We start from the raw sequence: 72,089 nt of genomic DNA on the forward strand, positions 1-72,089 counted from the left end.
AAGAAGGATGAGAGACTGAGTTCGTAAGCACAACGACTCGCGAAACTGTGTTTTTGGGAAGATATTAGGTGTCCCTATTTTCGCACATACAAAGTTACCACCCATTTTTGCGCATAAAAAGTTACCCCCTCTCCCCCATAAATATTATAAGGAACTGCGCCGATATGACGTCTCTATAGAGGGATACGCGGGAATCCCTAGCCGGGCCTGGTTTGGGATGTCTTAAGCTAGGTTTGGCTTAAAGGATATTTAGGAATAAATAAATATCCTTCTTTTGTAAAATGAACTATGATAGTGCTTGATTTCCCCTGGTGGGATACGTAGGCTGTCTACATAAGACTCGACCCCTATATAATATAAATTACAATCCTCCCCTCCTCCCACATTTGTTCAAACTTCTATAACAAGGAAGGGTTTGCCAGAGTAAGTCAGCCATAAAGCCCATTGGACCAAGATCCACCTAAACATCAAAAGCCCATAAACATCTGAACCTTTATAACAAAGGATCAAAAGTGTTCAAGCTTAATATATGACTTTATATGCTATGTGCATATCAATATGTGATATCTTGCTTTTATACTTTATGTCAAGAAACTAACTTTATCTACCGTTGAGTTATTCTTGTCTTACAGAACGAGGCTGATTAACGTAGTACTGAAAGCTATCATACTTCATAAGATCCAAAGCCACGTTAGCATCCTTCGCAGACAAAGGCAAAGAGAAGATGACTGGTACCCCGAGAACGGAACTGAGCTTACTCTCCGTGATGGAGATGCCCAAGACCTACAAGAGGTATCATCTCAAGAAGATGTGATTGCAACATTACTGACTGCCATTACGGTACTCCACGAAAAGATAGCTAGGAATGAGGCAACAAATACGGGTAAGGACGCCTCGACAGAGGAAAGAAGGCCTCCCCCTCCATTCCCTTCCCTGAGCTCACCAATGCTCGATCATTTCCTTATATATCCACCAGGAACCATCCCACCTCTACTAAGCTCCACTAACCTAAATCACGTTGGTCCTTCTTACCGCAATCCTCCGCCAACAAATTACACTCAAATCCCAGGGACCACTCACTCAGTCCCTTCTTACCAGGTTCCTCATCCTGTTCTCATTAATCCGGCAAGCAAGTTATGTGCTCCAGCTCCACCAACTGGGTAGACCACCACTGCCCCGCTCAACCATACCACCCACTAGGTCTCATTCTTCCCTCCCAACATCCCCAGCGAATACTCCTCAGGGTATAAAGAGCTAGACCATTATGAAGAAATAGAAAGGGCCTGGAGAGCCGAACAGGATAAGCGGGAAAGCGATATGGAGAAGAAGATGGAGGAATTACTGAAAAATTCAACCGGTCTGCAAGAAAGGCTACATGATTAAGATACGATAACTTGTGCATGCATCCGGACCTGGACCTACCAGAAGGGTTCAAGATCCAAAAATTGGAGATTTCAATGGGGCAGGGAATCCCAAAGCACACCTCCGATCCTACTGCGACCAATTAGTCGGAGTAAAGAAAAATAAACCTCTAATCATGCGACTATTCAGTCGTAGCCTGACTAGAAAAGCCGCTGAATGGTTCGCAATTTAAGATATGCATCAGTAGCACACCTGGGAGGACATGGCAGAATCCTTCATGGAATTTTTTTGCTTTAATGTCGAAACAGTACCAGACCGCTATTATCTTAAAAAGGTCAAGCAGAAATCCACAGAAAACTGCTGAGAGTTTACCAGCAGGTGGAGGGCCGAGGCAGCCCGTGTGCAGCCTCCAATGTGTGAAGGAGAACTAGTCTCTGTGTTCATCAGATCCCAGGAGCCTGATTTTTACAACAGAATGCTGTCCATGGCTGGAAGACCGTTTGCTAAATTAGTCAAAATGGGAGAAGCTATAGAAGATGGTCTCAAATCCGGGAAAATAGTTAATGTCTTCAACAAGGCATCTGGACAAGCTACTGCAGGAATCTTCCACAAGAAGAGAGAGGACGTGGCAAGCATATCTCACATTCCAAATCCAAGCCCAAAAGAACCACAATCCACCCATATAACTACACCCCTCATAAATTATCCAATGCATGTGTATTACGCACAACAAAGCTTCACCACCACTATACCAACTTACACGGCTCCACCTAGTGTCCGTGTGCTCGCTCCTACATACTAAGCACCACCTTAACAAAATTACCACCAAAATAACCCACCACAAGAATATCAATCGCCCTAGAATTACCAAAATCCACCGTTACCCCCAACAGACTATGCTCCACGTCCTGCTTTCGAGAAGAGGCCAGTAAGGGAATTCACCACGCTCTTCGAGCCTAGGGCTCTGCTCTTCGAAATGCTATTGGCCGTAGGCTTAATTTAGAAGGTCCCACCAAAACCAGCACAGTCGGGGAACAGATTCTACAGGGCTGATCAGACTTGTGCCTGCCATTCAAGTGGAAATGGGCACAACACAGAGGACTGTATAAATCTCAAGCATAAAATCCAAGATCTGGTTGACAAGAGGGAAATCGTTTTAGAAACCGCAGCTCCCAATATGAGCACAAATCCGTTACCTAACCATGGAAACAACAGAGTTCACATGATTGAGAAGAATTAAGACTGGGAAGCTTGCAGAGCATTAATTCCCAGAGCAGTCGAATCCCTAGAACACACAGTAGCCTTCCTCACGCTCTAGGAGCATCCAAATTTCGAGGTTCTGGTCACTGCACCAGGGGCCACAAAAGTAACATCAAGGTTCAGAACCTTGATTCCAGCGCCTGTGGTAGCACAGGCGGCACAACAAATTCATCCCACGCCCAAAACGCCAATCACTATGCAAACAGCCATGACTCAGGGCATGACCCGCTCAGGGAGGTGTTACACTCCTGAAGAGTTAGCTCAAAATGCTATAAGGAAAGAAACCACCCAAAAGAGGGAAATAATTGAAGGAGAAGCTGAGGATTTTTGGAGGCGCATGCAGCCAAGAGACTACTCCATCATTGAGCACTTAAAGAAAACACCGTCACAAATATCGGTGTTGTCCTTACTAGCCAGATCCCCATCACACAGGCAGGCTCTCATGAGAGTGTTGGATGATGCACACGTGCCAGCTAGTACAAGCAGCAAAGATTTAGCTGGACTGGCAGCCCATATCATCGAAGAACACAAAATCTGCTTCTCAAAAGAGGATTTGCCAGTAGAAGGAACCACTCACAACAGAGCCCTTAACATCACCATGGAATGCCATAGTAAGGCAATAGAGAGGGTGGTGGTGGACAATGGATCAGGCCTCAACATTTGCTCTGTCACCACATTGACGCAGCTTGGCTGCGACGTTGGCAGGATTCTCCAAAGTGGAATAAACATCGGGAGATTTGATGGGTCTGCAAGTGATTCCCATGGAGAGATAGACCTACAGATCCAGGTTGGACCTGCCACTTGCACAGTAGAATTTCAGGTCATGGCAATCACTTTCAACTACAATATTCTCTCGGGAAGACCCTGGATACACTCAGCTTGCGCAATCCCTTCAACTCTGCACCAAGCCATAAAATTTTAATGGAAAGGATGGGAAATTGTGGTGGCAGCTGAGAAGGATGTTCAGAAGTATCCTTACAACATCGTTCCTATGATCGAAGGAAGCCCTCACTTACCAAACTTTCATATAGTGGAATACGTTGTGGCCACTCATGCGGAGGAAGAGGTTGATAAGCCTATGCCAGCAGTCTACAGAATTATTGCCTCCACTATGTTGAGGAGTGGTTTTGAAATAGGAAAGGGTCTAGGAAGGGACCTCGCAGGGATAGCAGAGCCTGTTCCAATCCCAAAGGAAAATTACCACTTCGGTCTAGGGTATAAGCCTAGAAAAGATGAGCTCACAAGGGAAATAAAGAGAGAGCCCAGAACAAGGAACTTACTCTATCCAATTTCGGGTCTGTACCAGTCATTCCCTAGAAAGATGTCGATGTTGAATAAAGAAGAACTGGATGGGAGTCTCAAGTTGTTGTTCCAAGAAGAGGGATGCTACGAGGTCATTGAAGAAAGTAAGAAGACACCCAACATACGCAGTCTGAGGTCAAGAGAGCGCCTGAACAATTAGACGTCCACCTCCTCTTAGCTCCTCGGTAGAGAGATGGATCTTCCTTAAAACATTTTGCTAAAAGCGGCGACATCGGCTAAGGCCCGAATGATCTCCTTTTCTAAATTACTTCGTAATTTTTAAAATATGGAAATGGTCCGATGTTGTTTCGGACCAGGACCACAGTTGTAGTAAATTGTTCTTGAATTAATGAAAAGCCTCGGTCTACATAAAACTGCTATCTTTATCAGATAATAAAAAATGAAGGTTTTTCTAATTGATTACACGTAACGAACAATAATAAACCTAACTTTACTTTGCCTCGCCTTTTTCAGTATTAACCATAATAAAACAACTTAAAATGTCATGACATGTCAAGAAACGAACGAGGAAAACAGACAACAGGAATACGAGGAGTACGATGAGTCGACAATGATGCCAGAGGGACTGGTAGAAGAATTGGAAGAATTAGAAGAAAAGGAGAAGCCAAATATGGATGAAACTGAGGTGAGCAACCTCGGTGACGAAAGAGATGTCAAGGAGATACGAATCAACGCTCATTTGGGAGCTCCACAAAAAGAAGAGCTCATAGCTCTGTTAAAAGAGTATGTGGATATCTTTTCCTAGTCATACACCGATATGCCAGGTTTGAGCACTGAAATAGTGGCCCACGTATTGTCCATTAAGGAAGGCTTCACTTCGGTTAAGCAAAAGACCCGGACATTTAAGCCTGACATGAGTATCAAGATAAAGGACGAAGTGGAGAAACAAATTGAGTCTGGAATAATGGAGGTGATGTCCTACCCTACTGGTGTGGCCAATATAGTGCGAATACCAAAAAAGGACAAAAAGATCCGAATCTGTGTGGACTATTGAGATCTCAACCGGGCTAGTTCAAAAGACAACTTTCCACTCCCAAACATCCACATTCTAATAGACAACTGTGCCAAGTATGAGCTGCAGTCATTCGTGGATTGTTTCGCCAGGTACATCAAATACTCATAAGAGAAGAAGACGCTGAAAAGACAGCCTTGATCACTCCTTAGGGAGTCTATCATTACCGGGTGATGCCGTTCGGCTAAAAAATACCAGCGCCACATACATGAGAGCTATGACTACCTTGTTTTATGATATGATGCATCGAGAGATTGAAGTCTATGTGGACAATGTCATCATAAAATCAAGGGAAAGCTCAGAGCATACTGTGCATTTGCGTAAGTTCTTCGATAGACTTCGCAAATTCAATCTAAAGCTAAACCCTGCAAAGTGCGCGTTGGAGAGCCTGCAGGTAAATTGCTGGGATTCATAGTCAGCTGTAGAGGCATTGAACTAGACCCTACCAAGATTAAAGCAATTCAGGAGCTACCACCTCCCAAAACCAAGAATGAAGTCATCAGCTTCCTGGGAAGGTTGAACTATATTGGACGATTCATAGCCTAGTCAACTGTGATTATAGAGCCAATCCTTAAGCTGCTCAAGAAGGACGCTCCCACAAATTGGACAGAGGAATGCCAAGAGGCATTTGACAGAATCAAGAGATATCTCTTCAATCCTCCTGTATTGGTACCACCCAGGCCAGGGAGTCCTCTGTTATTGTATTTGTCAGTATCAGAGAAGACGTTCTGGTGCATGCTCGCCTAGCATGATGAAGAGGGCATAAAGGAACATGCCATCTACTATTTGAATAAGAAGTTCACCCCCTACAAAGTGCAGTATACGCTCGTGGATAAGACCTATTGTGCTTTGACTTGGATTTCCCAAAAACTAAGACACTACCTATCGGTATTTACAACTCACATCATATCCAGAATGGATCCGCTGAGATACATTTTTCGGTAACCAATGCCCGTGGGAAAATTGGCTAAATGGCAAATGCTGCTAAGAGAATTTTACATCGTGTACGTAGCGCAAAAGGTAATCAAGGGTCAAGCCCTAGCTGGAGACTTTCTTCCCCGAAGAGGAAGTGATGGCCATGGAAGAAGAGGTGATGAAACCATATTCGAGCTGGAGACTGTTCTTTGATGGAGTAGTCAACTATAAAGGATCAGGCATTGGAGCGGTATTGATATCGGAGACAGGGCAACACTATCCGATAGCCGCAAAACTTAATTTCATATATACCGACCACATGACGGAATACGAAGCATGTATCCTAGGCCTCAAGACGGCGCTAGACATGAACATACAGGATTACTGGTAATCGGGGACTCCGATTTGCTCATAAATCAAGTAAAAGGAAATTGGGCAACCAAAAATGATAAGATACTTCCATATGTGAATCTAGTACAAAGATTGCGTGGGAGATTCAAGAGTATTGACTTCAAGCATACTCCAAGGGCCCAGAATGAGTTTGCATATGCATTGGCCTTAATAGCGTATATGATCTAGCAACCTGAGAGTACCCACATTGATCCATTAGAGATCACACTGAGTGCAGATCAGGCTCATTGCGCCCACGTAGAGGCCAAACCAGATGGCCAACCATGTACGTTGACATTAAGGCTTACCTGGAAAAAAGGGAGTATCTCCCAGAGAGTTCAGCAAGTCAAAAGAAGACCATTAGAATATTAGCCAATGTTTTCTTCTTGAACAAGGAAGTACTATACAAAAGAACCCCTAACCTCTGGTTGCTCAGATGTGTGGATGCCAAAGAGGCCACAAAATTGCTATGCGAAGTACACGCAGGGGCATGAGGATCCCACATGAATGGATTTGTTCTTGCTAAGAAAATCTTGGGGACGGGATATTATTGGATTACCATGGAGCATGTGTCACGGCCTAATCGGAAGGCCATGACGGGCACCCAGAGCTAACACACCGAGCACCTCTAAACATACATCTCATAGTCATTTCTAGGTGGACCATAAAGATAGCTTATGGATATCATAATCTGTAAGGACATATATCATAGTATAATGGAACATCTCTATATAATCTTCAACAATTATGCCCATCGTCACCACTCGACAAGGCTACTAAAATATTGTACAACAATATGAACCTGTGGGGTTATGAAACGTCCAACTGTATACACATGTCTACGAGCCTCTAGATAGAATTCTTGTGTCCATCAGGACCAGTATCAAATAGATGGCAGCTCTGAAGTAAGTGAAGTGCACCTGAGAATCCGCTGATAAAGCACCTACGGATTAGGTTCGCCTACCTGCGGGCATGAACGCAGCGTCTACAAGAAGGGACGTCAGTACGAATAATGTACTGAGTATATAAGGCATGAATAATAAAATGATTAAAGCACGAAGAATAGCATAAGATAAAAGAATCGTTTATATCTCATAATACATTTTAAAACATTCTTCATACTTATTTACCCTTTTCTAGAAGAAACACTTCTTACATCCACATGCTTACATATGCAATAACTTACAGTACAATACAACATCATACCTGGCCATATAGGCTCGGTATTATCCGTACCCTTCCCTTTCGGGACTCGGTGGTATCCGTACCCGGCCCTTTCGGGACTCGATCATATCCGTACCCAGCCCTTTCGGGACTCGGTCATATCCGTACCCGGCCCTTTCGAGACTCGATAGTATCTGTACTCGGCCCTTACTGGACTCGGTGTCACCATGACTACATATATGCATATAAAAGAGTACCTAAATAAGGCACATCATCATCATCATTATCATTACCACCATATCTTTTCGTAGGGGATCAACTATAGTAAGATGAGATCAATAGTGTCGTGAGAGTATCAATAACGATGAACTTGGATAGCATTAGAAATGAAATTATCATCATCGCTATATCTCACCTCAAAGGAACAAGTATTATGAGGTGAGATCAACAACAATGAATAAAATCGAGAAAATCATGAAATAAGCTCAATAATCTCATAATAGCATTAAAATCATAAGCTTTGGAATTTATAGAATTAAAATCATCATCATCATGTTCATCATATAAAACATCTCATCTTTAGCATCATAAGAAGCTTTTAAGAATCATGAACTTCTAACTCTGGAAGTAAGAAGGTTATGAAAAATATGCATGGAATCATAACATAGGAATCATGCCTTTTGAAAAAAAGAGACTAGCCTTAACATACCGTTTCTGTCGCCTTAACCTTAACTATTTAATGCTTATCTTCCCAAGCTTGTCAATCTACATTCAAGAGAATTTGTATTATTGTTTGGCTTGTCGTCATATGCTTGTCTTAAGCCCTCAAATTAATTCCTTTTAAAATCTGTCGAAATTCGGCAACATCTCTCCTGTTTATATCCCTAGCCTGAAATCACAATACCAACAAAACAACAACAATAGCAATCCTAATATCAACAACATCATCATCAATACCAAAATATTCCATAAAACATCCCACACGATGTTTTTCAACATACAACAACAATATACACTTCTTTTCTTCCCAATCAAGGAGCGTAATCTCACCAACACACCAACAACATTAGATACTATCCATATACATGTAAATCAGCCCAACCTTACGGCCACAACATGCTCAAAACAGTCCATAACACAACAACTACAACACAACACTTTATGACCTTTCCTCCATAACTATTTTCACTTTTAAGACTTGCTAAACCTTCAAATCAACTCAGAATAAGAGATAGGATGAAGAACATACCTTATAATTGAAGAAATTTAGCCACACCAACTTTATTCAAGACCAAACTTACCACAACATCAAGTAGAAGCAAGAACAATCACCTTTCATGGACTAGTTTGGTGTAATCTTGTTAAATTCTTGATTTAATGGGCTATAAATGTTTGGGGGATGTGTTAGGAGATTTCTAGAACTCATGGGAGTGTAAATGCTTAAAAAATGGGGTTGATGGGTTTATATACCCCTTAAAAGTCGGTGGAATCGACTTTCCCAAGTGGGACCCGCGGAAGCCATTTGGCAGTTTGGAGGGTCATCTTAAAATGGCCATAACTCCTTACTCCGATATCGTTTTGTCGAGCGGTTTGTTGCGTTGGAGACTAGACTCGACGAACATCATTTTAGGATTTTGAAACATCTTAAAACTCTTAATATACCTAGAGATATACCCCTCCAAAGTTGACCTAAAGTTCTATCAGATTTTTTCAAATTTTCGACAAACTTATTTTTTTCGATTTGCTTGGTCCCGGAATCTTACGAAACTCTCCATACATGGTATTTATCATTAATCATACTTGATAATGGTCATGTCCTTTGGTTCTAAGGTCGTCCTTCCCGGTTATGACTTACGAGATTGTAATTCATCCCGTGCTTCATTGTTACGTACTTCCCATGGCTTGTACCTCCCAAAACTTCATGGGACGTCTCCGACACTCCATTAATACGGTGAAGTATGTGGCACGCTCATGCTTTGAAAGTGCGAGGTGTAACAGCATGACTCCTGCAAATTCGTGCAAAAATGTCGTTAGTGTCAGATACAAGGGGATCTGATCAAGGTTCCACCCACAAAATTACACGTAATGAGCTCGCCCTGGCCTTTCGTGGCATGGGGAATGGATGTCATAGGACCCATCGAGCCTTCGGCCACCAACGGACATCGTTTCATCTTAGTCGCCATAGATTACTTCACTAAATGGGTGGAGGCAACTTCCCAAAAATCAGTGACCAAGAAAGTTGTGGCGGACTTCGTCAAAAACAATCTGCTATATCGTTTCGGTGTGCCGAAATCCATCATCACAGACAATGGTGCCAATCTAAACAGCCATTTGATGAAAGATATCTGTGAGCAATTCAAAATCACTCACAGAAACTCTACTGCCTATCGGCCATAGATGAATGGAGCCATAGAGGCTGCCAACAAGAACATCAAAAGAATCCTGAGAAAAATGGTCGACAACTACAAGAATTGGCAAGAACAGCGCTTTGTTGGGATACAGAACAATGACCCAAACTTCCACTGGGGCAACCCCATACCTCCTTGTATACGGTATAGAAGCGGTCATACCCGCAGAAGTGGAAATCCCTTCACTTAGGATCATCCAAGAAGCAGAGCTGAAAGATGCAGAATGGGTTAGAAATTGTTATGAACAACTGGCCATAATAGAGGAAAAGAGAATGGTGGCAGTGTGCCATAAACAAAGGATGTATAGAGCCTTCAACAAGCGGGTCAGAACTCAACTTTTCCAGATCGGACAACTCATACTCAAGCGAGTCTTCCCGCACCAAGAGGAATATAAAGGGAAATTCGCACCGAACTGAAAAGGACCATACATGGTCAGGAAGGTACTCTCAGGAGGAGTCGTAGTCCTAGCCGAGATGGACGGACAAGAGTGGACTAAGGACATCAATGTAGACGTGCTCAAGAGATACTACATTTAGGATTCCATTTGCTTGTAATCGGATTGTTATTTCCTTGTAATTGTACCTTTTGCTTGTAATCGGATTGTTATTTCCTTGTAATTGTACCTTTTGCTTGTAATCGTACTAGAATAGGAGAAAAACAAATCATCTATGTAATGAATTACGCAATGACCTGAATTCCCCACAGTGGGATGCGTAGGCAGTCACTATGCAATGACCTGAATTCCCCACAGTGGGATACGTAGGCAGTCCATACTGGACCCAGTCGCTTTATTAGTAAAACCAAAAACTCAATTACTTTATTCTGAAATACGGTTGACCTGAATTCCTGCTGCGACAGGATACGTAGGCGCTCTCGAGCTCGGTCGTCATAAAAGAAAAACCAAGAAAACTCTAGGAAACCTCAAAGACAATAAGGAGGGAAAAGTCAATAAGATTAGGCTTGCAAGGGTTAGTACAAGAACCAGACAACATCAAACCTACACTGGGTACAATTTTTAAGGAGACCTGAAAAATTCCTATCAGAAAAAGTTGCTAAAAGAGGGACAAAGTAAAGCCATACACTGGGGCGGAATTTTTGAGGTCCCTAAAAAATTCCTGCATAGCAAGCCAAGACAAAAGTCACTCAGAGCATGTCCTGAAACCGGGGCAGAATTTTTGAGAAAGATCTCAAAAATTCTACTGGTATGGAAGTCAGTAATCACACCTCCGAGAAGAACCGGAAGACCTCGTTCGAAGAAAACACACGTCATGACACATAAAAACAAAACAAACATTTACTTTCTATGGAAAGGATAACATGTGTTTTATGAATTTTTGCTCTGAATTTTCAAAAATATATAGCATAATTACGTCCCAGAAACATCTCTCGAAAATACTGAGCCCAAGAGGATTCGAAGGAGCATCAAGAGGAGACACAAGGCGGGAAGAAAACAACGCTAATCGGCTTCTTAGGAAACTCACAATTTTTTATGGATGCAGGTTTTTCTTTTACAGGATAGCAGATACACCACCAACCAGCATGCTCACAGCAAAGACGAAAGGCAAAGCCCAAATGGTGGAGAAAGACCAAAAGGGTCACAGCCAAAATAGGTAATAAAAACACATCTGGCTGCAAGGGTCGCGAAACAAACGAGCATAAAGACAAATCCGACCAAAAGGGTCACACAAAGAGTGAACAACAAAGATATATCTGACCGGGAGGGTCACAATTGATGAGCATAAAGATATATGCGACCAAAACGGTCATGGAAAGTACAAAGGGAATATCCGACCATAAGGGTCAACAACCAATTCAACGGACGAAAGAAAAATTATCTAGCCACAAGGGCCATAATTGTCATCTGCATGCCAAGAGGGCCATTCATTTATTTTGCCAAGAGGGTTATCCATCTATTAAAAGGGTCATTCATACAAACAACCAAGAGGGTCATTCATACAAATAAGCCAAGAGGGTCATTCATACAAACAAGCCAAGAGGGTCATTCGTACAAACAGCCAAGAGGGACATTCATAGAAACAGCCAAGAGGGCATTCATACAAATAGCCAAGAGGGCCATTCATACTAACAACCAAGAGGGAATTCATACAAACAGCCAAGAGGGCCATTCATACAAACAACCAAGAGGGCCATTCATACAAATAAGCCAAGAGGGTCATTCATACAAACAGCCAAGAGGGCCATTCATACAAACAAGCCAAGAGGGCCATTCATACAAACAAGCCAAGAGGGATATTCATAGTACAAACAAGCCAAGAGGGCCATTCATACAAAAAAGCCAAGAGGGCCATTCATACAAATAATCCAAGAGGGTCAGTCATACAAACAAGCCAAGAGGGTCATTCATACAAATAGCCGAGAGGGCCACTCATTCAAACAAGCCGAGAGGACCATTCAATCTAAATTTCTACAAGAATATCTGCATATTGTCAAAATCCAGGAGAGAGGCACACAACCGCCCAAAAAGAAGCCGGTCTGCTGAACCAGTTCTAGACAAATTGCGGAGCAAACGTGAAACTTTTTCTTACGCAGCTAGTCAAGACAGGGTGCCCATGAGAGTCAAGCTCTCCGGCCAGGATTTGGGAGCCATCCAATCTCAGACTTAGCCACAACTTGTCTTGTTTTTATTTTTTCCACTAAAAACTGCAACTGGTCGGATACACACCGGGAAGTCTGAAGGTATTCCTGCATAAGGGACCTACTCTTCTCTAGCAAGTCGAACTCCATGTGAACTGATTCCTAGAAACCAGGAATATGAAGGCAAACATAAGCCCCGAGAGTCTGTCACATTCTCACAGTCTTTCGGAGAAACCCAATCACAATATTGGGATCCCTGGATTGTTTCTTCCAAATCACTTGAAGGTTATTGGTTGTGTCAAACTACAAGTGGCCTGAATTCTAATATGACCTGAGATATGTAGGAAACCCAGAGAACAGGGTCCGGCCACATATGTGAAAATTGCATAGAGACAAAGGGTAAAATGAGTCAGGTCAGTCAAAAATTAGGGTTAGTAAAATTTCATTGCTCAGGGATGGTCCCGCCATACCCGAACACCTAAGGAGCAGTTGTTGACACCTAGTTTTTTACCTCCCATAATTTATTTCAATTACTCGGAGTCCCCGGATAATAAATAAAGTGAGTTGGGCATGAAAGATTTGAATGATTTTTATAAATTGTCCAAGTCAACATTTCACTCCCTTAAATTGATAAAAGGGATTTTCATGCATCAAAAATTTATTTAGAAATTAATGAGTATTGTCATGATATTTTATGAGATTCTGTTAAATGTAATTAATTAATTAATTAAAAAAAGAGAGAAGGAGAGAAAAGGGGTTTTTATTTATTAATTATTTAATTATCAAGAAATCAAAATTTTGGAAATACTTTAATTCCTTTTAATCCATGAAGTTTGAGTACTTTAAATAATTTAATTAACTATTTAACCCTTTAAACTTCTGATTTTTATATAATTTATCAAAATATAGGCATAATTGCCCATAAATGTTTTAATTAGGTTAATTAATTAATTAAATGACATTTATTGCAAATTGATCCTTTTTATATTAAATATTTTTCCCTAGACACAATTAAATTAATTAGTTCATGATTCAAAGAAATTAGAGTTTTTTTTTTTGCAAAATCAGCCTATTAATGTTTTATTTGAAATAACCAGTTTAATTTAATTTCAAAATTTTCTAATTAGGCCAAAATGACCATAATTGAAATAATCATGCTAGCTTAATTAATTAAGGATATTTTAGGCCCATTAACAAATAGGCCAACTTTTAAATTATTTTAATAAAATAATTATGGCCTAATTTTGCCTATAATTAGAACTTCATCAATTTAATATTTTTTTAATTTTTTTTTTTTTTATGTACTAGATATACATATGTATACACCAAGTGTGTGTATATACACACACACACACACACAAGGTATATATATGTGTATACAATTGGTGTATACATATACACTTAGGCCCTTTTAATTAATGTTCAGGATTTGGACCGAGTCCAGCCCAAGGTCAGGCTGAGACCCGGTCCAATTCGTTTAAACGAATCAGAGGTATACCCCTCCCCCCGTCACGAACCAACTAGTGGGCCATGACAGGTACCCGGAGTTGACTACCGAGCACCACCCATTATGCTATCTATCATACTCAGCCTGGACATGCATCAACCTCAACATAAGACTTATCATGGAAAATCTCCAATTATCTCCCAAAACATAGATATGTGCATAAGCCCACGAGGCTACAAAAAATGATGTACAGAATATGCAATGAAGAGGTCACATAGCATCTACAACCCACACATAAGTATTTACGAGCCTCTAACTGAAGTACTAAAACCATGAGGGCGGGACAGGACCCCGCCATGCTCCAATATATATACACAAAAGAATATACCAAGAAATGGCGACTCCGAAATAGTGGAGTGCTCCTACAAATCTGCTGAGTAGGCTCCTAAGCGTCTGCACCATCTCCCGGTCTACCTGTGGGCATGAACACAACATCCATAAAAGAAAAGGACGTCAGTACGAACAATGTACTGAGTATGTAAGGCATGTAAATTAACATAATAAGTAAATAAGAGAACATGAGCTGAAGAGATAACCTGTGACTGATTGCCTCTTAAGGCGGAATTATGCATGCTAACAAGAAACATCATATCATGCATACATATATATAAACTGCCCGACCATATAGGTAACGTGTGATCATCATTAGCCCGCGTCCGGGGTAAACATCTCAAGTCGCCCACTAGTGGTGTCTGCCCATGCTATATAGATATGGTGTAATTATCATCATAGTTGCCCACTACTCCTGTCGTAGTGGTGACTGCCCGGCCATATAGGCGCGGTGTAATCATATACATAATATGAGGCATGCCTGGGAGCTCAAGTGAAGGCTATAACTCTATCGAAGTGACGTAAGGTCAGGAACCTCCAATTACCTTATGGAATAATCATCATCGTTATGCCTCACCTTGGAAGAACTAATATCACATGACGTGGGAAAACAACAAGAAGTAACATCAATGAAATCATACAAATAGGTTTAACAAACTCATGAAAGCATCATTATCACAGAACATATTTCAACGCTATTGTCACACCCAAACAATGGTAGGGCATTACGGGAACCCTAATTAGAGTCGGGTTGGGCCGGGCCCACTGCCCAGTTTGACCTTTCTTCCTTAAAACATCTATAACTTTTTATACCTATATTATGTGAAGTCCCACAACCTATGGTTGGAAAGGTATTTCAATTATCTACAACTTTCATATTTTGTGTTTTCCCAAACGACCAAATAATGATGGGGTTATGGCCTCCCGAATTCAGATCACCCAAAAACGTAACTTAAAAACATCTTTTTGGAGGGCTTACACTTGGATTTGACTCAAGGGTCCTTCTTGAGTTGTGTCTAACTTCACATATATTGTCCATATAATTTGTCATATGTCCTTTATAAAAACCCCATCAAGTGAGCCCCACCTCAGCTTACGGTTACGAGGGCTATATATCTTTCAACGTATCATTCCAATCATATTGTACGAATTCCAAATATCATATTCATGCTATCCTCATGCTAATACAGTAGAATTTCATCCTTTATACTTGTAATATTTGCTCCTCCTTGAGCTCACATTAAGCCGTCTGCAGCCTTAGTAATGTAAAATTTTCTGGGGTGTAACATCCTTCCCCTCTTAGAAACATTCGTCCTCGAATGTTAAATGAAGACTAATACTCGTATCCAATTCCAACACTTACTAATATCATTCAACCCTTCACAATTCCTAAGGTCCTTTTCGATACTTATCTTTCCTCTATAAGCTTCAACTTCCCTTAACCTCATTGATGCTTTTAGTTATATTGATTTCTGTTAGGGACACATTACTCCCTTTCCTCAAACGAATATGATATGTTTCTTTCTTTTTCTTGTTTCAATCTTTACTCGTTTAAGCTTACTCTTTTTTATACTAACTCACCTCTCGAATGACTCCTTGCTTATCATTGCTTCCCCTCTTAAGTCTCTTCTCATAATCATATCACATTATTCGAATCACATTAATCTTAGTTCATCAACCTTACTTCTAATCCCAGAAAGAACTTAACTTAACCCTCGACTCACTTCTATATCCTCATGTAATTTCAACTTAACTCTCAAATTCATTCTGAACCCATCTTATAACCCTCATTTCAGTCGATTTACAACTATTATTAACCTTTCATTCTTCAGTTTACACTTGTGTATCTTACTGATTATAGCACACATATATATATACTGATCACAATCAATTTTAACAAAATTTTGGGAGAACCTCATCTGTAATTTGTACCACCTACCTGTACACAGCTAACCAACAAGCCTCACAGGGCAACAATCAAAATATATCAACATGCCTCACAGGGCCACAATCATATTACAACACCTTATACATACCTGTACAAACGCTCTTCACAATGGCATTCTCAATTAGATAAAAAGCATACCTTTCTTACTGCAATCCTTAACCTGCAGTACTTACCTCAAATAGCAATCATTAATCATCAGAGAGCTTATCTTTCTTACGAGCAATTCCAATTTCGCAATCATAGCTGCACTTTACAATCACTTAATCAAAATTCAAATCTTAAAGTTAGCGGCAAGGATTCAAGGCCTATAACACAGCTCTATAGCACAATATATGATTTGAATGAAGGGAAACCATCCTAGATGCCCTATAGCCTACTGTTCATAAGTGTGGTCGACAACAAACCCATGAACAAGACTATACCTGACACGACTTTGCAGGCAACCCCTAGAACGAACTGATCTGATACCACTTTGTCACACCCAAACAATGCTAGGGCATGACGGGAACCTGACTCTCATCAGAGTCGAGCGAACCCTCAGACATTCGCTCTATCAAAACCTATCATTTCAAAAACTTTTAAGAACATAAAACTTTACCAAATAGAAATCATTATCTTTATAACGATTATGAAAACTTTCAATCAAATAAGTACTTTAAACCAATTGAAATCATCTAAAAAACATACTATTTTAAAATCCACAAATGACTCAACTGACATCACTTTGTCGACATCTCGACAAACATACCACAAGATGCTGTCTGCAGAAGTCTCTAAGAAGCAAACTGAACATTATGAGTCAGGACAGGGCCCTGACAAACCCATAATCATATATATCTATACATGACTCAACACAGCTCCCGAATGAGGTGGAACTTGCCAATCCCAGCTGACGTCCAAGCATCCTAGCTATACACTTAACCTGCCAAACAATCTGGGGCTGTGGGTATGAACGCAGCGTCCCCAAGCAAAAAGACGTCAGTACGGACAATGTACTAAGTATGTAAGGTGGTAACAAATCATAATCATAATTTGACTTAGGAGAGAAGAAATCACAATATAACCCAATACATGCAGCCTTCGCTGGAAGAAACATAAATGTGCACATGAAGTCTCAAAACAATTTTTAAGTAAATAATGCAATCCAACACACATGCCACTTACGACATGTTAACAGAATGGTCCCTTCGGACAACCTCTTCCGGCTAGTATCACAATAGTCCCTTCGGACGACCGCTTCCGACATAATAATGATGTCCCCTTCGGGCAGCCGTTTCTGGCTTAATATCATCATCATATCAACACCAACTCAATCCACAAATATCAATTTCAATTCATATCATAAGTCACTAATCAATTCATCACAATGCGGTTATTAGCCTTAGTCTTTCATAAGAAGTTATCAAATTTGTATCTCACTAGACTTAGGAGGACATACTTCCAGGTTTTAGGGCAGAATTGTTATGAAATTCTTACTACTTATATTCTACTCGAGTTCATCTTATTGGCCTACCGCAAGAATAAATGATCATATCAATACAAAAGGATGATACTATGGAATGTAAACATAAATCATAAATGAAATGAAATAGTAAAATCTCGCACCCCTTTCGGAGTGGTTTTGAAAATCAAACTTTATGTTTCCTTTAGTATAAAACTCATTTCCTCAAAATCATTAGTAAAACCATATACACAACTCAACTTGGCACCTTATAGGTGTTCCCTTCGAAACAGAGTAGGAGTACAATATTAATAAGCCATCACAAGAAACATTTAGAACTTACTTGTCTAAGAATGGAATCATAAGGAGTATATATAGAATGAATAACAACAAGAATCATGCCAAAGGAAGAAAGGTTTGCCTTACATACCTTATTTACGCCTCAAGCTAATCCTCGAGTTCCCTCCCGAGCTTAGTCAACTAGAACACAATCAACAATATAGGGATTAAGACTAGGCCAACAATATTATTCTAACTAATCATTTATTCTTTCGCTTAACAGGATTTGGACAACATCTCCTCTATAATCTTACAAACCCAACAATTCCAAATTCAGCTAATATACTAATAATAACATCAGCAACAGCAAACCCAATGATATTCCATCAATAATATATCTAAATCCATCATAATATTCCATTCAAAACAACTACTAAACCCCAACACCTTAATACAATTTATACGGTAATTATAACAATGTTTTCAGCACTTTAATCTATTATATCAATCGAGAATCAAGTTAATAACGTGATAAACAACTGAAAAATACCTTTAATGGTCAAAAACCACGAAATCAACAAATTACAAGTCCACCTTTTGGCTTAAAAAGACGCCAACATCTCGTTCTATACTTTACCCTTCACGGGCCTTGAGATTCGGGACCTCGAACTTGCTTGATTCTGCACTTTCTCTCTCTAACTCTCCTCTCTCTCTCTCTCTCTCTCTCTAAAAGGTTGTGGAATTTTTGATGTGTAAATGAACAAATTTGTATGATTTCATCCCTTATATATGGGTCTTGGGTCAGTTCCCACCGACCTTGAGTCGGGTTGGGCCGAGCCCACTGCCCAGTTTGACTTTTCTGCCTTAAAACATCTATAACTTTTTATACCTATATTATGTGAAGTCCCACAACCTATGGTTGGAAAGGTATTTCAATTATCTACAACTTTCATATTTTGTGTTTTCCCAAACGCCCAAATAATGATGGAGTTATGGCCTCCCGAATTCAGATCACCCGAAAACGTAACTTAAAAACATCTTTTTGGAGGGCTTACACTTGGATTTGACTCAAGGGTCCTTCTTGAGTTGTGTCTAACTTCACATATATTGTCCATATAATTTGTCATATGTCCTTTATAAAAACCCCATCAAGTGAGCCCCACCTCAGCTTACGGTTACGAGGGCTATATATCTTTCAACGTATCATTCCAATCATATTGTACGAATTCCAAATATCATATTCATGCTATCCTCATGCTAATACAGTAGAATTTCATCCTTTATACTTGTAATATTTGCTCCTCCTTAAGCTCACATTAAGCCGTCTGCAGCCTTAGTAATGTAAAATTTTCTGGGGTGTAACATCCTTCCCCTCTTAGAAACATTCGTCCTCGAATGTTAAATGAAGACTAATACTCGTATCCAATTCCAATACTTACTAATATCATTCAACCCTTCACAATTCCTAAGGTCCTTTTCGATACTTATCTTTCCTCTATAAGCTTCAACTTCCCTTAACCTCATTGATGCTTTTAGTTATATTGATTTCTGTTAGGGACACATTACTCCCTTTCCTCAAACGCATATAATCATGTTTCTTTCTTTTTCTTGTTTCAATCTTTACTCGTTTAAGCTTACTCTTTTTTATACTAACTCACCTCTCGAATGACTCCTTGCTTATCATTGCTTCCCCTCTTAAGTCTCTTCTCATAATCTTATCACATTATTCGAATCACATTAATCTTAGTTCATCAACCTTACTTCTAATCCCAGAAAGAACTTAACTTAACCCTCGACTCACTTCTATATCCTCAGGTAATTTCAACTTAACTCTCAAATTCATTCTGAACCCATCTTATAACCCTCATTTCAGTTGATTTACAACTATTATTAACCTTTCATTCTTCAGTTTACACTTGTGTATCTTACTGATTATAGCACACATATATATATTGATCACAATCAATTTTAACAAAATTTTGGCAGAACCTCATCTGTAATTTGTACCACCTACCTGTACACAGCCAACCAACAAGCCTCATAGGGCAACAATCAAAATATATCAACATGCCTCACAGGGCCACAATCATATTACAACACCTTATACATACCTGAACAAACGCTCTTCACAATGGCATTCTCAATTAGATAAGAAGCATACCTTTCTTACTGCAATCCTTAACCTGAAGTACTTACCTCAAATAGCAATCATTAATCATCAGAGAGCTTATCTTTCTTACGAGCAATTCCAATTTCGCAATCATAGTTGCACTTTACAATCACTTAATCAAAATTCAAATCTTAAAGTTAGCGGCAAGGATTCAAGGCCTATAACACAGCTCTATAGCACAATATATGATTTGAATGAAGGGAAACCATCCTAGATGCCCTATAGCCTACTGTTCATAAGTGTGGTCGACAACAAACCCATGAACAAGACTATACCTGACACGACTTTGCAGGCAACCCCTAGAACGAACAGATCTGATACCACTTTGTCACACCCAAACAATTCTAGGGCATGACGGGAACCTGACTCTCATCAGAGTCGAGCGAACCCTCAGATATTCGCTCTATCAAAACCTATCATTTCAAAAACTTTTAAGAACATAAAACTTTACCAAATAGAAATCATTATCTTTATAACGATTATGAAAACTTTCAATCAAATAAGTACTTTAAACTAATTGAAATCATCTAAAATACATACTATTTTAAAATCCACAAATGACTCAACTGACATCACTTTGTCGACATCTCGACAAACATACCACAAGATGCTGTCTGCAGAAGTCTCTAAGAAGCAAACTGAACATTATGAGTCAGGACAGGGCCCTGACAAACCCATAATCATACATATCTATACATGACTCAACACAGCTCCCGAATGAGGTGGAACTTGCCAATCCCAGCTGACGTCCAAGCATCCTAGCTATACACTTAACCTGCCAAACAATCTGGGGCTGTGGGTATGAACGCAGCGTCCCCAAGCAAAAAGACGTCAGTACGGACAATGTACTAAGTATGTAAGGTGGTAACAAATCATAATCATAATTTGACTTAGGAGAGAAGAAATCACAATATAACCCAATACCTGCAGCCTTCGCTGGAAGAAACATAAATGTGCACATGAAGTCTCAAAACAATTTTTAAGTAAATAATGCAATCCAACACACATGCCACTTACGACATGTTAACAGAATGGTCCCTTCGGACAACCTCTTTCGGCTAGTATCACAATAGTCCCTTCGGACGGCCGCTTCCGGCATAATAATGATGTCCCCTTCGGGCAGCCGTTTCCGGCTTAATATCATCATCATATCAACACCAACTCAATCCACAAATATCAATTTCAATTCATACCATAAGTCACTAATCAATTCATCACAATGCGGTTATTAGCCTTAGTCTTTCATAAGAAGTTATCAAATTTGTATCTCACTAGACTTAGGAGGACATACTTCCAGGTTTGAGGGCAGAATTGTTATGAAATTCTTACTACTTATATTCTACTCGATTTCTTCTTATTGGCCTTCCCCAAGAATAAATGATCATATCAATACAAAAGGATGATACTATGGAATGTAAACATAAATCATAAATGAAATGAAGTAGTAAAATCTCGCACCCCTTTCGGAGTGGTTTTGAAAATTAAACTTTATGTTTCCTTTAGTATAAAACTCATTTCCTCAAAATCATTAGTAAAACCATATACACAACTCAACTTGGCACCTTATGGGTGTTCCCTTCGGAACAGAGTCGGAGTACAATATTAATAAGCCATCACAAGAAACATTTAGAACTTACTTGTCTAAGAATGGAATCATATGGCGTATATATAGAATGAATAACAACAAGAATCATGCCAAAGGAAGAAAGGTTTGCCTTACATACCTTATTTACGCCTCAAGCTAATCCTCGAGTTCTCTCCCGAGCTTAGTCAACTAGAACACAATCAACAATATAGGGATTAAGACTAGGCCAACAAGATTATTCTAACTAATCATTTATTCTTTCGCTTAACGGGATTTGGACAACATCTCCTCTATAATCTTACAAACCCAACAATTCCAAATTCAGCTAATATACTAATAATAACATCAGCAACAGCAAACCCAATGATATTCCATCAATAATATATCTAAATCCATCATAATATTCCATTGAAAACAACTACTAAACCCCAACGCCTTAATACAATTTATACAGTAATTATAACAATGTTTTCAGCACTTTAATCTGTTAGATCAATCGAGAATCAAGTTAATAACGTGATAAACAACTGAAAAATAGCTTTAATGGTCAACAACCACGAAATCAACAAATTACAAGTCCACCTTTTGGCTTTAAAAGACGCCAACAGCTCGTTCTATACTTTACCCTTCACGAGCCTTGAGATTCGGGACCTCGAACTTGCTTGATTCTCCACTTTCTCTCTCTAACTCTCCTCTCTCTCTCTCTCTCTCTCTCTCTCTCTCTCTCTAAAAGGTTGTGGAATTTTTAATGTGTAAATGAACAAATTTGTATGATTTCAGCCCTTATATATGGGTCTTGGGTCAGTTCCCACTGACCTTGAGTCGGGTTGGGCCGAGCCCACTGCCCAGTTTGACCTTTCTGCCTTAAAACATCTATAACTTTTTATACCTATATTATGTGAAGTCCCACAACATATGGTTGGAAAGGTATTTCAATTATCTACAACCTTTATGTTTTGTGTTTTCCCAAACGCCCAAATAATGATGGGGTTATGGCCTCCCGAATTCAGTTCACCCGAAAACATAACTGAAAAACATCTTTTTGGAGGGCTTACAACATTGACACTAAGAGACATGGCCACACATGACCCAATAGCAAATAAAAAAGCGTTTCATACCTAGGGATAATGGCGTCTCATCATGAACCTCTTCTGGGGTAAGAAATAAATAGGGATATATGATCTTTATATCATTTTCTGCTTCCCAAGTCATCTCTTCTCTATTGTTATTCTTCCACAGAACCTTAACCGAGGTGACATCTTTAGTTCTGAGTCTTTGGACTTACCTATCTTGTATAGCCATAGGCACTTCTTCATAAGCCAACTTTTCAGTGATTTGGATATCTTCTACAGGTACAACTCTAGAAGGATCTCCAACACATTTATGGAGCATTGACACATGAAAAACTGGATGGACAGATTCAAGCTCTGGAGGTAAATCTAGTTCATAAGCCACGTGGCCCCCCTTGCGTACAACCTTATAAGGCCCAATATACCAGGGACTGAGCTTGCCCTTCTTGCCGAATCTCATTACGCCTTTCATCGGCGACACTTTTAAGAACACCCAATCATTGATTTGGAATTCCAAGTTCCGTTGGTGATTATCCACATAGGACTTTTGGCGACTTTGGTCTATCAATCATCGGTCTCTGATAAGATTGGTCTTTTCTACCACTTGTGAATCAGTTATGTACCTATCAATTGTGTCTCTCTGACTTCAAACCATCCAATTGGAGAACTACACTTCTTTCCATACAAAGCTTCATACGGAGCCATCTGGATGCTGGAATGATAACTATTGTTGTAGACAAATTCAATAAGTGGCAAATGATCATCCCAATTGCCTCCGAAAACAAATACACATGCCCGCAACATATCTTCCAAAGTCTGAATAGTGCGTTCAGCTTGTCCATTGGTCTGTGGATGAAATGTTGTGCTGAGTCTCACTTGAGTTCCCAAACCTTTTTGAAAAGACTTCCAAAATTTGGCTGTGAATTGCGCTCCCCTGTCAGTGATAATAGATACAGGAATACCATGAAGTCGCACTATTTCTTTAAGATAAAGCCTTGCATAATCTTCTGCTGAGTATACAGTTATGACTGGAATAAAATGGGCCGATTTCATAAGTCTATCAATGATCACCCATATGGAGTCATACTATTACACCTTGGAAAATTCCCCGTTAATGTACAGTGAATAGGCTAGCGAGGAACACGAGGTATACGGTGATTTGGACAAGTAAGAAATAGTATTTGATGATCTTAATCGAGATTCAAAGACATCTGACTAAAAGGAAGAAATTTGGAAAAGAAAGTAAATGATATGTTATGTGTCGGGTAGGAATTATGGACGATGAGTTAATGATGGCATAATGATGTCTTAGAGACGAGTAATGACGTCCCTTAGATTGGTATTGAGGTGATAAACAAGTGTTAAGAAGGTTCCATAAGGATCGGAGATCAAACGAAGTGACGAAAATAAGATTCAGTGAACTGATGGGTTATACGGTTGATTATACGGACCGTATAATATTATATGGACCGTATAATGGACCGTAGATGTGCCACAAAATGAAGCTGCTGAAGGGTTGATTTCACGGTCGATTATACGGACCGTATAAAATTATACGGCCCGTATAATGTTCCGTCAAATTGACATAGAGAGGGATGGTCACTGGAGCAGTTTTACGGTCGATTACACGGACCGTATAATGGCGTCGGGACAGATTTCATGTTTTAAATAAGAGACCCAAGTTCATTTATTTCATTTCTATTTTCCATTCTCCACAACTCAAGACTTCTCTAGAAGCTTCCACACATTTCATATACAAGAACTCATGAAAAATTTATGATCAACTTCATCAAATCCACAAAACTAAGTGTGAGAAACACATTAAAGTTCATCCAAGTCAAGAAATTTCAAGAAAGGTGAACTAGGGTTTTGATGCAAGAAGAGTAATACCACTCAAGACTTGTTCCTACACTATCTAAGGTAAGTTTTATGGTATTTGCATGTTATTTAGAGTATGGAGAAGTGGAAACACTTGGATTGTAGAAAGATATAGGAAATGGGTCATGAAAGTGTGAATAGTGACATTTGTTCAGTAGTAGTTGGAATGAATCATGAAAATGGATATGTTGAGATTGTAAATAGGTTATGAATGACATGTAGAACATGGAATGAGTATTATATGTGAAAGAACACGATAGTGAACTATGGTCATGATTAAGGATGAATTAAAGTGAAATTGTGAAATGGGGATAATGTGGATAAATGACGATTGTTGTCTACTATATTGTGAACGTTGTTATGAATGTTTGGGAGTTGATATAGAATATGGGAAAAGTTGTATAACGAAGGAAATGCCGTCCAATTTTCTATAGCGTTAGTAAGTCCGTTCTTGTAATTGTTAGCTACTGTCGATACGAATTCTCTTGAAGGTAGAACGTGTGCATTAAAGGAGAACAAGCAAGCGATAGATTAGTTAAACGACAAAGTTATGTAAGGCTAATCCCTTCTTTCAAAGTCATGAATCCTTCAAGCTTTCCATGATCCTCCTATATGATGGAGCGTATTAGTCCGTAAATATACCAGAACTACATACGAGTATGATAATGATGATGATGAGTAAAAGTATAGAGATTCTAAAGTTCATGATATGATGCTCCTATAACGTTAATGATGTCATCATTGTCAACACTCACCTTATACACTATTTCCTTCAAGGTGAGGCAGAATACTCATAAATGTTCATAATATAATCGGAGGTCCACGACCTTACGTCACCCCGACATAGCCATAGTTGCCTTCAAAGTCAAATGTATGTTCCTAATGATAAATGTGAAATGATGCTAATTCATGATATGTCTATAAGATGATCAATAATGCTAGCTTGTAATATGCCTATGTTATGTATGAAAATGCCAAGCTATGATAAGATTATGATATGTTCATGAGATGTGTAATAGTGATGGGTTATGATTGACTACATGACGATACGATTCCACCGTGCCTAAATGGCCGGGCATGTCACCGCTAATGCGGGCTGCATATGATTCCACCGTGCCTAAATGGCCGGGCATGTCACGGCTAAGGCGGGCTACTATGTTTACATGGAGCCTAGAGGGCCGGGCATGATCACCACTAGTGGGCGGCATATGATGGTTACCCGGACGCGGGTTAACGATGAGGATTATGATGTGATGATGTACGTGATGTGATTACATATGTGCCATGATTATGTAAAATAGGATATATGTACGAAATGTATTTGCCTATGAAACTTATCCAGGTTATATCCTTCTCTTATGGCTCATGATCTTTCTATTATATTTGTTTCATTCCTGTCTTACATACTCAGTACAATGTTGGTATTGACGTCCGTTTTCTTTGGACGTTGTGTTCATGCCCACAGGTAGACAGGGAGGCGAGCTTGATCCAGACTCGTAGGAGATGATAGCTGATTGATAGCACTCCTTTGTTTCGGAGGTGCTTGATTATTCTTTTTGTGTACATTTGTATATGTTGGGCACGACGGGGTCCTGTCCCGTCCTTATGTCTAGTAGTCCAGTAGAGGCTCGTAGATACGCAGTGTGGGTTATATGGTGTCACGAGGTTGCTACTATGTATATGTATACATTATTTTGATGGCCGAAGGGCCTAAGTATATAAAAGTACTTATGTTTTCTAAAGAAACACGACTTTCTTATAATTTGGGTATGAAATTGATAAAGGAACGTTGAATGAGTATAATGAGTAATAGAATGAGCGGTGCTCGGTGGTTAGCCCCGGGTACCCGTCGCGGCCCCTAGGCGGGTCGTGACAAAAGTGGTATCAGAGCAGTTCAGTCCTAGGAAGTGTCTATGAGCCGTGTCTAGTAGAGTCTTGTTTATGGTGTGTTGCACGCCACATTAATAAATAGGAGGCTACAGGGCATTTAGGAAAAACAACCATCTTTTTTCTTAAGAGATCGTGCGATAGAGTTGTCTTATAAGATTTTCCCCTCCTAATAGTGTTTTATGATTTCAGAAATGCCGCCAAAGGGAAAAGCTACAGCCGCCCAGAAGGGCAAGACTACAATAAAAAGGCGGGTAGACGAGGGCGAGTCACATAATGAGGCCCTATCTAATACTTCCTCCACTCCGCCTAATGTGGATGAACAAGGAGGAGCTCCAGCTCCAATTCCTCCACCGGTTGCTTCGAGTAAACAAGTGACCGAGGCCATACATCTATTGACACAGTTGGTTGCCGCTCAGGCACATCGGCAGAATGCGGGCCCAAGTGATCGGTCAGCTAGTACCCGAGCCCGTGACTTTATGAGTTTAAATCCTTCGGAGTTTCTCGGGTCGAAGCCGGATGAAGACCCGCAAGGTTTCATAGATGAGATATTGAGGACACTGAAAATTATTTATGCCTCCGAGACTGAATCCGTGGAGTTGGCATCGTATAGAATCCGAGATGTGGCGGTATTGTGGTATAATAATTGGATAGCATCGAGACAAGAGAATACGCCTCCACCCGTATGGCAAGAATTTGTAGATGCTTTTATCCGTCACTATTTGCCACCCGAGGTCCGCCGAGCTAGAGCGAATAGATTTCTAAATTTGAAGCAAGGAAATATGAGTGCCCGAGAGTATAGCATGCAATTTAATTCTTTAGCTAGATATGCCCCGACTATGGTGGCCGACATGGGAGATCGGGTGCATAGATTTGTGAGTGGCTTGGGGCCACATCTGTTCAGAGATCGCTTGACGGCTTCGTTGCAAGAAGGGATGGATATTTCCCGAATACAAGCCCATGCCCAGAACTTAGAGGGACGACAACAACCACAGAGGAGTGATCGCGACATTGATAGAAGACAAAGCAAGTTGGCCAGATCTATGGGGACAGGTAGCGACTATAGAGGGGGATCGAGGCAGACTTATTCCCGACATTCAAGCCAGTCAGTGACTAGTGCGTCTCCACGATTTGCAGATAGGAGATTTGACTGCTCCTTTCCTTCAGGACAGGGTCAGAGTTCGAAAGCTTCGGGTTCTCAGTTTGGGGGTGATTATAGTCGGAGGAGACCACCAGTACCACGATGTAGCCGGTGCCGGAAATTGCACTCAGGGCCATGTCGCTAGGACACAGATGCTTGTTCTGTTTGTGGACAGACTGGGCATTTGATGCGAGATTGTCCCTTGCGGTATGGTAGAGGTGGGGTTCAGCCCACAGGTTCAGCAGCGGGTTCTTCCTCAGTACGCCCGGTAGGGCAAACTCCCCAGATGTCAGCAAGTCGAGGTAGAGGCAGAGGGGCAGCATCTACTTCAGGTGCCACTCAGCCCCGTGTATATGCTTTAGCCGGACGACAGGATCTCGAGTCCTCCCCGGATGTGGTTACAGGTATATTGTCTATATTCTCCCGTGATGTGTATGCATTGATAGATCCGGGTTCTACATTCTCTTATATTACTCCATATGTTGCTGGTTGTATTGGGGTAAAACCTAAGCCAATCAAATCTTTTGAGGTATCTACTCCGGTTAGTGATCCCGTGATAGCTAGACAAGTGTATAAAGATTGTGTAATTGTGATATGTGATCGCCAGACCAAAGCTGATTTGATTGAGCTGGAAATGTTAGATTTCGATATAATTACGGGTATGGATTGGTTGGCCTCGTGCTATGCCAATGTTGCTTGCCAAATGAAAATAGTTCAATTCCAATTTCCGGGAGAGCCCGTGCTTGAATGGAAGGGTCATGCAGCATTTTCGAAAGGTAAGTTTATTTCCTACCTTAAGGAAAGAAAGATGATAGCCAGGGGCTATATTTATCATTTAGTCCGAGTTCATGACACAGAGGCAAAGTCGCCAACTTTCCAATCAGTTCCGGTGGTGAATGAATTTCCGGATGTATTTCCTGATAAACTTCCAGGCCTTCCTCCAGAAAGAGAGATTGACTTCACCATTGATGTGTTGCCGGACACCAAGCCTATTTCTATTCCTCCGTACCGAATGGCTCTGGCAGAATTGAAAGAGCTAAAGGCGCAGTTGAAAGATTTACTTGAGAAGGGGTTTATTAGACCCAGTTCATCTCCGTGGGGAGCGCCAGTCCTGTTCGTGAGAAAGAATGACGGTTCTCTACGAATGTGCATCGATTACAGGCAGTTGAATAAAGTGACGATAAAGAACAAATATCCTCTTCCAAGGATTGATGATTTATTTGATCAACTACAGGGTGCTAAATGGTTTTCTAAAATAGACTTGAGGTTGGGTTATCATCAAGTGAGAGTTAGAGAAGAAGATATTCCCAAAACAGCCTTCAGAACGAGATATGGCCATTACGAGTTCTGGGTGATGTCGTTTGGGCTGACTAATGCTCCGGCTGTGTTTATGAATTTAATGAATAATGTGTTCAGGCCACTCTTGGACTTATTTGTGATAGTATTCATTGATGATATTCTGGTGCACTCTCGCACACAATCAGAACATGCAGATCATTTGTGTATTGTTCTTGGTATTCTTCGAGCCCGGGAGTTATATGCAAAATTTTCAAAGTGAGAGTTTTGGCTGAATTCCGTAACATTTCTGGGCCATGTTATTTCAAATGATGGTATTCGAGTCGACACTCAGAAAATTGAGGCTGTGAAGACTTGGCCAAGGCCTACGACACCTACAGAAGTTCGTAGTTTTCTGGGATTGGCAGGTTATTATAGAAGATTCATAGAGGGCTTCTCAACTATTTCAGCCCCATTGACGAAGCTAACCCAGAAGTCAGCTAAATTTCAGTGGAATGATGCTTGTGAACGCAGCTTCTAAGAATTGAAAGACAGATTGGCCTCAGCTCCGGTCTTAACACTTCCAGAAGGGCCAGATGGTTATGTAGTGTACTGTGATGCTTCCGGTGTTGGCTAGGATGTGTGTTAATGCAGCATGGTAGAGTAGTTGCTTATGCTTCGAGACAGCTGCGGAAACATGAAAAGAACTATCCAACTCATGATCTCGAATTGGCTGCAGTCATTCATGCGTTAAAAATGTGGAGACATTATTTGTATGGTGTTCATGTTGATATTTATACAGATCACAAAAGTCTTCAATACATTTTCAAGCAGAAGGAGTTAAATCTGCAGCAGAGGCGGTGGTTAGAATTGTGAAAGATTATAATGTGAATATTTTATACCACCCCGGAAAGGCAAATGTAGTAGCTGATGCGCTTAGCCGCCGATCAATAGGTAGTTTATGCGAAGTACCTCCAAAAAAGAAAGATATGGTTCACGAGATCCATCAAATAACTAATCTTAGAGTACGTGTAATTGATTCGGGTAGTGCAGGGATTGGTATTAATGATCCCACAGTCTCGTCCTTGAACAAGGAAGTGAAAGAGCATTAGTATGAAGATCCTAAACTATTCCATTACAGAGACATATCTCATGAGAAAGAGAAGTCTCCATTTGATGTTTCTATGGATGGAATTCTTAGATACCGAGGCAGGCTGTGTGTGCCGAATGTGGCAGAATTGCGTCGTCAAATCCTAGAGGAAGCCCATTATTCTCGGTATTCTATTCATCCAGGTGCAACCAAGATGTATCATGATCTTAAATTAATATATTGGTAGGATGGCATGAAGAGAGACATAGCAGAATTTGTAGCTCAGTGTCCAAATTGCCAACAAGTAAAAGTCGAGCATCAAAAGCCAGGAGGATTATTGCAAGCAATGGAAATCCCTACTTGGAAATGGGAGGTGATCAATATGGATTTATTGTGGGGTTACCCCGTTCTCGAGGCAAGTATGATTCTATATGGGTGATCGTGGATAGATTGATGAAAGCAGCTCATTTTCTTCCAATCAGAACTACCTACTCAGCGAAAGATTATGCCAGGTTGTATCTTAAGGAAATTGTGCGACTCCATGGTATTCCACTATCCATTATCACAGATAGAGGAGCACAGTTCACAGCCAAGTTCTGGAAATCCTTTCAAGAAGGTCTAGGTACCCAGGTGAGGCTTAGCACGGCCTTTCATCCGCAAACCAATGGACAGGCCGAATGTACTATTCAGACTTTGGAAGATATGCTGTCGGCATGTATACTAGATTTTGGTGGTAGCTGGGATGATCATTTTCCTCTAATCGAATTTGCATACAACAATAGTTATCATTCTAGTATTCAAATGGCTCCGTATGAAGCTTTATATGGAGGAAAGTGTAGGTCCCCAATCGGATGGTTCGAAATAGGAGAGGTACAGCTAATAGGCCCTGAATTGATTCAGCGAGCAGTGGAAAAAGTCAAGGTGATCCGAGATCAATTGTTGGCAGCCCAAAGTCGCCAAAAGTCTTATGTGGACAACCACCGGCGAGACTTGGAATTTCAATTCAATGATTGGGTATTTTTAAAGGTGTCGCCCATGAAAGGGGTGATGAGATTTGGCAAGAAAGGGAAATTGAGTCCTCGATACATCGGACCCTATAAAATTATCCGTAAGGTGGGTCATGTAGCTTATGAGTTGGACTTGCCTTCAGAGCTTGAGTCAGTTCACCCAGTTTTTCATGTCTCAATGCTCCGCAAGTGTATTGGAGATCCTACGAGGATTGTTCCGATTGATGATGTGCAAGTGACAGAAAAGCTAACGTATGAGGAAATGCCCATTGCCATTCTAGACAGGCAAGTGCGAAGACTTCGAAATAAAGAGCTAGCTTCAGTCAAAGTCTTGAGGCGAAATAACAACCGGGAAGAAATGACCTGGGAGGCGGAAGAGAAGATGAAATCCACATATCCACACTTATTTCAATCCCCAGAGGAGATTCGAGATGAAGCCCCAACATTATGAGGTATGTACGCTTACTTTTCATGCTTTTGGTCGTGTGTGGCCATATATATGTTACTATTATGTCGTATCCCTGTGAGACAGTGATATTATGGGTTGTTGTGACAGGATGGTGTTGCAATATTATAGGGGAAACTCTGGCGAAATTTTCGCGAAATTCTCGAGTGTTTAACATTCGAGGACGAATGTTCCAAAAGGGGGGAAGAATGTTACACCTTGGAAAATTCCCCGTTAATGTACAGTGAATAGGCTAGCGAGGAACACGAGGTATACAGTGATTTGGATAAGTAAGAAATAGTATTTAATGATCTTAATCGAGATTCAAAGACATTTGACTAAAAGGAAGAAGTTTGGCAAAGAAAGTAAAAGATATGTTATGTGTCGGGTAGGAATTATGGACGATGAGTTAATGATGGCATAATGATGTCTTAGAGATGATTAATGACGTCCCTTAGATTGGTATTGAGGTGATAAACAAGTGTTAAGAAGGTTCCATAAGTATCGGAGATCAAACGAAGTGACGAAAATAAGATTCAGTGAACTGAGGGGTTATACGGTCGATTATACGGACCGTATAATATTATACGGAAGAAGTGCCACAGAATGAAGTTACTGAAGGGTTGATTTCACGTTTGATTATACGGACCGTATAAAATTATACGGCCCGTATAATGTTCCATCAAATTAACACAGAGAGGGATGGTCACTGGAGCAGTTTTACGATCGATTATACGGACCGTATCATGGCGTCGGGACAGATTTCAAGTTTTAAATAAGAGACCCAAGTTCATTTATTTCATTTCTATTTTCCATTCTCCACAACTCAAGACTTCTCTAGAAGCTTCCACACATTTCATATACAAGAACTCATGAAAAATTTATGACCAACTTCATCAAATCCACAAAACTAAGTGTGAGAAACACATCAAAGTTCATCCAAGTCAAGAAATTTCAAGAAAGGTGAACTAGGGTTTTGATGCAAGAAGAGTAATACCACTCAAGACTTGTTCCTACACTATCTAAGGTAAGTTTTATGGTATTTGCATGTTATTTAGAGTATGGAGTAGTGGAAACACTTGGATTGTAGAAAGATATAGGAAATGGGTCATGAAAGTGTGAATAGTGACATTGTTGAGTAGTAGTGGGAATGAATCATGAAAATGGATATTTTGAGATTGTAAATAGGTTATGAATGAAATGTAGAACATGGAATGAGTATTATATGTGAAAGAACACGATAGTGAACTATGGTCATGATTATGGATGAATTAAAGTGAAATTGTGAAATGGGGATAATGTGGATAAATGACGATTGTTGTCTACTATATTGTGAACGTTGTTATGAATGTTTGGGAGTTGATATAGAATATGGGAAAAGTTGTATAAACGAAGGAAATGCCGTCCAATTTTCTCTAGCGTTAGTAAGTCCGTTCTTATAATTGTTAGCTACTATCGATACGAATTCTCTTGAAGGTAGAACGTGTGCATTAAAGGAGAACAAGCAAGCGATAGATTAGTTAAATGACAAAGGTATGTAACGATAATCCCTTCTTTCAAAGTCATGAATCCTTCAAGCTTTCCATGATCCTCCTATATGATGGAGCTTATGAGTTCGTAAATATACAAAAACTACATACGAGTATGATAATGATGATGATGAGTAAAAGTATAGAGATTCTAAAGTTCATGATATGATGCTCCTATAATGTTAATGATGTCATCATTGTCAACACTCACCTTATACACTATTTCCTTCAAGGTGAGGCAGAATACTCATAAATGTTCATAATATAATCGGGGGTTCACGACCTTACGTCACCCCGACATAGCCATAGTTGCCTTCAAAGTCAAATGTATGTTCCTAATGATAAATGTGAAATGATGCTAATTCATGATATGTCTATAAGATGATCAATAATGCTAGCTTGTAATATGCCTATGTTATGTATGAAAATGCCAAGCTATGATAAGATTATGATATGTTCATGAGATGTGTGATAGTGATGGGTTATGATTGACTACATGACGATACGATTCCACCGTGCCTAAATAGCCGGGCATGTCACCGCTAATGCGGGCTGCATATGATTCCACCGTGCCTAAATAGCCGGGCATGTCACCGCTACGGCGGGCTGCTATGTTTACATGGAGCCTAGAGGGCCGGGCATGATCACCACTAGTGGGCGGCATATGATGGTTACCCAGACGCGGGTTAACGATGAGGATTATGATGTGATGATGTACGTGATGTGATTACATATGTGCCATGATTATGTAAAATAGGATATATGTACGAAATGTATTTGCCTATGAAACTTATGCAGGTTATATCCTTCTCTTATGGCTCATGATCCTTCTATTATATTTGTTTCATTCCTGTCTTACATACTCAGTACAATGTTGGTACTGACGTCTGTTTTCTTTGGACGCTGTGTTCATGCCCACATGTAGACAGGGAGGCGAGCTTGATCCAGACTCGTAGGAGCTTATAGCTTATTGATAGCACTCCTTTGTTCCGGAGGTGCTTGATTATTCTTTTTGTGTACATTTGCATATGTTGGGCACGACGGGGTCCTGTCCCGTCCTTATGTCTAGTACTCCAGTAGAGGCTCGTAGATACGCAGTGTGGGTTATATGGTGTCACGAGTTTGCTACTATGTATATGTATACATTATTTTGATGGCCGAAGGGCCTAAGTATATAAAAGTTCTTATGTTTTCTAAAGAAAGATGACTTTCTTATAATTTGGGCATGAAATTGATAAAGGATCGTTGAAAGAGTATAATGAGTAATAGAACGAGCGGTACTCGGTGGTTAGCCCCGGGTACCCGTCGCGGCCCCTAGGCTGGTCGTGACACATACTTACGCCGAGAACGAGGCAAACCTATAATAAAATCCATGTTGATCACCTCCCATTTCCAGGTTGGAATTTCCATGGATTGCAACAATCCTCCTGGCTTTTGATGCTCAATTTTCACTTGTTGGCGATTTGGAAACTGAGCTACAAGTTCTGCTATATCCTTCTTCATTCCATCCCACCAATACATTAATTTGAGATCGCGGTACATCTTCGTCGCTCCTGGATGAATAGAATAATGGGAATAATGAGCTTCTTCCAAAATTTGATGACGTAATCCAACAACATCTGGGACACATAGCCTGCCTCCGTACCTGAGAACCCCATCTGCAGAAATCTCGAATGGTGACTCACTACAAGAAAATGTCAAAACTGGGACGGACAAATCTATCACAAATCCGTCACAAATCAGGGTTGTGACGGATTTGTGTCGGAACCGCGGCCGTCAAATAGTCTTTGGTCATAAATTTCTTTTGACGGATCACAATTTCGTCACAATTTTTGTGATGAAATTGTGACAGATATTTTCGTCACAAAATTGAGAAGCCTTACTAGGCTTGATTCCGTCACAAAATTGTGACAGATTTGTGATGACTTAATCCATCACAACATTTGTGATAAAACATTTTCCGTCACAAATTTTAATTTCTCACCCAAGCATTTGTGACAGCATATTCCATCACAAATCTTTATGACACAATATTCCGTCACAAATTCAAACCTTTGGTAGCTATTTTGTGATGGATTTGAGGCTAGGTTTTTCATCAAAAATTTTATTTGTCACCTTTCACATTAATATAAAATGACATCACGTTAGCTAAAAGCACAAAATAATTAACAATAACAAAAATGTAACTTTCATACTATGAAATATATTACAAATACATAAATTCTTATATAAAAATATGGAAATTCTAAAGACTGAGTATAAAGTTAACAAAAGTCTAACATTAGTAACCACTAAAGCATCCAAAGAGTCTGTATCGAAGGGACGAGAATCGAAGAAGGAATGATAATGCCATCTTACTCATCATGCACGCATAAATCGCTCCTCCACATAATGTAACCGACCTTCTCTCTGTTCGCTCAAACGTGAAATCTCCTCCTCTATGCATTTTTAGAGAACGATGCTCTAGTCTCTTACATCACCTGCTCTATTTTAGCCTCAGCTCACTTATCAAAATAATTATTCTGCTGTATCAAAGGTAAGAGATCAGATAATAGCAAATGGTTGACATCAAGTCAATACTATCATCATACAATTATGCCCAAAATAAATTGAAATGTGCACAATGCACAATGCACCAGGACAACATGGTGAATCTTTTGTATATGACAAAAATATGACATAACTATCTCAAACCAGTGAACCACAATTGAAAAGTGGAACAGATTCCTAATCTTGAGAAATTTAATCAATCACCAGAAAGTAGAGGACAATTGTATCTCAAACACTTGCTTATAATTATAAGATCAGCACCACCTCAGAGAAAAGAGAGGGAGGGCGTCAAGTACTTTTGTATTAATGTGAAATTAGTGCTAAGAGAAACCTTGTTATACCCTGTCAATAGAAACGATTAGACTTTCGGCTAAAATAGCTCACCAAGATGCTTACCAAAGTCATGCAATTTTATTCCCTATGAGAATATCCAACCACATGATACATCGTCACGAAACATGCAATAACTATATGACATGTCAATAAATTTCAAAGTAAACTTTTTCACTTCTCAAATTAATAAAAATGTAGGAAGGTGATTAACTTTATTGCCTTCAAAGGCAATTTTCCATTAGTTATATTACGCTCCACTAACATAACAAATCAAACAACTTCACTACAACCCTACTAGCAGAGATACAAGACGCGACACCCAGAAATACAAAAATGGATCAATCGATTAATTTGATGAAACCATTTGGACTTAGTCAAAAGATATAATCGCCCTCTCATAATAAGAAGAAATGCACTCTACATAGCAAAAAGTACATGTAACTCTTGCTATATTTGTAGTCATTGACAATGAGAAATACGGATATGATCAGTAAACTATTAAATGTCTATAAAGTCGATGATGTATGTTCCAGGCCTAAACCATGATTTTCAGGCTGCAGAACATTAAGGAGAAATATGAATAAGACCAGTTAAGTGCTTAATGTCTATCAACTCAACGATGTATGTCCCATCTAACAGAGGAAGGACAAAATTCAATTCTCCTTTTACCTTTCTCAAAAAAACCAACAAGAAATCTAGTTAAAAATAGATGAATCAGAACAGAGCAAAAAAGGAAACATCTCTGGTAAAAAAAATTAAAGAACAGGAATAGAACAAAATCACCCAATCTCTAAAATTTTAGTAGTCAGACATGGAGTGAATGCTTTTTTAAGCCACAAAGGTGTATTGGTCACAAACTGAAACAAAATGAGTGGCTAATTTAGTTTATCCCATTCAGATTGTAGAAATATGATATGTATATTTTTCTTATCTTCTAACAGAATAAGAATAGCATGAATGATAATATCAAGAATAAGAATAGCATGCTAAAAATGACCCTGGCACAAATGAAGTCTCCAGAATTCTAGTTATCCTGAACTTACATGATTCTATGGTGAATATTAGTTACCCAGAAAATCACAAATGAAAGGCACAAGGAAAAGGCCCTAAGAGCGTGAAGTGTACGAGCAAATTAAAAAATGATAACTCTAACGTTCAAATATATATGGGCATATCATTCCCCTTAGTGAGGATAATGCTGAGGCGTCTAGTATAAACTGATTGCACAAGAATGATCCATTGCATAATGATAAGCAATAACAAAAATGCCAACAGAGTTAGCAAAGAATCCTAAATCTTGATAGGCATTATCTTCTACACTGATTTACTATTTTCATGCACATTGGGAAACTAAAAAGTAGTGAAAATTTTTGGGGCCAAAATTAAAAAGTTGCCTAATTTTTGTTGTTGTGAGGGAAACAAATCTATCACAAATTTATATATTTATTATTAATTGTCTTGTTATTATATTTGTAACTGAATATTCAATCCGTCACAATTTTTTCACGGATTTGTGACAAATAATTGTCATTTTTTCTTAGCAGCCTTAATTTGTGACGCAAATATGTCCGTCACAAAAATCATATTTAAAATTTGTCAAAAATCCGTTACCCTAAAAAATTTTATGGGAAAAAAAAAAGTTTTTAAAAATTTTATGTATGAAAGGTTGATCCATCACAATTCCGTCACAATTCTGTCACAATTTGTGACAGAACTGCTGCGTCTCAAATATTCCATCACAATTTTGACATTTTCTTGTAGTGACTTTTCTTTCTGAGGAAGTGTATTTCTATAGTGGCTCAACTGGAGATCTTCATATTGGCGCCTTTTCACTTCCATATCTAAGGATGAAACAGCTGGGTTATGAATAACGACTCCTGCATTGCCCGAATCGATTAAACGCACTCCTAGGCTAGCTAACTGGTGAAGCTCACGGACTAATTCTTTCTTTTCCGGTCGAACGTCGCACAGACTACCCATGGATTTACGACTAAGAGCGTCGGCCACCACATTTGCTTTCTTGGGATGATATAAGATACTCACATCATAATCCTTCAATAGCTTAAACATCGCCTCTGCCGAAGACTCAACTCCTTTTGCTTGAAAATATATTGAAGGCTCTTGTGATCTGTATAAATATTAACATGAGCACCATACAAGTAATGTCTCCACATCTTCAAAGCTTGAATAACCGCCGCTAATTCAAGATCGTGGGTTGGGTAGTTCTTCTCATGTTTTCTCAGCTGCCTGGAGGCATAGGCTATAAACTTCCTGTGCTGCATCAACACGAAGCTCAATCCGACACTGGAGGCATCACAATAAACAACATAACCTTCTGATCCATCTGGAAGTGTCAGAACTGGGGCTGAAGTCAATCTATCTTTCAATTCCTGAAAACTGTGCTCACAAGCACCGGTCCATTGAAATTTTGTTGATTTCTGAATTAACTTTGTCAATGGTGCTGAAATAGAAGAGAATCCTTCCACAAATCTTTTGTAATAGACTACTAATCCCAGAAAGCTACGGACTTCTGTAGGCGTTGTAGGCCTTGGCCAAGTCTTCACAGCCTCGATTTTCTGAGTATCAACCTGAATACCGTCAGCTGAGATAATATGGCCCAGAAAAGTTACAAAATTCAATCAAAAACTCGCATTTTGAGAATTTCACATATAATTCTCGAGTTCGAAGAATTCCAAGGACGATACGTAGATGACCTGCATGCTCTGCTTCTGACTGGGAATATACCAAAATGTCATCAATGAACACGATTACAAATAGATCCAAGAAAGGCCTGAACACATTATTCATTAAATTCATGAACACTGCCGGAGCGTTAGTCAACCCAAATGACATTACCCGAAATCCGTAATGACTATATCAGGTCCTGAAAGCCGTCTTCGGAATGTCTTCTTCCTTGACCCTCACTTGGTGATATCTTGACCTTAGATCTATCTTAGAAAACCACTTAGCACCTTGTAATTGATCAAACAAATCATCGATTCTCGGAAGTGGATATTTATTCTTGATTGTCACCTTGTTCAACTATCTATAGTCAATGCACATTCATAGGGATCCATCTTTCATTCTTACAAACATGACAGGTGCTCCCCATGGTGATGAACTGGGTCTAATAAATCCCTTCTCGAGCAAATCTTTCAGTTGTGCCTTTAACTCCTTCAATTTTGCAGGAGCCATTCTATAAGGAGGAATAGATATGGGTTTGGTGTCCAGCAATACATCAATAGTAAAGTCAATTTCCCGTTCTGGTGGAAGACCTGAAAGTTCATCTGGAAATACATCTGGAAACTCATTATTACCGGGACAGATTGAAGACTTGGCGGCTTTGCTTCGGTGTTATGAACTCGGACTAAATGATAAATATAGCCCTTAGCAATCATCTTTCTTTCCTTGAGGTAGGAAATAAACCTACCCCTTGGGGATGCTGTGTTACCTTTCTATTTAAGCACCGGTTCTCCCAGGAATTGGAATCGAACCATCTTTGTCCTGAAATCTATATTAGCATAACAAAAGGCTAACCAATCCATGCCCATAATCACATCAAAGTTTAACATTTCCAGCTCAATCAAATCAGCTATGGTCTGACGATCACATACCACAATCGCATAATATTTATACACTTATCTAGCTATTACCAGGTCACCAATGGGAGTAGACACCTCAAAAGGTTTAATTGACTCTGGTTTCACCCCAATACGATCAGCAATATACGGAGTAATATAGGACAAAGCAGAACCGGGATCAATCAATGCATAGACATCATGAGAGAATACTGATAGGATACCTGCAACGACCTTAGGGGAGGACTTAAGATCCTGGCGTCCGGCTAAATCATAAATACGGGGTTGGGAACCGCCTGAACTGGATGTTACCCCTCTACCTCTACCGCGGCATGCTGAAGCCTGGGGAGTCTGCCCTACGGGGCGTACGGACGAAGAAGAGCCTACTATGGATCCTGTAGGCTGAACCCCTAATCTACCACTCATCTATGGGCAATCCCACATCAAATATCCTATCTGACCACAGGCATAACAAGCATCTGAGCCTCGACGACACTAACCCTAATGTAATCTGCCACACTGGCTGCATCGTGGTAATGGTGGTCTCCTCTGACTAGGATCTCTTCCAAACTGGGAGCCCGAAACTTTCGAGCTCTGACCCTGTCCTGAATAAATGGGGCGGTCAAGTCTCTTGCTCGCAAATCGAGAAGGTGCACTAGTCGTAGACTGGCCTGAATATCTGGGATATGACTGCTTTTGACCCCCTCTATACTCACTACTAGCATCGACAGATCTGGCCTTCTTGCTCTGCCCTCTATCCATATCACGCTCTCCCCTTTGTGGCTGTTGTTCTTCTAAATTCTGGGCGTAAGCCTGAATACGGGAGATATCCATCCCCTCCTTTAGTGAAGCTGTCAAGCAATCTTTGATCAAATGTGGCCTTAAGCCACTCACAAATCTATGCACCTGGTCTTCCATATCGGCTACCATGGTCTGAGCATACCAGACCAATGAATTGAAACGTAGACTATACTTCCAAGCACTCATATTCCCTTACTTTAGATTCAAGAACCAGTCAACTCGGGCCCAACGGACTTCGGGTAGCAAATAATGACGGATGAAAGCATTTACAAACTCTTGCCAAACTGGGGCAGGTGCATTTCCCCCTTGAAGAAATCCAATTATTATACCAAAGAACCGCCACATCACGGAGCCTATAAGATTCCAACTCCACGAACTCTGTATCGGAAGCATGGATAATCCTCAGCGTCCTCAACATCTCATCTATAAAACCTTGCGGGTCCTCATCCGGCTTTGACCCCAAAAATTCTGGCGGGTTCAAACTCATAAAATCATGGGCTCTGGCACTAGTGGCTTTGTCACTCGGACCCGCACTCTGCCGCTGAGCCTGAGCGGCAACTAGCTGAGTCAATAGCTTAATAGCCTCAGTCATTTGTTGACCCGAAGCACCCGGTGGAGGAACTGGAGGCATAAGAGCTGGAGTGGGAACCCCTTCTTGCTCCCCTAGAATAGGCAGAGTATGAAAAGTATGAGGTGGAGCCTCATTATGGGACTCTCCCTCTTCTATCTTCACCGGGGACTCCTGTTCAACCCGTCTTCCTGTAGCAGTCTTGCCCTTCTGGGTGGCTGTTGCTTTCCTCTTTACCGGCATCACTGAAACCATAACACACAATTAGGAAAAAAGGAAATCTTATAACATAGCTCTATCACCACGATCTATGAAGAAAAAAAACCAGTCATTATTCCTAAATGTCCTGCAGCCTCTCGTTTATAAGTATGGCGCGCTTCACACTCATAAACAAGACTCTACTGGACACGGCTCATAGACACACCATATGACGAAACTGCGCTGATACCACTTCTGTCACGACCCAACTAGTGGGCCATGACAGGTACCCAGAGCTGACTACCGAGCACTACCCATCATGCTATCTATCATACTCAGCCTGGACATCCATCAACCTCAACACAAGACTTATCATGGACAATCTCCAATTATCTTCCAAAACATATATATGTGCATAAGCCCACGAGGCTACAAAAAATGATGTACAGAATATGCAATGAAGAGGTCACATAGCATCTACAACCCACACATAAGTATCTATGAGCCTTTAACTGAAGTACTCAAATCATGAGGGTGGGACAGGATCCCGCCATGCCCCAATATATATACACAAAAGAATATACCAAGAAATAGTGACTCCGAAATAGTAGAGTGCTCCTGCAAATCTGCTGAGTAGGCTCCTAAGTGTCTGCACCATCTCCCGGTCTACCTGTGGGCATGAACACAGCGTCCATAAAAGAAAAGGATGTCAGTACGAACAATATACTGAGTATGTAAGGCATGTAAATCAACATAATAAGTAAATAAGAGAAATGAGCTGAAGAGATAACCTGTGACTGATTGCCTCTTAAGGTGGAATCATGCATGCTAACAAGAAACATCATATCATGCATACATATATATAAACTGACCGACCATATAGGTACGGTGTGATCATCATTAGCCCGCGTTCGGGCCTCCCGCGTCCGGGGTAAACATCTCAAGCCGCTCACTAGTTGTGTCTGCCCATGCCATATAGACATAGTGTAATCATCATCATAGCTGCCCACTACGCTTGTCGTAGTGGTGACTGCCCAGCCATATAGGCGCGGTGTAGTCATATACATAATATGAGGCATGCATGGGAGCTCAAGTAAAGGCTATAACTCTATCGGAGTGACGTAAGGTCGGGAATCTCCGATTACCTTATGGAATAATCATCATCGTTATGCCTCACCTTGGAATAACCAATATCATGAGGTGGGACAACAACAAGAAGGAACATCAATAAAATCATAAAAATAGGTTTATCAAACTCATTAAAGCATCATTATCACAGAACATATCTCAACGCTATCTCATAAGAAGCTCTTCAGAATCCTTAACTTCCATCTTTTGGGATGTAAGAAGGTTATGGAAATATAGAGAAGAAATCATAATATAGGAGTCAGGCCTTTGAAAGAAGGGGACTAGCCTTACATCCATTTACGTCTCCTTAACTTTATCAACTAAATGCTTTCCTTCCAAGCTCACGACTCTACATTCAAGAGATTTTGCATTGCATTATATCATTAGAAGCATCCTTAAGTCTAGGCTAAAACGACCAAGGACTAACGAAAATTGGGTGACACCTCCTTTGCTTCTACAACTTTACCCATACAATAAACAACTCCTAAACATCAATGACAACACCCACAATATCATAATCAATAATCTTTACCATGTTAAGCATTATCCAATTCTCAAAATTCCCTTGCAAGGTCATCTACAACCATAAATACCACACAACGTGTTATATCCCGTATTTTTATACGTCGATTTATTCGCAAGAGAATCGACTCAAATTAAAGACGGGATCATTTTCGGATACGAAATAGGAACTTTTAATTTTCAATTTTTATTAGAACATAAATTGTTTATAAATTTTATTTAGCATAGAAATATTATTAGAGATTAGGGACTAATTAATTGTGATTATATTACTAAGTAAGAATTAGGGGTTAATTAAAATTAATTAAGCCTAATTACTATAGTGGGCCCCACCCGAATTAAATTAAAAAAAAATTCAAGAAGTGGATTAGTGAGTCACAAGGGAGGGGGAACGTGTCCTCCTATAAACTACCATATATATATGAATAATACTGAGCAAATTTACACTTTGAATTCATTTTCAAGAAAAATTAACTTAAGAGAATCACAAAATCTCCATGGCTGCTCTCGGCCAGCCATGGTGTTGAAGAAAAAATTGCATTCTTGAATATTTTGATCAAGTTTCAAGTGCATTACAAGTTCAATGAGGTGATAGCAACATTAGATATTAAGTTGGGGAAGAAGAAATTGTAAAATTGGAGCAATTGAGCGTAGAAATTCTCCGAGAAAAATTAGGTAAGATTTTCTTATTTTGTGGTGTAATTGTGTTAATGGTGTTGTAATGGAATTATTAAAATTGGATTGGACGAAATTGGAAATAAGAAAATGCATGAAATTGATGTTATATGAAATTGTGGGTTAAAATGGATTCAGAAAGGTTGTTGGGTTGTTAGAATCGTTATGGGCTGAATTGTAAGAATTTTGTAAGTATATCTCTATTGTTGGTATTTCTGTGATAATAGGAGAATAATTGAAAATTCGGGTTAGGCAAATATATAGGGGAAATGCTGCCCGATTTTCGTTAAGTCCTTAACTAATGAAAAACCCTAATCGAGAATTTAAAAGTTAAAGAACGAGTTCTATAAGTGATGGGCTACAGATTTACGAACTAGAAAGTATAGTTACTAACGATAGCGTTACTTTTATATTAAATAGGCTAAAGGGGCGACGAAGCGAACGGGTTTGCAATTAATCGTTAATAGGTATGTAAAGTTGTCCCTTCTTTCTTTTGGCATGTCTTAGATATAAGTGACGAATGATATGAGCTTTGGGGTAATTTCATTCATAAGTTTCGAGTGTGATTCATGATTCCTATTCACTTCTTGATGTTAGAACTCTTGAAATGATTGAGCTTCCCTCTCAAAGTTTTCTATACGTTGGATAGTAGTCGACATATATAAGCTCATATTCTTAGAAACTCTACGAGAACTAATGTCCTTGACTTCTAAAAGCTATTTCATATTATATTGACATATGTCTATGATTCCTAAGGCTCTTTTGGATATAATTTATGATGACATACGAGGGATATTTGATGTGATTGTCGCTATTGATACTCAGGTGAAAATCCCTTCTTCTTATTCTGTTTGAGTCTTGATAATGTTTTAAATTGCATATGGTTGCTCACTACTCTGCTCGTGCATGCCTCAATATGTCTTTCACCGAGTCCCGGAACGGGTATGTTATCGTGCACAGTTCCACTGCATTGTTCACCGAGTCCCTCACTAGAGGGCCGAATTATGATATATATGATGGTGTTATGCTGTGTTGGCGTGATGGTGTGATGATGTGATGGTGTTGTACTGTGTTATGGCGTTATGATGTGTTTATGGAGTTATGCTGTGTTATGGCGTTATGATGTGTTTATGGAGTTATGCTGTGTTATAGCGCCAAAGACAGGGTGGCGACCATGTTCACCGAGTCCCATAATGGGCCAGGTATGATATATGATATTGACATGCATGATTTATGTTTCAAAAGGGCAAGTGTTTTGGTATTCTGGACATTGTACTTGTTTTTTGTACTCCTTATTTCAGTTATGATCCTTCTTACTGTATTTCATGCTTTATATACTTAGTACATATTCCGTACTGACCCCCTTTCTTCGGGGGGCTGCGTTTCATGCCCGCTGGTACAGACGCTCGATTCGGTGATCCCCCAGCTTAGGATTTCCATCCAGTTGTCTTGGAGAGCTTCGTTGTTCCGGAGCCTAGATTTTGGTACACACCTTCCGATGTATATATATATATATATATATATATATATATATATATATATGTATATATGTTTGTCCAGGGGTACGACGGGGCCCTGTCCCGTCATATTTCACTGTTGATACTCTTAGAGGTCTGTAGACATATGTGTGGGTTGTATATAGATGTTGTTCGACTGTGTTAGCATGACTTCCATTTTGGGACGTTCCCATTCGTAGTGGCAGCTTTGTCGGCTTGCGTATATACATATTTTGGGATGTTGTATGTAGTGGCAGCCTTGTCGGCTTGCGTATGTATAGTTGGGACATTCCCATACGTTAGGACAGCCTTGTCGGCTTGTGTACTATGTTATCTTTTGATGGTTGTGACTCCTCAGGAGACAGGTTGCCTTGATATATGTATGTGATGTCCTGAGATACGTTATGTTTTCGCAAGCTTCCAGATTATGTTTAGTTTCAGTTTGATTGTGTCTAACAGATATGTTTACGAGTGCCCAGCTCGGGCACTAGTCGCGGCCTACGGGGTTGGGTCGTGACAAAAGTGGTATCAGAGCAGTTCATCCTCGGAGTGTCTACAGACCGTGTCTAGTAGAGTCTTGTTTATCGTTGTGTTGTGCACCACATCTATAAACAGGAAGCTACAAGACATTTAGGATATTATCTCTCCTTCTGTCTTAGATCATGCGATAGAGCCAGAGTCTAGGAAAGATTGTTTCTGGCCTCTTTTCCTGTAGGTAGGTACAGAATTGCGAAAGATGAATAGGCCAGCTTCAGATAGTGGGGGTGCTAAGAAGGCCCCTAGGGTAAATTCAGGACCCCAGGCTCTAGGACCGAGCAGGAGGAGCCTTAGTTATTCTATCGAGACTGACCCATCGGAGAACCCAGCGACAATTCCTCCAGAGTTTTTGATATCTAGGGAGGCGGTCCCTGAGGCCGTACCAGTTGCTCCTATGGTAGGACACCACATTAGACCGGCTACCCCGGTAAGCGTTACAGATTACTCCAGCCCCCTATCCTGGTCATCGGTAAACCAGGAGTTGCCTGGTTATCTACATTTCCCGGACTCCGATGAGGAAGATGGTGAAGGCCAGACGAGTAGATAGCGGGCAGATGATGACAAGGAGCACACTTCGCCTTATAGATCACCAGATCGGACTAGAGACCGATCGACTACAGGTATATGAGACCTTATTGAAATTTCCTATGTATGTGCATTTGCTATAGATTGTTACCTAATAGTGGCGAGTGGAAATCAAAGAGGTCGACAACCAAGTATTTACGAGTAACAGTGACCAAGGTGTTCCCATTTCCGTGGGAATTTTAAAATCTAAGATGGAAAATAGTTGTAAGTACAGGTGAAAGTTGGATATCAAGGTTACATAATGAGAATTTGTATATACGGAATGGCAAACTAGCCATCATTATGGTGCGTTATGGTAAGAAAATGTGTTGAAAGTATATATATATTGTAGACAAGTGCAGTTAGAAAGTGTGCACAGAAGAAGATAAAGGAATCAGTGACTGTAAGCAGAATATATATTAGACATAGTATAAATGCTACAAGTATGTTTGAAACCTACAGTTAAGGATTGAAAGGGAAAATAAACAGGAAAGTGTGACAGGTACAGTTTGAGTGGGATACACGAGGTAAGTTCGTCATTTTCATCCTGTGACTGATATGGGAAGCCCTGTGCGGCTACGATACGATATAATATATATGTGTATGTTGGCCCTGTGAGGCATTGTTGTTATTTCCTGCGTGCAGGTTTCGAGATAACAAGAAATATAGAGGAAACTCTACCAAAATTTTCTTAGAAATAAAAAAGAGAATGACATATAAGTTCGTAATATTTTTGAAAGGTCGTGTCAACAGTAACGATAAGATTTGACTAAGTCGCAAGTACGTATGACTTCGAGAAATAAAGTTAACGGTTAAATTGATAATAATAGTAAATATGAGGTCGACATTGATATGGTAAATTTATCATGTTGAAGTAAGGCTTTAAGAGATATCCTCCATGTCAACCGTAAGGGGCATCATTCCTATCTGGAAAATTTGATTTCGAAGAAGCAAATATGAGCAGCAAAGTTTGGAATTCATTTGAACGGACCAGATACTTTCCAGCAGCATTTTACCTCAGAAAAAGCTCGTGTTGAAGAACAAAAACGTCTAGCAGTTAAGTTTCACTTTTATTCGAAGAGTATGAAGCATACAGTAAGTAATTTATGAACTAAATGGTTTGCTTACGACCCAAGAACAAATCTAGAGGTAAACTATGTAGATCAAGCATTAGGAGCCCCGTGATGCTAGTCGGATTCTAGTCCCCCTTCTTATGGTGGTTTGGAGGATTGTTATAAGAATGAGTAAAGCCCAGTGAGGAAGTGACTAAAAGATAGACGTGATCTATGTGACTAAGGTATAAAGGCAAATATGAAATGGAAAGGCAGGGTATAGAACGAATAAGAAAGACCTACAAGTCCTATAGGGAAAGTTCAGAATAGAGATCGAGTGGTAACGAAAGTGAAAGCGAGCACAGGAAGAGAAAGAGTTAATAGAAGAAAGAAGATAAGAAGAAAGGGAGTGGGATTACAGTGTAGCGATGTGTTATGACGTGTATAGCTGAGAAAATGAGCAATATAAGCGGCGGAATTGTGAAAGACCGAACTAAGGGAAGATGAACAACGAGACAGAATGAATGCCAGAAATGACTGGTATGATAAGAAAAAATAGAGATGAACAGAATATGTTTTGAAAATAAGAAAAGGGTTATGTAGAAGTAATCTTTTCCGAAGGATACAGGAGTAGCATGAGATTCCTCGTGCACAAAATAAAAGATAGACATAGACTGGAGAAATGAAAGGAATACTAAAGGAAGCACCCAAGACAGACGTAATTAATTGAGTACGAGTATAAAATAAAAGGGAAAAATATAGCTACGAACTTAAAGGTGTAATGCGAAGACAAGGTGATAAGACAAGACCACTATTAAGACGAACTTGATATGATTTTAAGTAAGTTAGAAGTCAGTGTTGGGTACACAACAAAAGTAAAGAGCATGAGGCATAAAGGGGTGTTGCATATATATAACTTTACCTCGAAAATAGTGAAATACGTAAAGGACAAGGACTGTAGGCCGGAGGAACAAATAATGCAAGGTAAAATTATTACAGGAGACAAACGATACAGGTTGGGATAAAAATAATTTTACAAGAGAGCCTTGAATACTTAGCATCAGAATATAAATGCTACCTAATTGAGAATTTGGAATGACTACAAGTACTAGTTAATTATGGATTGGAGTAAGTGGAATGTGGCCTTGGGTGAATTGCTACATTGATTACATTACTCAAGTACAAATTATCAAGTAAGATTTTGTACTATACATCGAAAGGTTCTCGTCGCTTCCTGACTTTGATTAAGGTTTCGTACGTGGATAATCAAGTTATAAGTTATAGAGAAAGACATGAGTATGGTACAATATACCAAGTGAATAGAAAAAAGGATCGAGTGAATTTGAGATTCGAGATAGGGATATAGAGCGGAATATAAACGGATACTGGTATAGGTACACCCTTAGGGGGGGAAGCGGACAAAAAGAAATGCAAGTATAAGATGGGAACAATTGAGACTACAATATATTTGATATGGATACTTAAATTTCGGGTGAGATCTCTTGCCGAAACAAGTTAATAAGATCTGAAAGCCAACAATCAATGGATAGAATTCAGGATGGTATTTGAGACAGTGCTGGGAATTATTGGTAAAGATTTGGGATAATACGACATTAGAAAGTGGATGCTTATAAAAAGGAAGAATACGACAAGAAAATGATAGCGAGTAACTTAAGAGATATTATAAAGGGTAGCAATGCAATACTGGATTAGAGGTTAAGACGTTGGCAATGGGGTTACTTGCTAATGATACTGTAACTTATAAGTAGCAAAGGAGAAAGGATAGGAGAAAATCAAATGGTGAATAAAGGAAGGGAAAGGAGCATGACAAGATAGACCGCAACTAAACTTTAGTACAAATAAGATATGCAAAACAGAATGAACCAGGAGAAGGAAGACTATGACTAAGATTGGATATACTTATACAAGTGGTACAAGAATAGTTATGCAATCTACGAATATTGGTATGTTAGGAATGAGACCAAGCGTGTACTTGATAAGAAGGGTAAGAATTTAGTAACAACAACGTGGGTGTGACAAGGACAGGTGAAATATGGTTTGAACTAAATTACCGGGACAAAATTAGTACTGAGGACTATGCTAGGTTATACCTCAAGGAGAGAGTGAGACTTCACGGGGTTCCCACAGCTATTATCTCCGACAGAGGAGCTCAGTTTACAGATAATTTCTGGAGATCCTTCCAAGAGGGATTGGGGACATAAGTGAGTCTTAGCACAGCATTCCACCCTCAAACTGACGGACAGGCCGAGCGTACTATTCAGACACTACAAGATATGTTACGGGCCTGTATTATTGATTTCAGAGGTAGCTGGGATGATCATTTGCCACTTATCGAGTTTGCTTATAATAATAGCTACCATTCGAGTATTCAGATGGCACCGCATGAGGCCTTGTATGGGAGGAAGTGCAGGTCACCTATTGGCTGGTTTGGTGTTGGGGAGACTAAATTAATAGGCCCACACATGGTTCAGCAGGCTGTTGGTAAAGTGAAGCTTATTCAGGAAAGGTTACTGGCAGCCCAGAGTCGACAGAAATCATATGCAGATAATCGACGTCGACACTTAGAATTTCAGGCTGGTGATTAGGTGTTCTTGAAGGTGTCACCCATGAAGGGTGTCATGAGATTTGGCAAGAAAGGGAAGCTAAGCCCGAGGTACATTGGGCCTTATCAGATTATCCGTAAGGTAGCCGGGTTGCCTACAAGTTGGACCTACCATCTGATTTGGAAGCAGTACACCCAGTCTTTCACGTGTCAATGCTTCGCAAATGTATAGGCGATCCTTCAAGAGTATTTCCCGTAGATGATGTCCAGGTGACGGAGGAGTTATCCTACGAGGAGCAGCCTATAGCCATACTTGATCGGCAGGTTAGGAGGTTGCGAACCAAGGACGTGGCTTCCGTTAAGGTATTATGGCGAAACAACAATAGAGAACAGATGACCTGGGAAGCCGAGGAGGAGATGAAGAATAAGTACCCTTACTTGTTCCCTACGCCTACAGGTAACTTGAACTCCTCACTTGATTATATTGATTGACCGATGAAACTATATGTTATAACGATAAGAGAGACTTCCCCAATGTTCTTATAAGACCTTACGGGACCAATTCAACAATCGAGGACGAATGTTATAAAGGGGGGAAGGATGTTATATCTCGTATTTTTATACGTCGAGTTATTCGCAAGAGAATCGACTCAAGTTAAAGACGGGATCATTTTCGGATACGAAATAGGAACTTTTAATTTTCAATTTTAATTAGAACATAAATTGTTTATAAATTTTATTTAGCATAGAAATATTATTAGAGATTAGGGACTAATTAATTGTGATTCTATGATAACTAATGTCCTTGACTTCTATAAGCTATTTCATATTATATTGACATATGTCTATGATTCCTAAGGCTCTTTTGGATATAATTTATGATGACATATGAGGGATATTTGATGTGATTGTCGCTATTGATACTCAAGTGAAAATCCCTTCTTCTTATTCTGTTTGAGTCTTGATAATGTTTTAAATTGCATATGGTTGCTCACTACTCTGCTCGTGCATGCCTCAATAAGTCTTTCACCGAGTCCCGGGCCGGGTATGTTATCGTGCACAGTTCCACTGCATTGTTCACCGAGTCCCTCACTAGAGAGCCGGATTATGATATATATGATGGTGTTATGCTGTGTTGGCGTGATGGTGTGATGATGAGATGGTGTTTTGCTGTGTTATGGCGTTATGATGTGTTTATGGAGTTATGATGTGTTATGGCGTTATGATGTGTTTAAGGAGTTATGCTGTGTTATAGCGCCAAAGAAGGGGTGGCGACCATGTTCACCGAGTCCCATAATGGGCCGGGTATGATATATGATATTGACATGCATGATTTATGTTTCAAAAGGGCAAGTGTTTTGGTATTCTGGACATTGTACTTGTTTTTTGTACTCCTTATTTCAGTTATGATCCTTCTTACTGTATTTCATGCTTTATATACTCAGTATATATTCCGCACTGACCCCCTTTCTTCGGGGGGCTGCGTTTCATGCCCGCAGGTACAGACGCTCGATTCGGTGATCCTCCAGCTTAGGATTTCCATCTAGCTGTCTTGGAGAGCTCCGTTGTTCCGGAGCCTAGATTCTGGTACAGACCTTCCGATGTATATATATATATATATATATATATATATATATATATATATATATATGTTTGTCCAGGGGTACGACGGGGCCCTATCCCGTCATATTTCACTGTTGATACTCTTAGAGGTCTGTAGACATATGTGTGGATTGTCTATAGATGTTGTTCGACTGTGTTAGCATGACTTGCATTTTGGGACGTTCCCATTCGTAGTCACAGCCTTGTCGGCTTGCGTATATACATATTTTGGGATGCTGTATGTAGTGGCAGCCTTGTCGGCTTGCGTATGAATAGTTGGGACGTTCTCATACGCTATGACAGCCTTGTCGGCTTGTGTACTATGTTATATTTTGATGGTTGTGACTCCTCAGGAGACAGGTTGCCTTGATATATGTATGTGATGTCCTGAGATACGTTATGTTTTCGCAAGCTTCCAGATTATGTTTAGTTTCAGTTTGATTATGTCTAACAGATATGTGTACGAGTGCCAAGCTCGGGCACTTGTCGTGGCCTACGGGGTTGGATCGTGACACAACGTTATACTCATTCATATATAATACTTCTTCAAAATTCTTAATGTCATTCATAATAAGATTATACTCGTACCATATCATGAAATATGATTCATGTCAAGTTTTATTAAAAAATACCACTATTTCCCCATTTGAGCTCCATATTCTATTTTCTCTCTTAATCCAAGTCATTCAACCCCTCAATGCTCTTAATAATATGTAATGAACATGAAACTGACCTTTGATGATGTAGGAATGGACTTTGGATGAAAACACTTCACTTGGAGAAAAATCCAACTTCAACACCAAAGAGATTCTTGGTTTCCACAAACCCTAGAGAGCATTCTTGCACTTGATTCTACTAATTTTTGGTATTTAATCTTTGATTTACCTTGATTTTATGCTAGAGACGTGTATGGAATATTCTAGAGCTTTCAGGGCTGTTGGGGAGGGTAAAATCTGAAAAATGAGAGCAGGGATCGTCTATTTATAGTTGGAACCAGAAAATTCTAGAGAGGCGGTTTGATGGTCGGGTCGACGGTCCCGTCGACGTATCGATGATCCATCGACTTGACCCATCGAATTGCACCTGCAGATCTCAGTCTGCAGAAACATGTTGACGGTGCACAAGGACGGTCCGTCGACATGTCGACGGCCCGTCGACACTGACTGGTGTCTGCAGAATTCCCTGATTCAGTCCAGATTTCATCAATTTGATTCATTCAGCTTCTAACTCCATAATTTACCCAGAATACCTACTGATACATTTGTACACGGAGTATAACACTTTATGTCCCCAAACTCGGGCACGGGTCTCCATTCTCAAGACATGCTCGACTGGGAAACCATTAGTCCTACTATGACGAAGACGAGGGGCGTAACACCCCTCATCCTTTATTTCATTTTCCTTTTTAGATAAACCATTACCCTTCCCCACTTTCTCTCTCTTCCCTTACTAGTGAAACCCTAGCATCCGCCATGATTTTCCCTTGTCTCTCTCCGCCAAAAATGGTAATATCACAGAGATGGGCTGACAAGCACAGCTATTACATGTTTGTTATAGTGAAAACATCAAAATTTTTACTCGATTTCGTATTCCTTTAACACGAAATTGGTAATAAGTCCTTATTTTACTTTTTATTTTCAGATTTTGTAGTTAAAATGGTGATTTTCTTTTGCTTTAAGTTATTTTGCTTATATTTCTTGCATTTTTTCTATTAATTCATGCCTGTTGGGTTAGATCGACCCAAGAAGGGTCAAATCTGATCGCATATTTGGCTACGCTTTAGATCTGGGTCGTTGGTTTGTTGCTTACTGAGTCTTGGTTGTTAAGAAGGGTTTATCCCACATTGTTGTTGTTAGTTTTGGTTAAACTTTTGGGGTTCTATTTATAGAACCCCACTCTAACAAAAATAGTGGGTTGTAATGACCTGTTTGATCGTTAGCATGATTTTTTCCTTATTGACCATTTTCGAGCTTCGTTAGTGTTTATTTTGACCTGTGAGAAATCTTGACCTTAAGTGAGAACCTTTGATCGAGAGTTGAATTGCTCGACGAGACCTTATTTGGGAAATCTGAAGCCGTGGGTGAGATTGTAGTGCGTTTTTATGTATATCTGTTTTTGTTTGTGTGTTTTGGGTCTGGAATGATAATTGAGTTTCGGGGTAGATTTTACGAAAAAGATGAATTGTTTCTGGTTTCTGATCAACTTGTGTCCACCGCATCGGCACCAGGACCGCTACAGCCGCATTATTTGGGGCGGTAAGGGTGCCGATGGAGTGGCATTCAGAGATGTATGGCTAGACCGTCGTAGCGGTCTGGACACCGCTGGTGCGGAACCGCTGGGGCGGCACGATGGCCATTACAGCGGTATCGCTATACCAGAATGCATTTATATTTGAAAAATATCCTAGACATTTAGTCAATATTCTTATTTCGTTCTAAGGGCTAGAGAGAGGCGAACTGAAGGGTTTTCTGCCTATTTCTCCACTAAGTTAAGGTTCTTGGCTCCATAATCATTTAGCTTCATCTCCTAATCCTTAATCTAACCATAGAATCCTTAGAATCAAAAGAGGGTTTATGGGGTTTTTCTTAAAAGGGTATTAAAAATGAATTGGCTTCCTAAGTTATGAGTAATTGTTGTTGTTCATGCTAGGTAATGTTATATCTAGGCTTTGCTAATCAATAATCTTCCCTTTATGAGTTGAATTTCTTGAATCAAAGTTAGGGTTCTTAGACCCAATGCATATAAATGATGATTTTGAGAATTAATTGAGTATTCCTATGATTATAGTAATGGGTTTAGACCTTTTGGTATTGAATTTGGTATTTTGACCATAAAAATTCCGTTTTGGCCTTGAGACTCGTTTTTCCTAAATTAAAGGGTGGAATTTAACCCGAATAGAAAGTAGTCAATATGGTTATCATTCTTCATGGTTTCTTACATAGAATTTACATGTGAATAGAGTTTGATTATTTAGAGATGCTTCGAAAGACAAGGCAAATGTGTGGGTTCGTGGCACCTGTTCGGCTACCAGGTAGGTTACGGCTTCCCTTTCGGTAGATTCCGGCTAGTTTCCCATATTCATGTATTAAAAGGAATGGAGAATGCATGTGTAGGAATTGGAGATTTGGGATGGAATCCCAGGATGATATTGTTGTGTGATTTGTATGTTAGGGCTTGTGGCCTGTAGATTCTTTAGGATGCTTGATTTAGTTTTTGTGAGTATCGGTGGATTTTATGTGACTTGGGAGTAGTGGGTGATACCTATTTTATGTGTCTCATGATGAGAATTTTTGTAATATGTGATTAAGTGTGTTATGCTATTAATAGTGAATCTAGTTGATAGATGTAAGGATAAAATGTACCAACAGTTGCGATTGAGTTCTAAACTGAGTAGGGATGAATGCCTTGTGAGTAGGAGGTGAATTTACTTGTACTATTCTAATAGGCTAATAAAGGAAGAGCGGTAATAATGTATTGTGACTGATTTGACCTATTGTGTTGGCTTGATGCCACGAGTGAGTATTTGGTATTGAGAATTGTTGTTACAACTTATTTGTGTTATGGTGGTACCTTAATTTGATGTTGATACGGGGATAGAATTCCGTATGACTTGTGTAGATATTGATCATAGTGTTGGCATACCCATGTTGGTATTGGTGACTTGATATTTAGTTGACGTACCGATGTTGGTACTTGTGACTCTGATATATTATTGGCGCACCCATTGTTGGTGTTTGTGATTCAGATATATTGTTGGCGTACCCATTGTTGGTGATTGTAATAAAGATATATTATTGGTATACCATTGTTGGTACTTGTGATATTGAGCATGATTATTGATGATGATATATGCATTGCACACACTCTCATTCTTCATGATATACTGTTGAGATACTGATGATACTTGATGAAACACTGTGATGAGCTGAGCTTAATTTTTACTTGAGTGATGTGAGAGGCCGATATCCGATATTAGTTCTAGAATCGTTGCTTAAGTAAGAGCATGGACTCCGCGGGTCCCCCAGAGTGGTGCCGGTGAGAACCCCCCGTGGGTAAAGATTCAAGGTCCCGTCTGTCTGTTGGGAAAAGATCCGAGACGGGTGACACTTAGACTTCGCGAGTCACACTAGGTTGTGCTACTGAGATGTCGATATTTCCGTCGGAGTACATGTGTACACAACATTGGCATGACATTGCATTGCATTCATACATCATCGCATTGCATTACATTATGGCTTGTTTGAGATGATTTGGTGTTTACTTGTGATGTTGGATCCGGATTAATATATTGAGACTTGGCACATTTGGGATTAGATGCTACTTTGGCAATGATGTGTACTTGTCTTCGATTATCTGTGGCTTTTACTGGTTGGGTTTGTCACGACCCGTCTAGGGGCCGTGACGAGTACCCGATACTTGTACCGAGCACCCCTTGTCTATCGTTTTACCTTTATCTCTTAGCAAGCCATGTAAACAGAGCCAAATTCACGTCACAATCTCGTCAAAATCTGCAAATTGGTCATGTTTACCAAAACTCTTATTAGGGTACTTAGAGTTAGAATCTTAAGGAAACATTTGGCTACCGAAATTTCGGCAGCACTTCCCCTATAAATACTCCATCCCACCAAGTTCAACTTGGCTAATTTCAATCAACAACAATCCCGGGAATTCAAACCCGGCCAAAATATCAACCACAATTCCAACAACAACAATACTAACAACTTCCATATTCAATCAACTTACTACTTCTTCCAAAAACTTTCTAACTTTAATGAAAACAATAACAACCTCATAATCTATATTCCAACAACATCATACTAATCACATTACCTTCCATGCATGCAAGAACATTACATTCAATTTACACAACTTCTAAAACAAACCTCCACCTACTTCAACTTCACTAAGGTTCCTAGACATTCATTAGCAACATAGAGTCCACAACATAACAACAAACAAAATACTAAATAAAATGGACTCATTCGCTTCCATTTTTTTCACCATAACCACACGGCCAACACCAACATACACACTACAACTTCTCAAAATTCATTCAACTTCCATTTTCCACATATCATTCACAACAATAACAACCAAACACTAATTAAAATAATTGAAGCATGACTCCTACACATATATACATACACACGGCCATGTACTATATTTCTCTCCTTCATGAATTTCATCCATTTTAGCATACTACAACACATATAAACCATATATAACACATAAAACAAGATCAAAACTCACCTTTCTTCTTCAACTTCTCACTTGACTACAACTTGACAACTTGTATGATTTTGAATTTTTCTTGCTCCAACAACAACTCCACCTTGTTAATCACCCTTTACTTGGTAGAAAATGATTTTTGAAGAATTTTTATCAATTTTCTTGTTGGTTTTTGATCTTGGCCGAAATGGACTTCAAGTTTTTCTCCTTCTTTTCTTGTTCTTACTTTCTTGAAAATTCTAGAGAGTTTGATGAAAAAGATGACTTGGTCATCTCTTTATTTACTCATTAACCTTGATGTGGGCTTAAGCCCACACCAAATGGACGACCAAACAAGGCCCAAACCTTAGCCCACTTATTTTTTTTGATTTTTTTGGGCCAACTCGGTTTGGTCCCGAGTTGGGCCTAGCCCACTGACCTTTCGACCTTAAAACGTCCATATCTCCTTGTACCGACGTCACCTGGGGACCCACGACCTATGGTTGGAAAGCTAATTCAATTATCTACAACTTCTATTTCTTGGTACTTTTCCAAATTCCAAACTTATGATACCGTTTTTGCCCCTTGAAGTCAGATCACCCGAAAACGTTTTCTTAAAATATTCGTTTGGAGGACTTCCACTTTGATTTGGCCCAAGGGTCCTTCTTGAGTTGTGTTTAACTTCTCATATGTGATTCATATGAATTTTCAGATGTCCCAAAAAAAATCTCGATGTGTGGGTCCCACCTCAGCAATTAATCTAACGTTCAAAAATACGGGATATAACATTCTCTCCCCCCCCCCCCCCTTTAGAACATTCGTCCTAGAATGTTAAACTGGCCTCATAGTGTATCATAATACTTCGGGGAGGTCTCCTTCGTAGACATCTCACATGTCGCTTAGGTCGCTTTTATGTCGTAAGTCCATTGAGTAAGCTCCGAACGTTGGCCCCACGTTAATAAGTCCCCTTTCTGTCACACTTTCTCCTCTTCCGTTAGTCTTGTCCGTCTCAGCCTACATGACTTTTATAGGGTTTGTAACCACTCCACACACCCTAATTTACATTGGACTACCTAGCTTCACATTCGTCTCTTGTTCCCACATTTGTGAAAATTTCAGCATATTTCCCAGGGGGTCACCCATCATGAAATTGCTCCCACCTGAGCACGCTTAACCTTGAAACTCTGGTGAATTTTAATACGCGAACGCTGGTGTAATTTTTCCGACTGTCCCGTACGGCCTTTGTCACATTATTTAAAGTAAGTCGGGGTTCTAACAACTCCCAAAACGTCCTCACATCGTGTCCCGCTCCTATCTTCACTTTCCTAACCATACAACTACCATATTGCCTCTGCTTAAATCTTCGCTATTTACTCCTATCCATACATATAACTATCTTTTACCGAGGTTTCTAAACTCACACTGGTGGCGGGGACATCTCAGTCGCCATTACTTATAGCCGCTAAACCTTTGACCCCTTTTTGAATTTCTACCTGCCGTTATTAATTAGTATTCCTGCAGAGATTACGTATACATAGAAAGTTTTAAAGAAAATCTTATATACCTGTAGCCGATCAATCTCGAGCCTGGCCCGGGGAGTTACCATGCGAAGTATATTCTTCATTCTCGTCTGTCTGCTCATCGCTCGCCCGACCCTCATCATTTCTCGCGTCCGAGTCCGAAGAGAATAGCGGTGATTCCTGGTTCTCTGATGGCCGGAACAAGGGACAGGAGAAATCCGTAGCACTCTCCGAGGTGGCTGGACTGACACGGTCCTCCATCACGGGGGTAACTGGCGTACCCCCGGAAGCCTCCTCGTCCGTCGTCCCAGAAGAGTGCTCTGACGGATCTGTGCCTTGACTATCCTCCTCCCTGGAGGTAAGAAGCTCTGGGGGAGTCATCGTCGAATCCTCTGAGGGATCTGTATCATAGCCACTGTCTGTGGAATCCCCTGCTCTAGGGGTCAGAATCTCTGGAGGAATTGTCGCTGGATCCTCCGACGGGTCCGCATCATAGCTGTCCTCCGCGGGATCCTCCGCTCTGGGGGTCAGAAAATCTGGAGGAGTTGTGGCTGGGTCCTCTGACAGATCTGACTCAATCGAATAGCCGAGGCTCCCCCTACTCGGCTCTGGAGATACTCTAGGGGCCTTATTGGTGCCCCCATCATCTGAAGCTGATCTCTTCATCGACAGTACTGAAACCATAGCATAGGATTAGGAAGGGAACATAGATACCTAATAGCATAGCTCTATCGCACGATCTTAGGACACAAAGATGGTCATATTTCCTAAATGCCCTGTAGCCTCCTGTTTATAAGTGTGGCGCGCTACACACCCATAAACAAGACTCTACTGGACACGGCTCGTAGACAAACTCCTAGGACCGAACTGCTCTGATACCACTTCTGTCACGACCCGTCTAGGGGCCGTGACGAGTACCCGATACTTGTACCGAGCACCCCTTGTCTATCATTTTACCTTTATCTCTTAGCAAGCCATGTAAACAGAGCCATTTTTTTTTTGAACATTAACATTAGCGGCGTCATTCTGAACATAGACTAATAAACTTTGTTATCACTTATACATCAACATTAGCATGCCAAAACACCATATACTTAACTATACTTAACTGACTGTACATATCTGTCTACGAGCCTCTAGACGTAGTACACTTATACATAGAAAGGGCCGGGTGCTGCCGTGCCCGAATATACATACACAAAATAGTACCGCAGGAGTGAGGCTCCGGAACAACTGGAGCGCTGTCAACACTGCTGGTAAGGCTCCTAAGGATCAAATCCGCCTATCTGCTGACCTGCGCGGCATGAAACGCAGCGTCCACAAGAAGGGACGTCAGTACGAATAGTGTACCGAGTATGTAAGGCATGAAAGATAACACTAGCAGTAACATAATGTATAATTAATAATGTCATGGAGTCATAAAATATAGAAGATAGAACATATCTCATGTCATATATTATCATCTCGTATCATATCGTATTATATCTTATCTTGTCTTGTCGTAGTATATCACGTCATAGTATATCGTGTCATAGAGTGTCAGGCTATAGTATATCATAGCATAGTACCTCATATCGTAGCATGTCATGTTATAGCATGTCGTGTCATAGCATAGCGTGTCATAGCATGTCTTACCATAGCATAGCATATCATAGCGTATCATAGCATAGCATAGCTTGTCATATCATGTCCTGTCATAGCAGATCATAGCATATCATGTCATAGTATAGCTTACCATAGCATATCTTATCATAGCATGTCTGGTCATGACATGGTAGGTCATATCATAGCGCCGAACAATGTCAGCTCACCCACATAGCGCCGATATACACCGGCTCACCCATATATCCCGCGTCCGGGCACCCCGCGTCCGGAATGATAAGCCAGCTGATCAGGTAGCAATGAAACATGTTTCCCTTCCAATTCCCCCATGTATCCCTTCCCCCCAACCCAGGTTCATATACATAGCTTGCTTACATATACATGTCTTATATACATTTACTTATCTTATATACATATATATCTTTTATATACTTATACATATCTTATATACATATACATGTTTTTTATATATATATACATGTCTTATATACATAGACATGTTTTCTATATGTATATATCCTATAAGCACACAAGGGAGCCCAAGGAAAAATCATATAGCCATCGGAGCGGCGTAAGGCCGGTGACCTCCGATTACATTATGGAATACTCGTGATCGCTCTTGTCTCACCTCGAAGGGACGAATATTTGAGGTGAGATGGTCAATGGAGAATAGTATTAAAGTAAACGTAGAATGAAATTGTGGGCATCATAGATGACAGTTCATAGACTTTGAAATCTTTAGAAAATAAAGGCATAGCTAGGGAATATAAATAAGATTCAAAAATTAATTTATCATTTTCATATTTACATAAGATACTTAGCTTAGTTATCTTGGTCATAGAGTCGTTCCGGTAGTGCGTATCATAGGCATATCCTCTTATGTAATGTCATTGTTATCATTCTCGTCATGGAAGGGTCCTCGTTGGAGGAGTCATAGTACTTATCATTTGGTAACGAACTCGGGATCAAAAGTTCCCTTTGGATTCACTTCTAATAAGTCAAGCAACACTGTAAGGAAAAAACCGAGAGTAGCGGGCCCACCTCGGGCCGGATGGGGTGGCGTATGTCATTACTTGTGAGGGTTCTAGGGTAATCGGGTCCCACTCGTGCAAGTTCTAAGGGTTTAAGAGGTCTTTCCATCATTTGCACACTTTCTAGTTCAAGTCCATTGAACAAAAAGTGGAAAACTTTAGGTGCGGATTCCGGGGGCTAGGGTTGTCCCCGAGGCTCGTACCCGACTTATTACATCTAAGACATGCCATAGAAAGAAGAGTGAAGCCTTACATACCTCTTTCCACTCCTTTTGCTATGCCAAATTCACGTCGCAATCTCGTCAAAATCTGCAAATTGGTCATGTTTACCAAAACTCTTATTAGGGTACTTAGAGTTAGAATCTTAAGGAAACATTTGGCTACCGAAATTTCGGCAGCACTTCCCCTATAAATACTCCATCCCACCAAGTTCAACTTGGCTAATTTCAATCAACAACAATCCCGGGAATTCAAACCCGACCAAAATATCAACCACAATTCCAACAACAACAATACTAACAACTTCCATATTCAATCAACTTACTACTTCTTCCAAAAACTTTCTAACTTTAATGAAAACAATAACAACCTCATAATCTATATTCCAACAACATCATACTAATCACATTACCTTCCATGCATGCAAGAACATTACATTCAATTTACACAACTTCTAAAACAAACCTCCACCTACTTCAACTTCACTAAGGTTCCTAGACATTCATTAGCAACATAGAGTCCACAACATAACAACAAACAAAATACTAAATAAAATGGACTCATTCTCTTCCATTTTTTTCACCATAACCACACGGCCAACACCAACATACACACTACAACTTCTCAAAATTCATTCAACTTCCATTTTCGACATATCATTCACAACAATAACAACCAAACACTAATTAAAATAATTGAAGCATGACTCCTACACATATATACATACACACGGCCATGTACTATATTTCTCTCCTTCATGAATTTCATCCATTTTAGCATACTACAACACATATAAACCATATATAACACATAAAACAAGATCAAAACTCAACTTTCTTCTTCAACTTCTCACTTGACTACAACTTGACAACTTGTATGATTTTGAATTTTTCTTGCTCCAACAACAACTCCACCTTGTTAATCACCCTTTACTTGGTAGAAAATGATTTTTGAAGAATTTTTATCAATTTTCTTGTTGGTTTTTGATCTTGGCCGAAATGGCCTTCAAGTTTTTCTCCTTCTTTTCTTGTTCTTACTTTCTTGAAAATTCTAGAGAGTTTGATGAAAACGATGACTTGGTCATCTCTTTATTTACTCATTAACCTTGATGTGGGCTTAAGCCCACACCAAATGGACGGCCAAACAAGGCCCAAACCTTAGCCCACTTATTTTTTTTGATTTTTTTGGGCCAACTCGGTTTGGTCCCGAGTTGGGCCTAGCCCACTGACCTTTCGACCTTAAAACGTCCATATCTCCTTGTACCGACGTCACCTGGGGACCCACGACCTATGGTTGGAAAGCTAATTCAATTATCTACAACTTCTATTTCTTGATACTTTTCCAAATTCCAAACTTATAATACCGTTTTTGCCCCTTGAAGTCAGATCACCCGAAAACGTTTTCTTAAAATATTCGTTTGGAGGACTTCCACTTTGATTTGGCCCAAGGGTCCTTCTTGAGTTGTGTTTAACTTCTCATATGTGATTCATATGAATTTTCAGATGTCCCAAAAAAAATCTCGATGTGTGGGTCCCACCTCAGCAATTAATCTAACGTTCAAAAATACGGGATATAACAGGTTTGTCTTATGGATCGTTCGTAGGATCAGTTGTATGTTTGGCCTCTAAAGAATGTAGACTAAAGATATCATAGTGAAGAGTCGACTCCTAGACTAAAAACGAATGGTATTAATTATATATGATTGTCATGATATTGTTGTGGATCTGGCTTGTGGTTATTAGCGGAAGGTGAATGAGTTAAGAGTCTTGGTGTCATATTGTGCGATAAATAGACGTAGGACTTGATTTAGTTGCTGATCATATTTATTTGTGACTTCTTTTACTGACATGTGTTTCTAACCATTGTCGGCCTATGATACTTACTTAGTACTCGTTGATTGTATTGATATTGTTGTGATTATACCATGTCTAGAATCTGGCTTATCCTATCCCTGTGTGTCTTTATATTTATCCACACCTGCCTGATTCAATATAGATAAGAACTATGCCATCTCCATGTGATTGTCTGTGTTGTGATTACTTGGTTTAGGTTTAGCCTTGGCCATATTATGTTCATACAAATCACTGTCTTTCTTCCATCTTTAAGTCATAAGTGAAGCCTTGGCTTTGGCTCATGAGATTAACATGCCTGCTGAATCTATTCATTCATTCTCTCCTTGTCTCATCTGTTCTCATTGGCTTATAATTATTCCATATACATATGTATTAGGCTTATCTTATTTATTCTAAGTCGTGTGTGTGTGTGCGCGCGTGTGGATTTGTGTCTTCCATAGTTGTTGTTGGTTGAGAGGTAGTTTGAACCTTCCCCTGGTGACCAGCTATTCCGGAGGTTCATGAAACCTCTTGGAACTTGTGTGGCATCAGGAATAAGGGGGGTGATGACTTGGCCTTCCTACCACCTAGGTTTGGGGTTTGAGTTTAAGGACATGGAAAACACATATGCACCTTATATGAGCTTATGAATAAATATGATATGTTGCTTGTAGATGTGTATATTTATGTATAGAATAGGACTTGTAAGCAATAGTGCACTGTGTATATAGGTGTGTATAGTATATGTATGATAGAAACAGTAAAATATAAACTAATCGGGTTCTTTTGTTTCTTTCCCCTCTCCACTGCATGGCCATTTGGGCCAAGGTCTAGCCACCCTATTGGGTCAAAAGCCCAATAGGAAAAATTCTTTCAAGTGTCGTTGAGTCCAAAAGAGAAGAAAGGGAAGCTAATATATTTAAGGCCCAGTCATGGGTAAAATTGACATGAAGGCCCAACCATGGGTGAAAATGGATGGGGTTTGGTACACCCCAATTTACTTTCTTTATTATATTTATGCCTTCTCTGTTTTGCTTAAATTGCTTTCTTGTATCATATTCATTATTTGTAAAACCCACAAATATTATTGGAACCATTTGTATTGCGAATTAGGCATCTTAGGCAAAACGGTGCATATGCCGTTTAGATTGACTCTAGCACCTAAAAATTCTTTTTGAAAATATGGAAAAATGCGTACTGATTTTTGAAAACTTAAAATGGAAAGCAATTGTTTTTCTAGTCTTAATAAATAATTAAAAAGGTTTTGGAAAAGCAAAAAAGGTATAGCGCATGGTATAAAATTAAGAGGAAGAATACATTAGGCGGAAAACTTCTTTTTCAAACTATTGAAGCATGTCTCTTTTTCTGGGTTTGAGTCAATAAAAATGTGATGTTTTGGGCCAGAGCCCACCTGAGTCCTTTCCTTAAAAACTCAGTGTTTCAAAAGATATTTTTTTGGCCAGAGCCCATTCAGTTTGGTATTTTGAAAACAAATGATGTAGGTCTCTATTTGGGCTAAAAATTCTGTTTGATTTTATAAATATATGGTTAAGAAAAACGTGACTAAGGCCCACAGTTTAAGTGGTTAAAATAAGGTACTTTTGGGCCCGATCCCACGTAGTTTTATCCCTTTAAAACATGAAACTATTGCTTTGGGTCGAAACCCACTCATTTTTTCTGAATAAACGAATCCATGATTAAGGTTTTCTAGGCCAATGCCCATGTTTTAAATAAATCCAGTGAAGTATTTAGGGCCTAAAAACAAAATGAATTTTAAAAGTCAAAGTCTTACCTTTTGAAACAAAATGTGGGACTTTATAAAAAATGGATATGTAGCAAGTACATTTTTAAGGGAGCATATACAAGTTTTTAGACCATAAGTATAATTCATTTTCTCCTAAAAGACCAACGAAGCAAAATATAAAGAGTTCTTTTCTTAAAAAATCAAAACAGTCCAATTTACGCTTATAATTATAAAATTTTTAGGTAAGAATGTTCTGAAAATATATTAAACGGATTGACCCGGTCTACGTGTGAGTAGAAGCATGAATAAACCTATTCACCCAAATCATAAAAAAAATCCACCTTTTTTCTATAGAAAAACTACTATCCTTATATATAAAAAGAACTAATTTATAGACGTATATCATAAATTCGAACCTAAATACCCTATATATAAAGGGAATATATTCAATTCTTTTCAAAAAATGATATACATTCTTTTTTGCGGGAAATAAACAGTTCGTGCAAATAACTCACACATTGGAATTCAAAGGTCAACCGTATAGTACGGATCCTTAATACTAGGGTGCCTAACACATTCCCTAGGGGAGCACGAAAACATTTACCTAGAACTTTGGATTAAAAAGGATTTTTCACGGCGTATGAATAAATCCTTCAAAACTAGTTTACCTAAATTCCTAAAAATTAGATGGCGACTCTTTTAAAACGAAGTCTGAAAGAGCACCAATGATTTCGAAGTAGCTTTTTCGAGCGCTAACCCCGCCCGCTAATGCGAACTGTTACACCACACACGTCTGTTTGAGACGTGACAAAGTTGGTATCAGAGCTTTAGGTTCATTGATCTCGTCGTACAAGGACATGTCTAATAGAGTCCTACAGATCGATACGGAGACGTCTGTACTTATCTTCGGGAGGCTATGGGACACTAGGAAACTTCAACTTCTTTCTTTCTTTTGTGCTACTTGATTCCATTTGGCATCTGGATGATTCAAATTGGTATCTGACTTTTCTTTCTATTCTCTCATAGATGGTGAGGACTCGTGTGGCAACAACAGCTAACGAGGTACCCGAGCCGATCGCTGGGGCCACAACTCGCGGGGGAGGTCAGGCCGTTGGGGCCGCAGTTCGTGGAGGAGGCCAGGCTAGAGGCCGTGGTTTTGGTAGATGCAGAGGAGCAGCACCACCAGCCAGGGGTGGGGCTCCTACGGCTAGTCAACAACGCGCTGATTCCCCTGAGCCTCAGGTTGTTCAGGATGAGGCAGCTGAGTTCGCCGCGGCACCAGCTCAGTTAATTATTATTGCTACTCCAGTGTTATCAGATGTTATAGTCCGAATGCTGAACCTATTGAATAGGTTAGCAGAGGCAGGTGTGTCAGCAATAGCAGTAGGTAATCAGGGTGCGAGAGCTGGTGGTCCGGCTCAGGCTCCAATTCAAGCGCCAGGGGCACAACATGCCATAGCTGTGGCTTTACATTTAGATGAGGCCCTAGGATCTGAGTTATTTCCTCGGCCAGTGGGAGGACCGGTGATGACAGGTGACTAGCATGATTTGTTTTAGAGGTTCGCTAAGATAAAGCCTCCAGAGTTCTATGGTACTGAGGCAGAGGATGCCTATCAATTCATTATTAATTACCACGAGAGGACCCATAAGATGGGGGCAGTTGAGAATTATGGAGTAGAGTTTGTGACTTTTCAGCTCATGGGAGATGCCAAGTTATGGTGGAGGGCGTTTGTAGAGTGTAGGGCAGTGAATTTTCCTCTGTTGACTTGGACTCAGTTCTACCAGATTTTTCTTGAGAAGTATGTTCCTCGTACCTTGAAGGATAGGAGGCGTGATGAGTTCAGTAATATTGAGCAGGGTATCTCTTCAGTCTTTGCTTACGAGTTCCGATTTCACTTTTTGGCTCGTTATGCTCTCCAGCTTTTGCCTACTGAGGAGGATAGGATTAAACGTTTTGAGAAGGGGTTGAATACTGCCTTTCAGTTGTCGGCTCTTTAGTTGGTGACCAGGGATTGTTCTTTTCAGGAGGTTGTGGATCATGTGAAGAATGTTGAGGGTGTTCGTCAGGATTGCTATAACAAATATACAGAGAAGAAGGCCCTGAAAGGGTGGTGGTACTTTCGGTGGTGCATTTTCTAAGGGATAGGGATCCCAGAGTTACTCGAGTTGTCAGGTTCAACAGACTGTGCTGACTTCGGTTGGAGGCTCATTTGGAGTCGTTCACAACTCTATCAGCCAGGCAGTGGGCTCTCAGATAGGGTAAACAGAGTGGTCAGTTTCAGGCTCTAAGGCCCCCAATTGCTCCTGTTAGAGGAGGGGGATCTTTTGGTCAGAACTGCGCTCAGACTGGGAGAGGTGGTCACACGACAAGTAGAGGTAGCGCTCAGCCCAACAGGGGCGGTTATCGGTTTGGTAGGGGTGGTCAGACAGTTTAGGGGGATCATAGATGTTCTCAGGCTAGTGATGGGCGTGCCCATTGCTATGCTATGACAGGCAAGCCAGAGGTTGGGGGCTCAAATATAGTTATCACAGGTACTATCTCAATCTGTCGTCGGCAGGCTTCAGCACTATTTGATCCGGGCTCCACATTTCCATATGTTTCTACTTACTTTTCTAGCAGTTTTGATACGACTTATGACTTGCTTAATACTTTTTATTCTTATGTCTACTCCGGTCAGAGATTCTGTGGTTGTAGATAAAGTTTTCAATCTTACATTGTTACAATTATGGGTTATGGTACCTGGGTAGACTTAATGATTTTAGACATGGTAGATTTCGATGTTATTCTGGGTATGAGTTGGCTATCTCCCTACCATGCGATTCTAGACTGTCATGCTAAAACCGTCACCTTATCTATGCTCGGGATACCTAGACTTGAGTGGAAAGAAAACCTTAATCCCTTCCCAAAGAAAATTATCTCTTATGTCTGTGCTAAGAAACTCGTTGAAAGGGGGTGTTTGGCTTATTTTGCACATATTCGTGATACTGATGCTGAGATTCCACCACTTGAGTAAGCTCCTGTAGTTTGTGAGTTCGCAGAGGTGTTTCCTTCGGGCTTACCCAGTATGCCACCAGACCGTGATATTGATTTCTTCATTGACTTAGAGCCGGGGACTCCCCCTATTTCTATCTCTATATATCGTATGGCTCCAGCAAAATTAAGTGAATTGTGAGAATAGCTTCAGACCTTCTCAGTAAGGGTTTTATTTGTTCGAGTGTCTCTCCATAGGGAGATCCTATGCTTTTTGTGAAAAAGAAGGATGGGACTATGCGGATGTGCATTGATTACCGCCAGTTAAATAAAGTCACCATTCAAGATAAATATCCCATTCCTCGCATTGATGATTTGTTTGACCAGCTTCAGGGAGAATGTGTGTTCTCTAAAATTGACTTGTGATCGGGCTACCATCCGTTAAAGATTCGGGCTGAGGATATCCCTAAGACAACCTTCCGGACAAGATACGGGCATTATGAGTATCTATTCTTGTCTTTCGGGCTCACTAATGCCCCTGCTGCTTTTATGGATTTGATGAACCAGATTTTTAGGCCATTTCTAGATTCTTTTGTTATTGTATTCATTGATGACATATTGATTTATTCGAAGAGCATGGAAGATCATGAAAAACATATGAGAGTTGTCCTTAGATTGTTGAGGGATAGGGAGTTGTATGCTAAATTTCCTAAGTGTGAATTCTAGCTTGATTCGGTGTCCTTCTTGGGGCGTGTGGTTTCGAAAGAGGGGATTCTGGTTAATCCTAAAAAGATTGAGGCCATAAGAGATTGGCTACGCCCACATCAGGGACAGAAATCCGCAGCTTCGTGGGTTTGGCTGATTACTACCGTCAGTTAAGGGGTTTGCTTCCATTACTTCACACTTGACTGTTTGACTCAGAAAGAGGTACCTTTCCAGTGCTCCGATGATTGTAAAGAGAGCCTTCAAAAGCTCAAGGCTTTGTTGACTACAACATCGATTCTTGCTTTGCCCGTGGAGGGTAAGGATTTTGTGGTTTATTGTGATGCTTCCCGTTCGGGTTTGGTTGTTGTGTTGATGCAAGATAAGAGAGTTATTGACTAGGATTCTAGGCAACTGAAGATTCATGAAAATAATTATCCTACTCATGACTTGAAGATTTGGAGGCACTCTCTTTATGGTGTCCATTGTGAAATATTCACTGATCCTCATAGCCTGCAACACGTGTTTACTCAGCGGGATTTAAATTCTAGGCAGCGGAGATGGATGAAATTATTGAAGGATTATGATATTACTATTTTATATCATCTTGGCAAGGCAAACATAATGGCAAATGCCTTGAGCAGGAAGTCAACTAGTATGGGTAGCTTGGCTCGTTTGAACATTTCAGAGCGTCCGTTGGCCATAGAGGTTCAGACTCTGGCTAACAGTTTGGTGAGACTTGATTTATCAGGTTCTGACAGAGTGTTGACTTTTATTGAGGCGAGGTCATCTCTTCTAGATCATATTAAAGAAAAATAATGTGATGATTCGGGTTTATGCAAAATTTGTGATAAGGTAATGAGTGGTGAGGCCAAGGAGTCCTGATTGATAAAGAGGGCGTGTTGAGAATTAAGGGGCGCGTGTGCATCCCGCGAGTTGATAACTTGATTCAGACGATTTTAGAGGAGTTCCACAATTTTAGATATTCTATTCATCCTGGTGCTATGAACATGTACCGTGATCTGAGACAGCATTACTGGTGGGCTAGGATGAAGCGTGATATAGTTGATTATGTTTCCAAGTGTTTAAATTGTCAGTAGGTTAAGTACGAGCACCAAAGACCCGATGGTACTCTTCAGAGGATGCTCATTCCTTAATGGAAGTAGGAAAGGATAGCCATGGATTTTGTGGTGGGTCTTCCAAAGACCTTAGGTATGTTTGATTCGATCTGGGTCATTGTCGACAGGTTGACTAAATCTGCACATTTATTCTGATCCAGCTTACTTATAATGCCGAGAAGTTAGCCAAGATCTACATTCGTGAGATTGTTAGACTGCATGGGGCTCCTATTTCCATCGTATCCGATAGGGGCACAACTTTTACATCTCGATTTTGGAAGCATTTGCATTTGGAATTGGGTTCTAGGTTGGACCTTAGTACATCTTTCCACCCCCAGACAGACGGTCAGTCCGAGTGGACGATTCAGGTTCTTGAGGACATGCTTCGTGCGTGTGTGATTGATTTCGGTTGTCATTGGGACCAATTTTTACCATTGGCGGAGTTTGCTTATAATAACAGTTATCATTCGAGTATTGATATTGCTCCGTTTGAGGCACTTTATAGTAAGAAGTGTAGATCACCTATTGGGTGGTTTGATGCATTCGAGGTAAAACCTTAAGGTACTGACATGTTAAGAGAGCCTGTAGATAAAGTCAAGGTGATTCAAGAAAAGCTCTTGGGAGCTCAGAGTAGGTAGAAGGAGTATGCAGATCGAAAGGTCTGGGATCTTAAGTTTATGGTGGGGGAACAAGTGTTGTTGAAAGTCTCACCCATGAAGGGTGTGATGAGATTTAGGAAGAAAGGTAAGCTTAGTCCTATTTATATTGGCCCGTTTGAGTTTCTCGATCGTGCGGGGGAGGTAGCGTATGAGTTAGCTTTACCCCCAGGTTTGTCCATGGTGCATCCGGTATTTCATGTCTCTATGTTAAAAAGGTATCATGGTGATGGGTCCTATATCATTCGTTGGGATCCGATTTTGTTAGATGAGAATTTATCCAATGAGGAAGAGCCTGTTGCGCTATTAGATAGGGAGGGGCGTAAGTTGAGGTCGAAAGAAATGTGGACACCTAATATTTGACCTCCCATTATTTAATTTAATCACCCAGAGTCCTTAGACCTCAAACAAAGTGAGATGTGTAGTTTTAGAAGTCAAAATAATTTTATAAAATTATTTAGATAATATTTTACCATTCTTCTTTGGTAAAATAATTCCTATAATATTATAAATCATTTAGAAATTGATTTATAAATTTATGGCAACAATTATGGCATTTGCTAAATTAACCAAGAGAAAAGCAATTTCTAACAACTAATTTATTTAATTGTCCAAAATTGTTAAATTGGCAATTGGCAAGTATTTCACTCTGTTTAATTCAAGGAATCTGATTAATTAAATGAATTAGTCATTTTTCACCTCAATTCTTATATTCAATTTATTAGAAGTTTATCATAATTAATTGAATTGTGACTTATTCTGTAAATTGTTCACTAAACGGCTACAATTGAAATAATCAATTGATCGTTCAATTATGACTCAACTGAAAATCAATTTTCATAATTGAGGTCACTATTGCAAAATTATCCTTTTTAATTTTTATTTAGTATAATTGTGGCCTCACTTGAAGAGGACAACCTCATTGGTCTGATTAATTAAAGTCATTCTTGAAAATGTTACTTTAAAAATGGCTAATTGGACCAATAAGGCTATAATTGAAATATCCTGGTCTTAAGATCAAGTCAATTAAAGGACATATTTGCAAAATTAACCTTTATTTGCTTAATTAGCTCTCATCTAATTATAATCAAGTGTCTAAATTAATTAGTCTTTGCTTAATTATGATTATTTATTAAAACGAGCGCCAAAACCCAACATGCATATACACATATACACGGATATACATGTGATATACATGTATATCATGTGCATACATGTATAAGTATTGGGGCTGTCTCTTAATTCTTTAAATTAGTACCGAGCCCTGCCCAACAAAGGCCAGACCCGGCCCAACGATGCATTAAGAGGGGCAAAACCCCAAAACTGCCTCTTTTTTTTTTCATTTCAGTGGAAAAAGGACCCCTATGAGTTTCTCTCTCTGGATTACGGGTAAAACCCTAGCCGCCTCGTCTCTCTCATTTCTCCTCTCTCTTGCGTCATGTTATTGCCAAAATGGCATCGAAACAGTTACTTTTACTTTCATCAGAGGTTGCTCGTCCATTTTGGGTAGAACAACCCTCTCTCTTATCAAACACCACCATTGAATCACCAAAAGAGTTGAGGTTGCCCCTCTAGTATGCTTTTCCTGCATTTTTCATATTGATTTCTCTTAATTGTTTTTGTTGTATTGTATTTGAATCTGCGATTCTTATTGGTTCATGAAAAAACTCGTAGATTGACTTTGTTTAGGCCAAATCTGGCCATTAATTTACTTATATGATCAATTCCTAGCCGTTGGATGTGGTTTTGGGAGAAGCAATTGCATGAAATACTATATTCCCACATCGGTAAAAAAGGTAGGGTTTCGAGAATTGGGGGTTCTATATAAAGAACCCCATTCTCCTCATTTTGAACAAGTTGAGCATACTGATATTTCCATATACTCACAAACTCGAAATACCTAGGGTTTCAAATCATTTTGAGACCTTTAATTTTTCTGAGTTAAGTTTAGTTTTAGAAGTTTTTTTTATTGTTTTCTTTGGGTTCGTGGCTGAGTGTGATGGAGCAAGGAAGGTATTCCAAGTCCATTCTCGATCTAGGCTGCACCTAAGAAAGGTATTTTCCCTCTCCTTTGTATTTTGTTCATTTTATTTGGTTATTATGTGTTAGTTTTTGTTTAAATATTAGATGCTTGTCCCTGTTTAGTCCTACTTATTAGTTGAGTTTTGTTTTAGATGCTAGTTTAGTTAAATAACTTAATTTCTGCATTTAAGTATGTTTTTTATATAGTTATTTAAGCATGTTAAGTTATATACTGCATTAATCCAGTATATTCGTGTATGTTAGTTTTATGTTAACTAGTTGGATT

This window comes from Lycium barbarum, chromosome 12 (assembly GCF_019175385.1).
Source record: "Lycium barbarum isolate Lr01 chromosome 12, ASM1917538v2, whole genome shotgun sequence".
Taxonomy (NCBI): domain Eukaryota; kingdom Viridiplantae; phylum Streptophyta; class Magnoliopsida; order Solanales; family Solanaceae; genus Lycium; species Lycium barbarum.